Genomic DNA, 67,004 nt, shown 5'->3' with positions numbered 1-67,004 from the left:
CCCACGGGATCCCCACAGCCCCTGCCCCACGGCTCCCCGGATCCCCACGGGGCCCCTGCCCCACGGACCCCGCCCCGCGCCCCACTCACCGCGGCGCCGCTCCCCGTCTGCCCTTTGGCTGCGCAGCCCCATGCCCAGCCCCGCCCTCGCCCCCGCCCCCATTGGCCGCCGCCGGCCCCGCCCCGCTCGCCGCCCATTGGCCGCCCTGCCGCTCGGCGGCTCCCATTGGCCGGCCGGGCCCGGGCATGCAGGCGGCCGCGTGAGGCCGCCCGGCCCCGCCCCCGAGGGGCGTGTCCCGGCCGGGCATGCAGGGCCGCGCGTGACCCGGCCCCGCCCCGCCGCGGCCCATTGGCCCGCGCCCCGCCCGGCCCCGCCCCGCCGGTCGCCGATTGGCCGGCGCCTCACCGCAGCGGCAGCTGGGGGGACACGTGCGGGCTCGGGCGCACGGGGCAAGCGGCGGGGCCAGGGAGGGGGCGGGGCGCCCGGACGCCTGGGTTCCTTCCCGGCCTGTGGAGCGGTGGGGAAACTGAGGCAGGGGGACACCCACAGCTACAGCGTGTAGAGCTCGTGGGCCTTCCTGCTGCCCCTGCTCCAACCACCAGCCCCCACTGCCCCCCAGAGCCGGGGAGAGAACCCAGGAGTCCTGGCTCCCCGCCCCCTGCTCCAACCACCAGCCCCCACTGCCCCCCAGAGCCGGGGAGAGAACCCAGGTGTCCTGGCTCCCAGCCCGCCCTGCTCCAACCACCAGCCCCACTCCCCTCCCAGAGCCGGGGAGAGACCCCGGTGTCCTGGCTCCCAGCCCCCCCTGCTCCAACCACCAGCCCCACTCCCCTCCCAGAGCCGGGGAGAGAACCCAGGTGTCCTGGCTCCCAGCCCCTGTTCTGACCCACCAGCCCCACTCCTCCCAGAGCCGGGAGAGAACCCAGGAGTCCTGGCTCCCAGCCCCCTGCTCCAACCACCAGCCCCCACTGCCCCCAGAGCCGGGAGAGAACCCAGGAGTCCTGGCCCCAGCCCCTGCTCTGACCCACCAGCCCCACTCCTCCCAGAGCCAGGAGAGAACCCAGGAGTCCTGGCTCCCAGACCCCCCTTCTCTAACCACCAGCCCCCACTCCCCTCCCAGAGCCAGGGGGAGAACCCAGGAGTCCTGGCTCCCAGCCCCCCCTGCTCTAACCACCAGCCCCCCCTGCCCGCCAGAGCCGGGGGGCCAACCCAGGAGTCCTGGCCCCCAACCCCCTGCTCTAACCACCAGCCCCACTGCCCCCAGAGCCGGGAGAGAACCCAGGAGTCCTGGCCCCCAGCCCCTGCTCCGACCCACCAGCCCCCACTCCCCGCCCAGCGCCAGGGAGAGAACCCAGGAGTCCTGGCTCCCAGCCCCCCCTGCTCTAACCACCAGCCCCCACTGCCCTCCAGAGCCAGGGAGAACCCAGGAGTCCTGGCCCCAACCCCCTGCTCCAACCACCAGCCCCACTGCCCCCAGAGCCGGGAGAGAACCCAGGAGTCCTGGCCCCAGCCCCTGCTCTGACCCACCAGCCCCCACTCCTCCCAGAGCCAGGAGAGAACCCAGGAGTCCTGGCTCCCAGACCCCCTTCTCTAACCACCAGCCCCTACTCCCCTCCCAGAGCCAGGGAGAGAACCCAGGAGTCCTGGCTCCCAGCCCCCCCTGCTCTAACCACCAGCCCCCACTGCCCTCCAGAGCCGGGGGGAGAACCCAGGAGTCCTGGCCCCCAGCCCCCCTGCTCTAACCACCAGCCCCCACTGCCCCCCCCAGAGCCGGGGGGAGAACCCAGGAGTCCTGGCTCCCAGCCCCCTGCTCTGACCCACCAGCCCCACTCCTCCCAGAGCCGGGGAGAGAACCCAGGAGTCCTGGCCCCCAACCCCCCGGGCTCCAACCACCAGCCCCCACTGCCCCCCCAGAGCCGGGAGAGAACCCAGGAGTCCTGTCCCCAGCCCCTGCTCTGACCCACCAGCCCCACTCCTCCCAGAGCCAGGAGAGAACCCAGGAGTCCTGGCTCCCAGCCCCCCCTGCTCCAACCACCAGCCCCCACTGCCCTCCCAGAGCCGGGGAGAGAACCCAGGAGTCCTGGCTCCCAACCACTAGGCCCCAGTCTCCAATCAGCGCTGCCCAGAAAGGCTCCCGGCAGCCCCACCCCATGGCTCATGGGGCTGTGTGTGGGAATAGCAGGTCTGTGGGTGGTAGGAGCCGGGGCGGGGCCTGGGGAGCTAGGTTAGGAGGCGAGAACACCTTGTTCCCGCTGCTCTGGGACATCTATTAATAGCCGGAGCTTGGAAAGCCCGAGGCTTGGGCTCTGCCGCGTCAACCAGGCAAGCACCAGTCTGACTCTGGCAACTGGATGGGGCCTACCCCAGGGATCTCTCCAACCCCCAGACCCTGTGTCCCTCGTGTAGATTCAACCTAATGTCCAGACTTGGCCCCTCTAACCACTAGACTCCACTTCCCTTCCTCAGCTGGAAATCAGGTGCCCAAAGCTGAGGGACTTGGTGCAGGATCCAGCGTGCGAGATGCAGAAATCGGGAGGATTTGGGGGCAGGATCCACCGTGCGAGACGTAGAACTCGGGAGGGTTTGGGGGCAGGATCCAGCGTGCGAGACGTAGAACTCGGGAGGGTTTGGGGGCAGGATCCAACGTGCGACACGTAGAAATCGGGAGGGTTTGGGTGCAGGATCCAACGTGCGAGACGTAGAAATCGGGAGGGTTTGGGGGCAGGATCCAGCGTGCGAGACGTAGAACTCGGGAGGGTTTGGGGGCAGGATCCAGCGTGCGAGACGTAGACCTCGGGAGGATTTGGGGCAGGATCCAGCGTGCGAGACGTAGAACTCAGGAGGGTTTGGGGCAGGATCCAGCGTGCGAGACGTAGAACTCGGGAGGATTTGGGGGCAGGATCCAGCGTGCGAGACGTAGAACTCGGGAGGGTTTGGGTGCAGGATCCAACGTGCGAGACGTAGAAATCGGGAGGGTTTGGGTGCAGGATCCAACGTGCGAGACGTAGAAATCGGGAGGGTTTGGGGGCAGGATCCAACGTGCGAGACGTAGAACTCGGGAGGGTTTGGGTGCAGGATCCAACGTGCGAGACGTAGAACTCGGGAGGGTTTGGGGGCAGGATCCAGCGTGCGAGACGTAGAACTCGGGAGGGTTTGGGGGCAGGATCCAGCGTGCGAGACGTAGAACTCGGGAGGATTTGGGGCAGGATCCAGCGTGCGAGACGTAGAACTCGGGAGGATTTGGTGCAGGATCCAACGCGTGCGACGTAGAAATCGGGAGGGTTTGGGGCAGGATCCAACGTGCGACGAGAAATCGGGAGGTTTGGGGCAGGATCCAACGTGCGAGACGTAGAACTCGGGAGGATTTGGGGGCAGGATCCAGTGTGCGAGACGTAGAACTCGGGAGGATTTGGGGCAGGATCCAGCGTGCGAGACGTAGAACTCGGGAGGGTTTCGGGCAGGATCCAGCGTGCGAGACGTAGAAATCGGGAGGGTTTGGGGGCAGGATCCAGCGTGCGAGACGTAGAAATCGGGAGGGTTTGGGGGCAGGATCCAGCGTGCGAGACGTAGAAATCGGGAGGGTTTGGGGGCAGGATCCAGCGTGCGAGACGTAGAAATCGGGAGGGTTTGGGTGCAGGATCCAACGTGCGAGACGTAGAAATCGGGAGGGTTTGGGTGCAGGATCCAGCATGCGAGACGTAGAACTCCGGAGGATTTGGGTGCAGGATCCAACGTGCGAGACGTAGAAATTGGCAGGGTTTGGGTGCAGGATCCAGCATGCGAGACGTAGAACTCCGGAGGATTTGGGGCAGGATCCAGCATGCGAGACGTAGCAATCGGGAGGATTTGGGTGCAGGATCCAGCGCGAGACGTAGAAATCGGAGGGTTTGGGGGCAGGATCCAGCGTGCGAGACGTAGAACTCGGGAGGGTTTGGGGGCAGGATCCAGCGTGCGAGACGTAGAACTCGGGAGGGTTTGGGGGCAGGATCCAGCGCGGCAGACGAGAACTCGGGAGGGTTTGGGTGCAGGATCCACCGTGCGAGGCGTAGAAATCGGGAGGGTTTGGGGCAGGATCCACCGCGCAGACGTAGAACTCGGGAGGGTTTGGGGCAGGACCCAACGTGCGAGACGTAGAAATCGGGAGGGTTTGGGGGCAGGATCCAGCGTGCGAGACGTAGAACTCGGGAGGATTTGGGGGCAGGATCCAGCGTGCGAGACGTAGAACTCGGGAGGGTTTGGGGGCAGGATCCAGCGTGCGAGACGTAGAACTCGGGAGGGTTTGGGGGCAGGATCCAGCGTGCGAGACGTAGAACTCGGGAGGGTTTGGGGGAAGGATCCAGCGTGCGAGACGTAGAACTCGGGAGGGTTTGGGTGCAGGATCCAGCGTGCGAGACGTAGAACTCGGGAGGGTTTGGGGGCAGGATCCAGCGTGCGAGACGTAGAACTCGGGAGGGTTTGGGGGCAGGATCCAGCGTGCGAGACGTAGAAATCGGGAGGGTTTGGGTGCAGGATCCAACGTGCGAGACGTAGAACTCGGGAGGGTTTGGGGGCAGGATCCAGCGTGCGAGACGTAGAACTCGGGAGGGTTTGGGTGCAGGATCCAACGTGTGAGACGTAGAAATCGGGAGGCTTTGCGTGCAGGATCCAACGTGCGAGACGTAGAACTCGGGAGGGTTTGGGGGCAGGATCCAGCGTGCGAGACGTAGAACTCCGGAGGATTTGGGGCAGGATCCAGCATGCGAGACGTAGCAATCGGGAGGATTTGGGGCAGGATCCAGCGTGCGAGACGTAGAAATCGGAAGGATTTGGGGGAAGGATCCAGCGTGCGAGACGTAGAACTCGGGAGGATTTGGGGGAAGGATCTGGCAAGCTGGGGGCTCGTCCGCTGGAAGCGACGGAGCAGGAGAGCGCCCTGGGCTGGTCGGTCGAACCTAGGCCAAGGAACCGCCAGTGTGATGGGAGCGAAAAAGGCAAAAGCGACCTAGGATGTATCAGCGGAGAGAGATACAGGCCGTCGCGTCAGACGAGGCACTGGTAAGACCCCATCCGGGACGCTGCCTCCAATTCGGCTCCCCCGTGCTCGGGAAAGATGAATTCACACTGGAACCCGGTGCAGAGAAGAGCTCCTAGAATGATCACGGACATGGAGAGGAGACGGGAAGAGCTGCTTTGTCTCGCCCAGCAAAAAGAGGACTAAGGGGAAGTGACTGATTTCTCTATAAATACATCAGAGGGATTTGGGGCAGGATCCAGCCTGTGTGATGCCAAAATCGGGGAGATTTGGAACAGGATCCAGCGTCTGTGATGCCGAAATCAGGGGGGGAATTTGGTGCAGGATCCAGCGTGTGCGACGCTGAAATTGGGGGAATTTGATGCAGGATCCAGCGTGTGTGACGCTGAAATTGGGGGAATTTGGTGCAGGATCCAGCGTGTGCGACGCTGAAATCGGGGGAATTTGGTGCAGGATCCAGCGTGTGCGACGCTGAAATCGGGGGAATTTGGTGCAGGATCCAGCGTGTGCGACGCTGAAATTGGGGGAATTTGGTGCAGGATCCAGCGTGTGCGACGCTGAAATTGGGGGAATTTGGTGCAGGATCCAGCGTGTGCGATGCTGAAATTGGGGGGATTTGGTGCAGGATCCAGCGTGTGTGACGCTGAAATGGGGGGAATTTGGTGCAGGATCCAGCGTGTGCGACGCTGAAATTGGGGGAATTTGGTGCAGGATCCAGCGTGTGAGAAGCTGAAATCGGGGGAATTTGGTGCAGGCTCCAGCATGTGTGATGCTGAAATCGGGGGAATTTGGTGCAGGATCCAGCGTGTGTGATGCTGAAATCGGGGGAATTTGGTGCAGGATCCAGCGTGTGCGACGCTGAAATGGGGGGAATTTGGTGCAGGATCCAGCGTGTGTGACGCTGAAATCGGGGGAATTTGGTGCAGGATCCAGCGTGTGCGATGCTGAAATCGGGGGAATTTGGTGCAGGATCCAGCGTGTGCGACGCTGAAATCGGGGGAATTTGGTGCAGGATCCAGCGTGTGCGACGCTGAAATCGGGGGAATTTGGTGCAGGATCCAGCGTGTGCGATGCTGAAATCGGGGGAATTTGGTGCAGGATCCAGCGTGTGCGACGCTGAAATCGGGGGAATTTGGTGCAGGATCCAGCGTGTGCGATGCTGAAATCGGGGGAATTTGGTGCAGGATCCAGCGTGTGCGACGCTGAAATCGGGGGAATTTGGTGCAGGATCCAGCGTGTGCGACGCTGAAATCGGGGGAATTTGGTGCAGGATCCAGCGTGTGCGATGCTGAAATCGGGGGGACAACGAGCGACTGAAGCTAAAGGACAACGTTCCCGCAAGAACAAGCGGCTATAAACCGGCCCTGGACAGATTCCGGCTGGACGTTAGAAGGTTTCTCACCAGCCGCAGGATGAGGAGCTGGGACAGTCTCCCACGGGGAATTGCAGGGGAGTCAAACAGCTTAATGACTTGTAAGAAGGAGCTGGGCAAATGGCTGAGGGCCATTGCACGGCGGGGCTGCTTGGGAGGGTGGGGAGTGGGGCTTGGCAGCCCTGGGGCGGACGGAAACCCGTTCCAGTTTCTCTCTTAGGTTCTGAAGCTCTCAGGCTTCAGGGCTCTGTCCGGTCGCCTGCAGGGGTCAGGAAGGAATCCCCTCCCTGCCTGCCCCGGCTAGTCTGTTTGTTTTTCTCTCTTTCTTCTGGCGCATCGGGGGTGGCCAAGCCAGAGACGGGATGCTGGGTGGGTGGCTGGGCCAGGGATCTGAGTTGGCACCGAGGATTCGTTCTCTCCGGTGCTCGGCTGGCTGGGTCTTGCTCATCTGCTTGAGGTCAAATTTATCACCGTATCCAGGATCCCAATTAGATCAGCAGCTGTGTTTATGGGGTTTTTTCACCTTCCCTTGCAGCACGGGGTGCGGGTCATTTGCCAGGGTCATCCATCCTATTCTCTCCCTGTAGCACATAAAAGTTTACGGCCTGTGTGCTGGGATACTTCAGTCTGATTTCAGTTGTAGGGTTTGGTGTGCGGGGCTTGATTGCCTGTGAGGTACAAGAACTCAGAGGAGTCCCTCCCTTCTGGCCTTCGACGCTATGACTTTATATAATCAGGGGGTCTTTGGCGGAGAATTGAGCACGACACACAGAAATCAGGGCGATTTCATGGCAAATTCAGTGTGTGAAACACATCAGGGATTTGGTGCAGATATCAGCATGGGAGATGGGAATCGGGGATTCTGTGCAGAATTCAGTGGGCGAAACAGAAATCGGGGGGAATTGGGTGCAGAATACGGTGTGTGACTTAGAAGTCAGGAGGAATTGGTGCCGAATTCGGTATGTTTGAAAGCAAAATCAGGTGTGTGAGGCAGGATTCAGTGTCGGTGATGGGGAAATCAGGGAATTTGGATGCAGAATTCAGTAAGTGTGAAACGGGAATTTGGGTGCAGAATTCAGTAAGTGTGAAACAGAAATCAGGGGAATTTGAGTGCAGAATTCAGTAAGTGTGAAACAGAAATCAGGGGAATTTGGGTGCAGAATTCAGTAAGTGTGAAACAGAAATCAGGGGAATTTGGGTGCAGAATTCAGTAAGTGTGAAACAGAAATCAGGGGAATTCGGGTGCAGAATTCAGTAAGTGTGAAACAGAAATGGGAATTTGGATGCAGAAGTCAGTGCGCGAGACAGAAGGCAAGGGGAACGGGGGCAGAATCACGCAGGTGACCCAGAAATCAGGGCAGAGCCGACCCAGCCAACCTCTCCGTCCCTTTTCATTGCCTGGAGCAAGCTGGTATTAAGCCCTGCCCGCCTAAGCCAGATGGGCAGGGCCCGTGGGGGGAGTTTGCCTTCTGGTCCAGCCGGGGGCACGTCTCACCTTTGCAGGGACATCAGTCCCGCCCCCCCAGTCTCTCGTGATCTGTGCCAGTTTAGTTAGCCGAGGGGTGAAAGGCTTTGGGTGTGGGGCACGTTGCGGGGGGGGGGGGGGCGAGTGCAATGGATGGTCTGTGCTAGCCAGAGGGACAGGCTGGCTGCTCGAACGGGCCCTTTCGGGTCTTAAATGGGATTCGTTTAAAATTATTCACCCCTGAGGTGTCGGGGTACCGGGGGTTTGGCGGTGCTGGGGAATCTCTCTTGTTCTAACCACCAGACCAAACCTCCCCTCCCAGAGCTGGGGTGAGAACCCAGGAGTCCTGGTTCCCAGCGCCCCCTGCTCTAACCACCAGCCCCCACTCCCCTCCCAGAGCTGGGGTGAGAACCCAGGAGTCCTGGCCACCAGCCCCCTCTTGGCCACGGGGGCTGCCCAGTGCCCCCCTGGTTTCCAGTTCCCAGCTCAGCACTGGAGGAACCAGTCAAGGCTGCAGCCAGACGGGAATGGGGCTGTGTCCCCGCCCCCTTTCTCTAGCAGTGGGGAAGGCTGCCCCCTGCTGGCAGCCCCTGGCACTCACCCAGCTCCACTGAGCGAGTGAGAGTCTTAAATTTTTAACAGGGTCGGTTGTGGGGAAGAGGAACCAGGACTCCTGGATTCTCGCCCCGGCTCTGGGAGGGGAGTGGGGGCTGGTGGTTAGAGCAGGGGGGGCTGGGAGCCAGGACTCCTGGGTTCTCTCCCCGGCTCTGGGAGGGGAGTGGGGGCTGGTGGTTAGAGCGGGGGGGCTGGGAGCCAGGACTCCTGGGTTCTCTCCCTGGCTCTGGGAGGGGAGTGGGGGCTGGTGGTCAGAGCAGGGGGCTGGCAGCCAGGACTCCTGGGTTCTCTCCCGACTCTGGGAGGAGTGGGGCTGGTGGTTAGAGCAGGGGCTGGGAGCCAGGACTCCTGGGTTCTCTCCCGGCTCTGGGAGGAGTGGGGGCTGGTGGTTCCAGAGCAGGGGCGGGGAGCCAGGACTCCTGGGTTCTCTCCCCGGCTCTGGGAGGGGAGTGGGGGCTGGTGGGTTAGAGCAGGGGGGTTGGGAACCAGGACTCCTGGGTTTTGTTATGAACTGGCCAAGGCTTGTTACGGGTTGAGATTGACAGGCACGAGTCCCCCTTTCAATTAACAAAACTGTAACCAGAAATCACCCCCCAAGCCAAACACACTCCCTACAGGGAGCGGGGGGGGGGGTATGGGAAGGGCCCCCCACCTCCCAAGCCGGAGAAGAGGCTTGAGGCTGGCTGCTAAGCCCCAGCTCCTTTCGTTCCTGGTGCTGCCTCTGGGGGGGTGCAGTTGGTTATACAGAGATCCCTCCCCCGGCTCTGAGGTGCATCCACCTCTGGGGTGGGGCGACCGCTTATCTGGGGACCCTCATGCCCAGGGCCGAGATGCGGCCACCTCTGGGGCGGGGCGGCCGGTTACCCAGGGACCCCTCACCCAGCACTGCGGAGATGCGGCCACCTCTGGGGTGGGGCGGCCGGTTACCCAGGGACCCCTCACGCAGCACTGTGGAGATGCAGCCACCTCTGGGGCGGGGTGGCCGGTGACCCAGGGACCCCTCGCCCGGCGCTCAGATGCGCCCACCTCTGGGGCGGGGCAGCTGGTTACCCAGGGACCCCTTGCCCAGCGCTGAGATGCGGCCACCTCTGGGGCGGGGCGGCCGGTGACCCAGGGACCCCTCGCCCGGCGCTGAGATGCAGCCACCTCTGGGGCGGGGCGGCCGGTTACCCAGAGACCCCTCCCCCGGCGCTGAGATGCGGCCACCTCTGGGGCGGGGCGGCCGGTGACCCAGGGACCCCTCGCCCGGCGCTGAGATGCAGCCACCTCTGGGGCGGGGCGGCCGGTTACCCAGGGACCCCTCGCCCGGCGCTGAGATGCAGCCACCTCTGGGGCGGGGCGGCCGGTGACCCGGGGACCCCTCGCCAGGCGCTGAGATGCGGCCACCTCTGGGGCGGGGCCGCCGGTTACCCAGGGACCCCTCGCCCGGCACTGAGATGCGGCCACCTCTGGGGCGGGGCGGCCGGTTACCCAGGGACCCCTCGCCCGGCGCTGAGATGCAGCCACCTCTGGGGCGGGGCGGCCGGTTACCCAGGGACCCCTCGCCTGGCGCTGAGATGCAGCCACCTCTGGGGCGGGGCGGCCCGTTACCCAGGGACCCCTCGCCCGGCGCTGAGATGCGCCCACCTCTGGGGCGGGGCGGCCCGTTACCCAGGGACCCCTCCCCGGCCATATGGCCGCACGGACAGACAGACAGACGGACCGACAGCAGCTTGGGCGTTCTCCACAGGACATTTATTTATTGTACATTTTCACAGCATAAAGTCACTCCCCGGTCCCTCCACACGGTGCCTCGCCCCCCCCGCCTGCCGGGGAGTGTGTGGGGGGGGAGAAGACCCACCCCCTCCTCCCTCCAGCTGGGTCTAGGGGATTCCAGCCCGACCGGCCCCCCCCCCCTCCACCCCCATCCCAGGTGTCTTTAGGATTAGGAGGCGCTGGTCCCACCGTGGGGCATGGTGGACCCTGCGCCCCCAAAGCCGAGGGGCAGCAGTGACACCTGCCCCCCGGCCTGGGGAAAACACAGCCTGGGATCTGCCCCCCCCCCCTTCCCCAGCAGTTCACCACCCACGTGGAAGGGACCCCCGGACGCCCCATAGAGGGCAGAGCCGGCCAGGTCCTTAGCTCCCGCGTTCCCTCCAGATGGGGAGCGGAGGACCCACCAGGCTGCCCCCCCCCCCCAAACAGGCATAGTCAGGGACCCCCCGCCAACATCCCTCCGAGCTGGCAGGGGGCCCCCGATCCCCACGCCAGAGGGACACAGTCACACGTCACGTCTCCTAAGTGGGTGGGGAGATCATGCTATAGGGGCTGGCGGGGAGGAGGGTCGTGCTATGGGGCTGGCGGGGGTCGTGCTATAGGGGCTGACGGGGGGGAGGAGGGGTCGTGCTATGGGGCTGGCTCGGAGCTGGGAGAGGTTTGGCGCTATGGGGCTAGCCGGGAAGGTTTAATGCTACGGATGATTGACTCTGGGGGGCGGGGCAGGGAAAAGTGGGGGGTCGCTCGTCACGCGACACGGGATACAAAGCCGGGCAGGGTCCCGGTGGGGGGGGATCCGGCCGGCCAGCACCCCCCAAGCCGTCCCCTTCCCCCACGTAGCCCGACCCACTGCTTCCTGCATTGCAGACAGCTCAGGGGTCACTACAGGACCCCCCCCATTAGGGGGTGGGGGGCACTCGGGGGCCACCCAGACAGTCAATGGGGAGCCAGCCTGCCCCCCCAGACCCCCAGAGGAGAGAAGCTGGAACTGCTGGGTTGCGGGGGGTGTGTGGATTGGGGGCTCCCCCCTTTCCCCACACAACCCCCCACTCTACGACTCTTAAAGGGCTTGGAGCTGGGGGGGTGACACAGCACTGCCCCCTCACCGACATGCGGTGGGGGGGCAGGAAGATCACCCCCCCCCCCCGCAAGACAGACTGCAGAGTGCAGCTCCAGGAATGTTACTGGGGGGGGGGGAAGGAAATCAGGATGTGGGGGGAGGAAGGTAAAGAAACTTTCCACCCCCCCCCAACCCGTGGTGTGAGACGCAACCGTCTCTGGGGCGGGGCGGCCGGTTACCCAGGGACCCCTCGCCTGGGTGCTGAGATGCGCCCACCTCTGGGGCGGGGCGGCCGGTTACCCAGGGACCCCTCGCCCGGGTGCTGAGATGCAGCCACCTCTGGGGCGGGGCGGCCGGTTACCCAGGGACCCCTCGCCCGGCGCTGAGATGCGGCCACCTCTGGGGCGGGGCGGCTGGTTACCCAGGGACCCCTCGCCCGGCGCTGAGATGCGACCACCTCTGGGGTGGGGTGGCTGGTTACCCAGGGACCCCTCGCCCGGCGCTGAGATGCGACCACCTCTGGGGCGGGGCGGTTGGTTATCCAGGGATCCCTTGCCTGGGTGCTGAGATGCAGCCACCTCTGGGGCGGGGCGGCTGGTTACCCAGGGACCCCTCGCCCGGCGCTGAGATGCACCCACCTCTGGGGCGGAGCGGCTGATTATACAGGCGCTGAGACATGGCCAAACTGGGGCCCCCGGCGCTCGCGCTGCCTGGCCTCGCTCTGAAAGGGCAGGGGGTGGGTGCTTGAGTTTCTCAGGCTTCTGGGGTTCCCCCTATTTTATTTTTGGGGAAGGGGGATTGGTCCTTAAAGTATTTAAATTAAAACACTAGACACTGAAAACACCGGGGGGGCGGGGGGGGGATCCAAGACAGCTGGAAATCTAGTAATAAATCTACAAACAGACAAAATATAGAATATATATATATGTATAAATAAGTCAGCCTATATACAGGACGGCCACACGCACCGCAAGACACGCACACACGCCACGGGGGGGCCCGGGGAGAAAGGGGACCGGGGCTGGAAGATATGGCTGAGATCATGGGAGGGGAGGGTCGCAGCCCCTCGCGCCTCTCCCGGCTGCAGCTCCTTTGGGGGGAGGGAGGGGGGCTTTGGCTTCCGAATGTCCATTAAGTGCTGAAGTAAACTGGAAAGGAAAGAGAGACGGGAGCAGAGAGGAATTAGTTCAAGATGCGGCCACCTCTGGGGCGGGGGCGGCCGGTTACCCAGGGACCCCCTCGCCCGGCGCTGAAATGCAGCCACCTCTGGGGAGCACCACAGTTGAGGACAGGAAGTGGGACTTTCTTCGCAGAGAAGAGGACGTCTCCCTGTTTAGCCCAACTGGGCGTTAACCCTGGAACCTAATGACGACGGCTGATGTTTACAGGCGGACCGGATGGGAGGCGGACTTTATGGGAAGGCTACTTGCCACCATGTGGGCGGGGCCACAGAAAAGCCACACCCCTTCCCCAGAACCTTTGTTTCACCCCACAGGGGCCAGTGCAGTTGTGGGCGGGGCCACAGAAAGCCACACCCCCTTCCCAAGAACCCTTCGCCTGTTTCCCTGCAGCGCTAGGGGCGGCTTGTGGGCAGGGCCGAGGAAAGCCCCACCCCCCTCGACTACCTTGTTTCTGCCCTATTGGCCGGACGGTGTAGGTGCCGGGGTGGGCGGGGCCTGTGGGGTGGGAAAAAGCTCCACCCCCTTTATTTCTGCACGGAGGGCAGAGTGGTGGGTGGAGCTAAGGGAAGCCACGCCCCTTCCCAGCATCCAGCAGCTGTTTCATCTCAGTATTGAGGGTGAGACAGTGGGCGGGTCCAACAAAAGCCACGCCCCCTTCCAATAACCCTTCGCTGCCCTCTGTAGAGGCAGCTGTGGGTCCGTCTGTGGGCGGGGCCAAGGATAGCCCCACCCCCTCCCGGCCACACCCCCATGACAGGTGCCTGGCTGCCTTTTTCGCATCCCAAGAGCTGGTGGGAGCGTCCCTAGGGAAGGGGGTGGGGGGGTCACATGCTGCCCCCCTCCCCTGCCAGCCCCCCGACCCCCAAGCCCCCACTCACCAATGATAATGATCAGGATGATGGCGCATATCACCCCCAGGATAATCATCATCTGTGGGGAGAGAGACCATGAGCGCCAGGGCAGGGCAGCGGGCGGGAGGTGGGGGCAGCGGGCGGGAGGTGGGGGCAGGGGCTCGGGCGGGAGCCCTGGCAGAGGGGGGTCACAGGAAGGGCCGCTCCGGAGCAGAGCGTGGCAGGGATGAGGAAGATGGTATAGGGGTGGGAGTTGGGGTCACAGGGGAGTCAGTGGATTGCAGGGGACCGTGGGAGATGGGGAAGGCGGAGGGCTGCAGGGGGGGTCAGGGGACTGCAGGAGGCCATGGGGAAGTCAGGTGGCCGCAGGGGAGACACGGGAGAAATGAGGGGCCCACAGGGGGCTATGGAGAGATGGGGGTCTCAGGAGGCCATGGGGTAGATGGGGCGAGGAGGAGTCCGTGGGTTGCACAGGGCTGTGGGGAAACAGGGGCCGTGGGGAGATGAGGGGCACAGGGGACCGTAGGGAGATGAGGGGGCACAGGGGCTGTGGGGAGATGTCAGTGGGCACCAGGGGTTGTGGGGACGGGGGCACAGGGGCTGCAGGGAGTCCGTGGGGCACAGGGGCCGTGGGGAGATGTCAGTGGGCACCAGGGGTTGTGGGGGGACAGGGGCTGCAGGGGAGTCCGTGGGGCGCAGGGCCGTGGGGAGATGTCAGTGGCACCAGGGGTTGTGGGGACCGGGGGCACGGGAGTCCATGGGCGCAGGGGCCGTGGGAGATGTCAGTGGGCACCGGGGTTGTGGGGATGGGGCACAGGGGAGTCCGTGGGCGCAGGGGCCGTGGGGAGATGTCAGTGGGCTCCAGGGGTTGTGGGGGACGGGGGCACAGGGGAGTCCGTGGGGAGATGTCAGTGGGCACCGGGGTTGTGGGGACGGGGGCACAGGGGAGTCCATGGGGGCAGGGGCCGTGGGGAGATGTCAGTGGGCACCAGGGGTTGTGGGGGACGGGGGCACAGGGAGTCCGTGGGGCGCGGGGCCGTGGGGAGATGTCAGTGGGCACCGGGGTTGTGGGGGACGGGGACACAGGGAGTCCGGGGCGCAGGGGCCGTGGGGAGATGTCAGTGGGCACCAGGGGTTCTGGGGCACAGGGGCTGCAGGGGAGTCCGTGGGGCGCAGGGGGCCGTGGGGAGATGTCAGTGGGCACTGGGGTTGTGGGGGGACGGGGGCACAGGGGAGTCCGGGGCGCAGGGGCAGTGGGGAGATGTCAGTGGGCACCGGGGTTGTGGAGGCATGGGGGCACAGGGAGTCCGTGGGGCGCAGGCGGCCGTGGGGAGATGTCAGTGGCTACAGGGGGTTGTAGGGGGACGGGGGGGGCACAGGGGAGTCCGGGGGGCGCAGGGGGCCGGGGGGAGATGTCAGTGGGCACCGGGGGTTGTAGGGGGACGGGGCACAGGGAGTCCGGGGCGCAGGGGCAGTGGGGAGATGTCAGTGGGCACCGGGGTTGTGGGGGCATGGGGGGCACAGGGAGTCCGTGGGGCGCAGGGGCCGTGGGGAGATGTCAGTGGGCACCGGGGTTGTGGGGGCCGGGGGCACAGGGGAGTCCGTGGGGGCAGGGGCCGTGGGGAGATGTCAGTGGGCACCGGGGTTGTGGGGGCCGGGGGCACAGGGGAGTCCGGGGGGCGCTGGGGGCTGTGGGGAGATGTCAGTGGGCACCGGGGTTGTGGGGGCCGGGGGCACAGGGAGTCCGGGGCGCAGGGGCCGGGGAGATGTCAGTGGGCACCGGGGTTGTAGGGGACGGGGGCACAGGGAGTCCGGGGTCGCAGGGGCCGTGGGGAGATGTCAGTGGGCACCGGCGGGTTGTGGGGGCCGGGGGCACAGGGGAGTCCGGGGGGCGCAGGGGGCCGTGGGGAGATGTCAGTGGGCTCCAGGCGGTGTTGGGGGGCCGGGGGGGCCCAGGGGAGTCCGTGGGGCGCAGGGGGCCGTGGGGCGATGTCAGTGGCTCCAGGGGTTGTGGGGCGAGGGGGCATAGGGGAGTCCGGGGGGCGCAGGGGGCCGTGGGGAGATGTCAGTGGGCACCGGGGGGCCGTGGGGGGCACGGGGGGGGGCCCCACCTTGAGGTTCTTCCACCAGTACTTGCGCTTCAGCTTGGCGGCGCTGGTCTCGAACTGGGAGGCGCCGGCCTGCAGGGCGTCGGCTCGGTCGTCCAGCTCCGACAGCTTCTGGTCCCGCTCCAGCACCTTGTCCACGTTCACCCGCATGATGTCAACCACCTGGGGGGCAGCGGGGGGGAGCGTCAGACCTGGGGTGGGGGAACCCGGCCGGAGACGGGACCCAGGCGTCCGGCAGCCGCGCGCCACCCGGCCGGAGACGGGACCCAGGCGTCCGGCAGCCGCGCGCCACCCCCCCGACTCACCTCGTCCACCTGGGCCTGGGTCTGCTGCAGCCTCCGGTTGCTGGTGAGGTTGGGGGGCGGTGGGGGGGGGCCGCCCCCTTCTCCTCCGGCGGCGGGGGGCGCGGCGGCGGCGGGGGCCGACCTGGGGGGCAGAGGGCAAAGGTCACGGCGACCCCCCAAAGGAGAAGCAGCCCCAACCCTGAACACGGCCAGGCGCGGCGGGGGCTGCCCCTCGGTTTTGCCCCATAGCCCCTCACTCCCGCCCCATAGCCCCTCACTGCCACCCCAGACGCCTCCAGCAATGCCAGTGCCCCCCCAGTGCCACCCCATAGCCTCTCACTCCCGCCCCATAGCGCCCTGGTGCCTTCAATCCCGCCCCATAGATGCCCCCAGCAATGCCACTGCCCCCCAATGCCAACCCATAGCACCCAGGTGCCTTCAATCCCGCCCCATAGATGCCCCCAGCAATGCCAGTGCCCCCCAATGCCACCCCATAGCCCCTCACTCCCACCCCATAGCACCCTGGTGCCTTCAATCCCGCCCCATAGACGCTCCCAGCAATGCCAGTGCCCCCCAATGCCACCCCATAGCGCCCTGGTGCCTTCAATCCCGCCCCATAGATGCCCCCAGCAATGCCAGTGCCCCCTAATGCCACCCCATAGCCCCTCACTCCCACCCCATAGCGCCCTGGTGCCTTCAATCCCGCCCCATAGATGCCCCCAGCAATGCCAGTGCCCCCCAGTGCCAACCCATAGCACCCTGGTGCCTTCAATCCCGCCCGATAGATGCCCACAGCAATGCCAGTGCCCTTCAATCCTCCCCACAGACGCCCTCCACCCCTGGACTGCCAGTACTGCATAAACCTGCCCCATAGCCAGCCTCTCCCCGCAGTCCCCCCAGCGCCATGCGTGCCCCTCTATCCTGGTTCTTTGGGTGCAGGGAGGCTGTGGGGCACTGGGGGGCAGCACCGGGGAATGAACCCCTAGAATTAATCCCCGCCGGGCAGACATAGGCTGCGATCAGCTGGGTAACGACCCAAACCCAGTGCCAGGGAGAGATGCAAACGGGGGCTGCAGTAGGGAGGGATCTCGGAGGAGAGTGGGGTCCAGTGGTTAGAGCAGGGGGGGCTGGGAGCCCGGACTCCTGGGTTCTCTCCGCTCTGGGAGGGGAGTGAGGGTTGATGGGTTAGAGCAGGGGGGTTGGGAGCCAGGACTCCTGGGTTCTCTCCCTGGCTCTGGGAGGGGAGTGGGGGCTGGTGGTTAGAGCAGGGGGGGCTGGGAGCCAGGACTCCTGGGTTCTCTCCCGGCTCTGGGAGGAGGGGGCTGGTGGGTTAGAGCAGGGGCGGGGAGCCAGGACTCGTGGTTTCTCGCCCTGGCTCTGGGAGGGGAGGGGGGGCTGGTGGGTTAGAGCAGGGGCTGGGAGCCCGGACTCCTGGGTTCTCTCCCGGCTCTGGGAGGAGTGGGGCTGGTGGGTTAGAGCGGGGCTGGGCGCCCGGACGCCTGGGGGCTCTCCCCGGGGCGGGGCGGGGCGTCGGGGGGGGTGGGTTAGAGCAGGGGGGGCTGGGAGCCAGGACTCCTGGGTTCTCTCCCGGCGCTGGGAGGGGAGTGGGGGCTGGTGGGTTAGAGCAGGTGGGCTGGGAGCCAGGACTCCTGGGTTCTCTCCCCGGCTCTGGGAGGGGAGTGGGGGCTGGTGGGTTAGAGCAGGGGGGGCTGGGAGCCAGGACTCCTGGGTTCTCTCCCCGGCGCTGGGAGGGGAGTGGGGGCTGGTGGGTTAGAGCAGGGGGGGCTGGGAGCCAGGACTCCTGGGTTCTCTCCTGGCTCTGGGAGGGGAGTGGGGCCTGCTGGTTAGAGCAGGGGGGCTGGGAGCCAGGACTCCTGGGTTCTCTCCCCGGCTCTGGGAGGGAAGTGGCGGTGAATGGTCAGAGCAGGCGGGGTGGGGGGAATGGGATCCAGGATCCAACTTTCAGGCGGGAAGGGCCCATCAGACCATCCGAGACCCCCCCCCCCGTGTTTCTGGGGAGCCGGGAGGGGATCTGCCCCGGCTGCGGCGGGGGTGAGCCCGCGACCGGCCCCTGCTTCCAACGGGGGCAGCTTTTCCGAAGGACGCCGGAGAGCGGGGCAGAGAGGAGTCCCAGAACCGAGCCAAAGGCTGGAGCAATCGGGGCTGCGGCAGCGTCTGGGGAGTGTCTCTGGGGGGACTGGCCCGGGGCGGAAATCCTGGGGGCGCTGGACACGACCGGGCCCCGGTGTGTCACCGGGAAGGGGGGGGGCCCTTTGGAACAGGCTGCCCGGGGCAGGTCCAGCGTTCGGAGCCAGCTGGGAGGCGCGGTAGCCAAACCCCAGTTACCGGCCTCCAGCCGGGGGAGATTCTCTCGCCTGGGTGAGCCAGGAGGTCGGCTCCCAGCCCCCCTGCTCTAACCCACCAGCCCCCACTCCCCTCCCAGCACTGGGGAGAGAACCCAGGAGTCCTGGCTCCCAGCCCCCCTGCTCTAACCCACCAGCCCCCACTCCCCTCCCAGCACTGGGGAGAGAACCCAGGAGTCCTGGCTCCCAGCCCCCCTGCTCTAACCCACCAGCCCCCACTCCCCTCCCAGAGCCGGGGAGAGAACCCAGGAGTCCTGGCTCCCAGCCCCCCTGCTCTAACCACCAGCCCCACTCCTCCCAGAGCCGGGAGAGAACCCAGGAGTCCTGGCTCCCAGCCCCTGCTATGACCCACCAGCCCCACTCCTCCCAGAGCCGGGGAGAACCCAGGAGTCCTGGCTCCCAGCCCCTGCTCTAACCACCAGCCCCACTCCTCCCAGAGCCAGGAGAGAACCCAGGAGTCCTGGCTCCCAGCCCCACCTGCTCTAACCCACCAGCCCCACTCCTCCCAGCGCCGGGAGAGAACCCAGGAGTCCTGGCTCCCAGCCCCCTGCTCTAACCCACCAGCCCCACTCCTCCCAGAGCCGGGAGAGAACCCAGGAGTCCTGGCTCCCAGCCCCACCTGCTCTAACCCACCAGCCCCACTCCTCCCAGCGCCGGGGAGAGAACCCAGGAGTCCTGGCTCCCAGCCCCCCCTGCTCTAACCCACCAGCCCCACTCCTCCCAGCGCCGGGAGAGAACCCAGGAGTCCTGGCTCCCAGCCCCCTGCTGTAACCACCAGCCCCCACTCCTCCCAGAGCCAGGAGAGAACCAGGAGTCCTGGCTCCCAGCCCCTGCTCTAACCCACCAGCCCCCTCCTCCCAAAGCCGGGAGAGAACCCAGGAGTCCTGGCTCCCAGCCCCTGCTCTAACCACCAGCCCCACTCCTCCCAGAGCTGGGAGAGAACCCAGGAGTCCTGGCTCCCAAACCCCTCTGCTCTAACCCACCGGCCCCTGCTCCCCTCCCAGAGCCAGGAGAGAACCCAGGAGTCCTGGCTCCCAGCCTCCCCTGCTCTAACCCACCGGCCCCCGCTCCCCTCCCAGAGCCGGGGAGAGAACCCAGGAGTCCTGGCTCCCAGCCCCACCTGCTCTAACCCACCAGCCCCCGCTCCCCTCCCAGAGCCAGGGAGAGAACCCAGGAGTCCTGGCTCCCAGCAGTAGGGAAGGGAAATTCGCTCTGGTTTATACTGTATTTTTGCGACGCCCAGCTCAGAAACACCCTCCTCCAGCGCCCGTGGGGTGTGCACAGACCCCCCCCCCCCCGGCCCTAGAGCGTCTCTGGGCAGTGAATCCCCGGCTGCAGGGGGCTGGGGTCATCGGGAGAGGGGTAGGCAGCCGCCCCGTTAGAGAAGGGGGTTGGGGGGGCAGTGAGATCGGCCAGCCCCCCCCAACACGCACACAGTTCCTGGGGGTCCCCAAAACAGGCACAGCCCCCCCCCCAATCACATGGCCAAAGACCCACAGCAGCCCTGCAGCTCATCCACTGCAGGCCAGGGAAGGACCCCGGAGCCAGGACTCCTGGGTTCTCTCCCCGTCTCCGGGAGGGGGTCTGAGGTGGGGAGGGGTGGGACCACAGGCTTGCCCTACTCCAATGCCCTATGCCCCACATCCCAACCCCCACGCCCCACTGCTGCCCCTTCCTCCATCCATCCCCCCCTTAATCCTCCAGGCCCCTGCCAGCCCCACATCCTACACACCCCACTGCTGCCCTGTCCTCCATCCATGCCCCCAGCCCCACATCCTACTCCCCCACTGCTGCCTGGTCCTCCATCCATCCCCCACCCTGCCCCCCAGCCCCACATCCTACCCCCACCCCACTGCTGCCCCCGTCTCCCAACCCCACATCCTACCCCACTGCTGCCTTGTCCTCCATCCATCCCCAACCTGCCTCCCAGCCCCACATCCTACCCCCACCCCACTGCTGCCCCGTCCTCCATCCATCTCCCAGCCCCACATCCTACCCCACTGCTGCCTTGTCCTCCATCCATCCCCAACCTGCCCCCAGCCCCACATCCTACCCCACCCCACTGCTGCCCCGTCCACCATCCGTCTCCCAGCCCCACATCCTACCCCCACCCCACTGCTGCCCTGTCCTCCATCCATCTCCCAGCCCCACCTCCTACCCCCCAAACCCGGCCCACTCCATCCCCCGTCTGTTTCTCTGTGACCTTCCCGTCTCCTCTAAAAATAAAAAACAACACCCCCCCACCTCCCCGAAAATCCCAGCTGGTGGGGGGCTGGGCTACAACTGGCTACGTGGCCTCCACATCGGAGGCTGGGGGGCTCTGCAGAACTGGGGGGGGGCTGCCCCCCCTTCCTGGGAAAACAAAACATGTGTGGGGGGGGGGAAAGCCGGGCTGCCAATGAGCCGCCATGTTCAGTGTCATCCTGCTGCCGGAGCTAAAAATACCTGGCAGGAGAAATGTGGGATGCAGCCCCCCCCCCCGATCCCCGTACTGGGGGGGCCTCGGATGCCCCCTGTCTACCGGGGGGGGGCATTGGGGACCCACCCAGAAATTCAGCTGTGCTGAGGCTCTTTTTAAACCCAGCGATCCCGGATGGGTGCCCCCCCCCCCCGAATGACATGAGTGTGTGTGTGTGTGGGGGGGGGGGATTTCAGCTGCCTGGGTCTGCTTGGGGCGGGGGGAAGATGGGGTGATGCTAGTTTTAAACCCACTTCCCCATGGCTGGTTCCTGCCCTCTCCCGCTGACCCCCTCCCCAAGACTCCTGCCCCCCATCCCAGGCTCCCGCCCCCTCATCCCCTTCTGCTCCCCGTCCCAGGCTTCCCCTCATTCCAGGCTCCCACCCATCCCCTCTGCCCCCAATCCAGGCTCCCACCCCCTCCTCTATCCCCCCAAGACTCCTGCCCTATCCAACAAGCCCCTGCCCCCATCACAGGCTCCCACCCCCTCCATCCCCCCAAGACTCCCGCCCCAACCGACAAGCCCCTGCCCCCATCCCCTCTGCCCCAAATCTCCCTCTCCCCATAGCCCTGGGCCCCTACCCCCCCCCCACTCTTCTCTCCAGCCCTCCCAATGCCCCTTTGCAGGGGTCCCCCAACCCAGCCCCCTCTCCTTGGTGCATGGCAGCGAACGCAGCCAGGGGCACCCCCAGGTCCTTTGCTGGGGCGGGTGCCACAGGGTGTGATGGGACCCCCCCACCCCACCCCCCGCGGGTGGGGCAGGAAGAATGCGGCTAGCTGATGCATGGGGGGCGGGGGGGTAATGCAAGCGGAGGTGCATTGCAAGCGATCGATCTCCTTGCGATCGATCCCCTAGTCCCGTCCCTGCCCTCGCCCAGCCCCAGGGGCCCTGGCTTTTGGGAATAAGCCCCCCCCCCCAAATGCGGGAACGGGCAAGGAAATCACCCGCGCACCCGGGGCGATGCATCATCCCACGCCTCGCCCTGAGGATGCCCCTACCCCTGCTTTGCAGAGGCCGGCCACGGGGGGGGGGGGGAGCCATCTTCCCAGCGGGGGAGCCCGGATCTGGGGTGCATAAGCGCCCTTCCCCTGTGGGGTGGACCCCGAATCTGGCGTGCACCCCGCTTTATGCAGCCTGGGGAGCATTGCACGCTGTTTATCTCCTTGCATTGAGCAGACCCCAGCCTTGGCTTTACCAAGCCCATCCACTGGGAGGGTGGATGAACCCCCTGCCCTGGACGGGGGACCCCAAATCTGGCGTGCACCCCGCTTTCTGCAGCCTGGGGAGCATTGCACGCTGTTTATCTCCTTGCATTGAGCAGACCCCAGATTGGCTTTACCGAGCCCATCCATTGAGAGGGTGGGTGAGCCTCCTGCCCTGGACAAGGGGACCCCGAATCTGGCGTGCACCCCGCTTTCTGCAGCCTGGGGAGCATTGCACGCTGTTTATCTCCTTGCATTGAGCAGACCCCAGATTGGCTTTACCGAGCCCATCCATTGAGAGGGTGGGTGAGCCTCCTGGCCTGGATAGGGGGACCCCGGATCTGGCGTGCACCCCGCTTTCTGCAGCCTGGGGAGCATTGCACGCTGTTTATCTCCTTGCACCCATCATGCCCCTGCCTTACTGAACCCATCCATTGGGAGGGCGGATGCGCCCCCTTTCCCTGCGGGGGCGAGGGAGAAGGGCCCGGATCTCGCATGCCCCCGGGTTTATGCAGCCCGCGGAGCATTGCGCGCGCTTTACCGCCTTGCATTGAGCAGCCCCCTGCCCCCCGGGGGCGGCGGAGCCCCCAGCCCCTGCGGGGGCGGGCGAAGGGGGGGGGGAGCCCGGCTCTGGCATGCACCCGAAGCGATGCAGCCGGGGGACCATTGCACGCTGCTCCCCTTCTTGCATCGGGGGCTACTCACATGTCGGGGGCGGCGGCGGCGCGGGCCGGGGTCTGCGGCGGGGCGGGCGCTCGGCGAGTGGCGCGGGTCCCTGAGCCGAGCGGGGAAGATGGCGGCCGGGCTGGCGCATCCGGGCACCTGGGCGGGGAAGCTGCAGGGCCCGAGCCCTCCGCAATCAGCGCGGGGCGGGCGGCCACACGGGGCAGGGGAGGGGCCACAGGGGGCAAATAATGGGGCAGATGAAGGGGCAACAAGGCGGAGGATAGAAGAGGGGGCGGATGAAGGGGAGGGGCAGCGAGGGGGCGGATGAAGGGGGAGGGGCAGCGAGGGGGCAGATGGACGAGGGGGCAGATGAAGGGGGGGCAGCGAGGGGCAGATAGAAGAGGGGCAGATGAAGGGGAGGGGCAGCACGGCAGGGGATAGAAGGAGGAGGGCAGATGAAGGGGAGGGGCAAGGCAGGGGATAGAAGAGGGGCAGATGAAGGGGAGGGCAGCGAGGGGTGGATGAAGGGAGGGGCAGCGAGGGGCAGATGATGGGGAGGGGGCAGATGAAGGGAGGGGCAGCAAGACGGGATGAAGGGGGCAGATGAAGGGGAGGGGCAGACAAGGGGGCAGATGAAGGGGAGGGGCGAGGGGCAGATGGAAGGGGTGGATGAAGGGGAGGGGGCAGTGAGGGGCGGATGAAGGGAGGGGACAGATGAAGGGGAGGGGCAGCGAGGGGACAGATGAAGGGGAGGGGCAGATGAAGGGGAGGGGCAGACAAGGGATGCAGGGGCAGATACAGATTGGATGGGGTCATGGGGCAACAAGGGGCGGGAAGACCAGGGAGTTGGGGGGGCAAACAAGGGGGGAGGGGGGCCACTAGAGGGCAGATAAAAAAGGGAGGGGGCCAATGAGGGGCCCTGTCAGTCCCAGGCTGCCCCCCTTCCCCCCAGGCGTGATGCCCGGATGTGGGGCAGGAGGGGCCCAGCCCCCTGTGGCCATGGGGCAGGGTCAGTCCCCTGCACACAGACCAGGCCCGAGGGATTCCCCCCACTCCGAGCTGAGGCTGATGTGGGGGGGGTTGGGGCGATGTGGGTGGGAGAAGAGGCTCCGCCCCCAGGCCTGCCCCCCAAGCCAGCAGACAGCGGCACCGCCCGGGGGGGAGCCCCCGCTAGGGCTGGGGGCTGCGTTGGACTCGGGGGGGAGGCAGCCGAGGGGACCGGGGAGAGCTCCCAGCTGAGACCCCCGCCCCACAGCGCCGCCCTGGGGCCAGCCCTGCCTGCGAGGGGAGAGCACCCCCTGCTGAGCCCCCGTCCGGCTCCCTGCCCCACGGCGCCCCCTAGTGCCAGCCCCGCCTGCCTGGGGAGAGCGCCCCCTGCTGAGCCCCCGCCCGGCTCCCTGCCCCACGGCGCCCCCTAGTGCCAGCCCCGCCTGCAAGGGGAGAGCACCCCCTGCTGAGCCCCTGCCCAGCTCCCTGCCCCACAGCGCCCCCTACTGCTGCCCTTGCACATTGGGGCCCCCACCCCACTCCCGGAAGCGGTGCCCCCTCTGAACCAGGCTGGGTCACGGCCGGCAGGAGCTGGGTTGGGGGGTGGGGACATCGGGCCAGGTCATATTGGGAAATCCAGGGGCAGCGGAGGGCAGCTGGGGCATGGGCGGGGGGGGTTAAAGGCTAGTGACAGGCTGCGGAGCCTCTCCCTGCCCCATATGCCCACCCCACAGCGGGGATCCCAGCTCTGCGGGCCCCAAGCTGCCCCCCCCTTTTCTCCGCCCTCCCCCCCACACAGACGCAAGAGGACCCCACGGCAAAGTAACTCCAACATTTTATTAAAAGGAGGGCGGGGGGCAGGCAGCCCCCCGCGGGGACGTTTAAAACAAGCCCCCGCCCCGTGGCACACGGGCAGGAAAGTGGGGGGGGGGGCAGGGACCCGCTGCCCCTCTGGGTACGGGGGCGGCCTAGCCCCACGGCCGGGAAGGTGGCCAGCAGGCAGCCAGGCCGGAGCGGGTGTCGGCCGCGGGGGAGGCCGGGCGGGAGCCGGGGATTGTCCTCACGTGTGTCCGTCCCCGTCCCCCCCGGGCGGGGGGAGGAAAGAGCCGGGGGGGCGCGGCTAGTTGGCGGGGTTGAAGACGGGCGGCAGCACCCGGCGCGAGTGGGCCTGCACCCAGGGGTGCTCCAGCACGGCCCGCAGCGGCAGCCGCTCGGCGGGGTTATGGCGCAGCAGCTTCGCGATCAGGTCCCGGGCCCCTTCCGACACGAACGGCGGGAACTGCAGATCCACCTGCCGGGGGGGGGGGAGCACGCAGCGTCAGGGCGGGCCCGGACGCCTGGGTTCTATCCAGGGAGGGGGGCTGGAAGGCAGGACTCCTGGGTTCTCTGCTCTGCTGTGGGGCCCAGGGGAGGGCACCCCTCGGCGCCCACCTTCCCCACTTGGAGCTGGGGTAACGCCCTCAGCCCGGACTGAGGGGCGAGAGCACAGAAGATCCCAGACTGGAGGGACCCCTCGGAGGGACGCCAAAGGGCCGAAACCCACAGAGCAGCCCTAGAGCGATAGGGGATTGGCTGTGCGGCCCCCCACAACGTGCCCGGAGTTATTCTGCCACATCTCTCTGGGGCGGGGCGGCTGGTAACGCGGGGACCCCTTGCCCGGCGCTGAGATGCAGCCACCTCTGAGGCGGGGCGGCCGGTTACCCAGGGACCCCTCACCCGGCGCTGAGATGCGGCCACCTCTGGGGCGGGGCGGCCGGTTACCCAGGGACCCCTCACCCGGCGCCGAGATGCGGCCACCTCTGGGGCGGGGCAGCTGGTTACCCAAGGACCCCTCGCCTGGAGCCGAGATGCGGCCACCTCTGGGGCGGGGCGGCCGGTTACCCAGGGACCCCTCGCCCGGCGCTGAGATGCGGCCACCTCTGGGGCGGGGCGGCCGGTTACCCAGGGACCCCTCGCCCGGCGCCGAGATGCGGCCACCTCTGGGGCGGGGCGGCTGGTAACGCGGGGACCCCTCGCCCGGCACCGAGATGTGCCCAACTCTGGGGCGGGGCGGCCGGTTACCCAGGGACCCCTCGCCCGGCACCGAGATGCAGCCACCTCTGGGGAAGGGCGGCCGGTTACCCAGAGACCCCTCACCCGGTGCTGAGATGCAGCCACCTCTGGGGCAGGGCGGCCGGTTACCCAGAGACCCCTCGCCCGGTGCTGAGATGCAGCCACCTCTGGGGCAGGGCGGCCGGTTACCCAGGGACCCCTCGCCCGGTGCTGAGATGCAGCCACCTCTGGGGCCGGGCGGCCAGTTACCCAGGGACCCCTCGCCCGGCACCGAGATGCGCCCACCTCTGGGGCGGGGCGGCCGGTTACCCAGGGACCCCTCGCCCAGCGCCGAGATGCAGCCACCTCTGGGGCGGGGCGGCCGGTTACCCAGGGACCCCTCGCCCGGTGCTGAGATGCGCCCACCTCTGGGGCGGGGCGGTTGGTTACCCAGGGACCCCTCGCCCGGCGCTGAGATGCGCCCACCTCTGGGGCGGGGCGGTTGGTTACCCAGGGACCCCTCGCCCGGCGCTGAGATGCAGCCACCTCTGGGGCGGGGCGCCTCACCTTGGTGATGCGGCGATACGTCTCCGTGTGGGTGGAGCTCTCGAAGGGCGGCTGCCCCACCAGCAGCTCGTAGCACAGGACCCCGATGCACCACAGATCCACCTTCTCGTCGTGCGTCTTGCCCTCGATCATCTCGGGGGGCAGGTAATCCAGGGTGCCGCACATGGTCCTCCGCCTGCGGGGGCAGCGGCGCGGGGTGAGTGCCGCGCTGAGGCCGGCGCAGGGACCCCCCCCCGCCCCGCCCCGGCCCGGCTCTCACCTGAGCGAGGGCGCGTGCACGGACCAGCCGAAGTCGGCGATCTTCAGCTCGCCCTTCAGACCCATGAGGAGGTTTTCCGGCTTGATGTCGCGGTGAATCACCTTCTTGGCGTGGCAGTAGAGGAGCGCGTCGGCGAGCTCCTCCATGAACTGCGGGGCAGAGCGCGGGCGGTCAGGGAGTCCCCCATTTCCCCCCTACCATCCCAGCTTTTCAAAAACACTTCAGGGGGGGGGAGGCCTTTGATTTCCACCTGCCCCCTGCGCCCCCTTCTGACTGTCCCTAAAAAACGGGGGCACCCGGGTTAAAAATAAATGTTCGGGGGAAAAAAAAAGTTCCTTCGCCTGCAGTGCAAAATGTTAAATGATATTCTGCTCCCCACAGCACAGCGCCCCCTAGCGCCCCCCTGGGGCCAGCCCTGCCTGCTGAGCCTCCGTGCAGCTCTCCCTGCCCCACAGCACCCCCTAGTGCCGCCCTGGGGCCAGCCCAGCCTGCCAGGGGAGAGCGCACCCTGCTGATTGGGAAACTGAGGCAACAGAGAGCGGAAGTGACTTACGGAAGGGCACCCAGTAGGCCAGGAGCAGAGCCGCAACCAGTAGCCCCCACTCCCCTCCAGAGCCGGGGAGAGAACCCAGGAGTCCTGGCTCCTAGCCCCCCCTGCTCTAACCCATCAGCCCCCACTCCCCTCCCAGAGCCGGGGAGAGAACCCAGGAGTCCTGGCTCCCAGCCCCCCCTGCTCTGACCCACCAGCCCCTGCTCCCCTCCCAGAGCCAGGGAGAGAACCCAGGCGTCCTGGCTCCCAGCCCCGCTTGCTCTAACCCACCAGCCCCCACTCCCCTCTCAGAGCTGGGGAGAGAACCCAGGCGTCCTGGCTCCCAGCCCCCCCTGCTCTAACCCACCACCCGCCGCTCCCCTCCCAGAGCCGGGGAGAGAACCCAGGAGTCCTGGCACCCAGCCCCCGCTGCTCTAACCCACCAGCCCCCACTCCCCTCCCAGAGCCGGGGAGAGAACCCAGGAGTCCTGGCTCCCAGCCCCCCCTGCTCTGACCCACCAGCCCCCACTCCCCTCCCAGAGCCGGGGAGAGCACCCAGGAGTCCTGGCTCCCAGCCCCCCCTGCTCTGACCCACCAGCCCCCGCTCCCCTCCCAGAGCCGGGGAGTGAAGCAGAGACGGGCTCCACCTCCCGCAGAGAGGGAAGAGCATCTTCGGGAGCAGGCTGGCCGGCCTAGTGAGGAGAGCTTTGAACTAGGTTCACCGGGGCAAGGAGACCAAAGCCCCCCTGGCTTTGGTACGTGGGACACCGGGAGGACGCACGAGCCGGAGAGCGCAAGAGGGGAGGACTCCCGTCTCAGACGGAGAAAGCGGGACAATCAGCGAGTTCTCTTCAGTGCCTGGACACGAACGCAAGAAACCTGGGAAACTGGACGTCCCGGCACGGTCAAGGAACTGTGATGTGCTTGGAATAACAGAGACGCGGTGGGGTAACTCGCGTGACCGGCGCACGGTCATGGATGGATATAAACTGTCAGGAAGGACAGGCAGGGCAGGAAAGGCGGGGGAGCTGCGTTGTATGTAAGAGCGGTACGACCGCTCAGAGCTCCGGTATGAAACTGCCGAAAAACCGGAGCGTCTCTGGATGAAGTTTAGAAGGGGGAGCGACCAGGGGGGGATGTCGTGGCGGGCGTCTGCTATAGACACCAGACCAGGGGGATGAGGCTTTCTTCCGGCAACTAGCAGAAGTTACTAGATCGCAGGCCCTGGTTCTCACGGGTGACTTTAATCACTTTAATATCTGCTGGGAGAGCAATACGGCGGCGCACAGACAATCCAGGTTTTTGGAAAGCGTAGGGGACAATTTCCTGGTGCAAGTGCTGGAGGAACCAGCTAGGGGCAGAGCTCTTCTCGACCTGCTGCTCACAAAACAGAGAAGAGTTAGTAGGGGAAGCGAAAGTGGATGGGAACCTGGGAGGCCGTGACCGCGAGATGGTCGAGTTCAGGATCCTGACGCAAGGAAGAAAGGAGAGCAGCAGAATCCGGACTCTGGACTTCAGAAAAGCAGATTTTGACTCCCTCGGGGAACGGATGGGCAGGATCCCCTGGGAGAATAACATGACGGGGAAAGGAATCCAGGAGAGCTGGGGTTATTTTAAAGAATCCTTATTGATGTTGCAGGAACAAACCATCCCGATGGGTAGAAAGAATAGCAAATATGGCAGGCGACCAGCTTGGCTTAATAGTGAAATCTTTGCTGATCTTAAACACAAAAAAGCAGCTTTACAAGAAGGGGAAGCTTGGACAAATGACCAGGGAGGAGTCTAAAAGTATTGCTCAGGCATGCGGGTGTGAAATCAGGCAGGCCAAATCACGCTTGGAGTTGCAGCTAGCCGGAGATGTTAGGAGTAACAAGAAGGGTTTCTTCAGGTATGTTAGCAACAAGGAGAAAGTCAAGGGAAGTGTGGGCCCCTTGCTGAATGAGGGAGGCGACCTAGTGACAGAGGATGTGGAAAAAGCTAACGTACTCAATGATTTTTTGGCCTCTGTCTTCGCGAACAAGGTCAGCTCCCAGGCAGCTGCACTCTGCAGCACGGTATGGGGAGGAGGTGACCAGCTCTCTGTGGGGAAAGAAGTAGTTCGGGGCTATTTAGGAAAGCTGGACGAGCACAAGTCCATGGGGCCGGATGCGCTGCATCCGAGGGTGCTGAAGGAGTTGGCGGATGTGATTGCAGAGCCATTGGCCGTTATCTTTGAAAAATCATGGCGAACGAGGGAGGTCCCGGATGACTGGGAAAAGGCTAATGTGGTGCCCATGTTTAAAAAAGGGAAGGAGGAAGATCCGGGGAACTATAGACCAGTCAGTCTCACCTCAGTCCCTGGAAAAATCATGGAGCAGGTCCTCAAGGAATCAATTCTGAAGCACTTAGAGGAGAGGAAACTGATCAGGAACAGTCAGCATGGATTCACCCAGGGCAAGTCATGCCTGACTAACCTAATTGCCTTCTATGAGGAGATAACCGGCTCTGTGGATGAGGGGAAAGCAGTGGATGTGCTATTTCTGGATTTTAGCAAAGCTTTTGATACAGTCTCCCACAGTATTCTTGCCAGCAACTTAAAGAAGTCTGGGCTGGATGAATGGACGGTAAGGCGGATAGAAAACTGGCTAGATGGTCGGGCTCAACGGGTAGTGATCAATGGTTCCATGTCTAGTTGGCAGCCGGTATCAAGTGGGGTGCCCCAAGGGTCGGTGCTGGGGCCGGTTTTGTTCAATATCTTCATTAACGATCTGGAGGATGGTGTGGACTGCACCCTTAGCAAGTCTGCAGATGACACTAAACTGGGAGGAGTGGTAGATACGCTGGAGGGTAGGGACAGGATACAGAGGGACCTAGACAAATTAGAGGATTGGGCCAAAAGAAATACGATGAGGTTCAACAAGGACAAGTGCAGAGTCCTGCACTTAGGACGGGAGAATCCCATTCACTGCTACAGACTAGGGACTGAATGGCTGGGCAGCAGTTCTGCAGAAAAGGACCTAGGGGTTACAGTGGCCGAGAAGCTGGATAGGAGTCAGCAGGGCGCCCTTGTTGCCAAGAAGGCTAACGGCATTTTGGGCTGTATAAATAGGGGCATTGCCGGCAGATCGAGGGACGTGATCGTTCCCCTTGATTCGACATTGGTGAGGCCTCATCTGGAGCACTGTGTCCAGTTTTGGGCCCCACACTACAAGAAGGATGTGGAAAAATTGGAAAGAGTCCAGCAGAGGCAACAAAAATGATTAGGAGGCTGGAGCACATGACTTATGAGGAGAGGCTGAGGGAACTGGGATTGTTTAGTCTGCAGAAGAGAAGAGTGAGGGGGGATTTGATAGCTGCTTTCAACTACCTGAAGGGGGGATCCAAAGAGGATGGAGCTCGGCTGTTCTCAGCGGTGGCAGATGACAGAACAAGGAGCAATGGTCTCAAGTTGCAGTGGGGCAGGTCTAGGGTGGATATTAGGAAACACTATTTCCCTAGGAGGGGGGTGAAGCCCTGGAATGGGTTCCCTAGGGAGATGGTGGAATCTCCTTCCTTAGAGGTTTTTAAGGTCAGGCTTGACAAAGCCCTGGCTGGGATGATTTAGTTGGGGTAGGTCCTGCTTTGAGCAGGGGGTTGGACTAGATCCCTCCTGAGGTCCCTTCCGACCCTGAGATTCTATGATTCTATGACTCCCAGCCCCCCCTGCTCTAACCATTAGACCGCACGCCCCACTCAAACCAGCAGAGAACCCAGGCATCCTGACTCCCGGCCAGTGCTCTCCCCCTAGACCCTGCCACCCTCACAGCCAAGGTGGAGCTGGCACGTGCCAGGCCTGTATCTAAGAGGGGCCTGCAGCCCCCCCATCTGCCCTTGCCCCCCGGCCAGCCCCCCGCCCACTCACCGTGGCGGTCTTCTGCTCGTCGAACTGCCGGCACTTCTGCAGCTCCTTGTAGAGCTCGCCGCGGGGCGCGTACTCCAGGATCAGGTAGACCCGCTTCTTGTCGTGGAAATAGTTGTAGAGGCGCAGGATGTTGGGGTGTCTGCGGGCCAAAGGCGGGGGGGGCAGTGAGAGCTGGGGCTGAGCACGGAGTGGCCCCCTGCCCACTAGGGAGCCCCCCGCCCCACTCCCTACGAGGCTGCTCAGGGAGGGCCGGAGTCAGAGTCAGATCACCAAGGGGGTGTCTCCCGTCTCCACTCTTCCCTGCCCCAGATCCCCCTGCCAGAGACGCCCCCACATGCACGGCCTGGGACATTGGTTACTGAGGGGGTGTCATGGGCCCCTCCCAGGGGAGGGCAGCCCCCCAAGACTGGTCCAATCCACGGCTTCAGGGCTGTGTCCGGGACACCCCCACTCCAAGGGGCTTCCACCTTCTCGCTGCTTCCCGGACTCCCGGGTCCCTTATCTGCGGGCCAGGCTTCGGGGGGCCCCCCCGCCAATCCCTTCCCGGGGTGGACCCCCCCGCGCCCCCCCAGCCAGGACCCTGCCCCGCCCGCGCCCGGCCCCACCCACTGGAGATGGGACTGGATCTCGATCTCCCGCCGCAGCTGGTGCTCCACGCCCTCCTTCTCCATCTGCGACTTGAAAAGCACCTTGAGCGCCACGATGAAGCGGGACGCCCGCTCCCGGGCCAGGTACACGTTCCCGAACTTGCCCTTGCCCAGCGGGCGCCCGATCTCGAAGTCGCTGATGGTGAACCCTCGCCTGGGGGGGGGCAGAACGGGATGCCGAGGGGGGCAGGGGATTTGCACTGCCCCGGATCCCCCCTCGCCCCCAGGGGCCCTGCTCCCACACAGTCCTCCCCCTGGGACCCGGCTGCCCCAAATCCCCACCCCCAGGCAGCCCTCCCCCTGGGATCCGGCTGCCCCACATCCCCCCCTCCTACCCCCAGGCAGCCCTCCCCCTGGGACCCGGCTGCCCCAAATCCCCACCCCCAGGCAGCCCTCCCCCTGGGATCCGGCTGCCCCACATCCCCCTCCACCCCAGGCAGCCCTCCCCTGGGACCCGGCTGCCCCACATCCCCTCCCACCCCAGGCAGCCCTCCCCTGGGACCCGGCTGCCCCACATTCCCACCCCACGCCCAGGCAGCCCTCCCCTGGGACCCGGCTGCCCCACATCCCCCGCCAGGCAGCCCTCCCCTGGGACCCGGCTGCCCCACATCCCCTCCCACCCCAGGCAGCCCTCCCCTGGGACCCGGCTGCCCCACATCCCCTCCCACCCCCAGGCAGCCCTCCCCCTGGGACCCGGCTGCCCCACATCCCCTCCCACCCCCAGGCAGCCCTCCCCTGGGACCCGGCTGCCCCACATCCCCTCCCACCCCAGGCAGCCCTCCCCTGGGACCCGGCTGCCCCACATCCCCTCCCACCCCAGGCAGCCCTCCCCTGGGACCCGGCCACCCCAGATCCCCTCCCGGGCCCGGCCACCAGAGCCCCCTCAGGCAGCCCTTCCCCGGGACCCGACCGCCCCAGAACCCCGCCCAGGATCCCCTCCCCCACAGGGTCCAGCTGCCCCAGATCCCTCCCGGAGCCCAGTCACACCAGATCCCCTCAGGCAGCCCTTCCCCAGCCCCGGGACCCGACCGCCCCAGAACCCACCCCCAGGCAGCCCTCCTCCCGGGATCCCCTCCCCCACAGGGCCCAGCTGCCCCAGATCCCCTTCCTCCCGGGCAGCCTCCCCAAATTGCCCAGCCGCCCCAGAACCCATCCCCGGCATCCTTCTCCCGGGATCCGACCGTCCCAGATCCCCCCACCCACCAGCAGCCCTTCCCCACGGCCCAGCTCTCCTAGATCTCCCCTCCCTCTGGTAGCTCCCCACAGGGCCCGGCTGCCCCAAATCCCCTCCCCTGCCCCAGATCGCCAGGGAACCACCCGGATCAGGGTGAGGGCGACGTCAGCCAGGACGCGCAGCCCCCAAAGTGAGCGCTCTCCCTCCCCCTTCCCGGAGCCGGATCTCAGTGCCCCCTAAGGGAAAGTGCCCCCCCGGCCCCCCCTTCCCTGCAGAGACACTCACGGGGGGGTGGGTTGAGCCGCGGGGGCACCGGAGCTGGGTTCGGCGGGCACCCTGCCCGCGACGGCTGCGGAGAGGGAGCGAGAGTCACGTCCCGGCCTACCCCGGTGCGCCAGGCCCACCCTCCCCGACGACGATGGCTGATCGAAATCCCTGTGTTTCTCCCCCATTCTTAGCCCCTAGACCCATAGATTCCAAGGAGGTCGGGCTGGCTGATCACCCCCATACTTAGCCCCTAGACCCATAGATTCCAAGGAGGTCGGGCCGGCTGATCACCCCCATACTTAGCCCCTAGACCCATAGATTCCAAGGAGGTCGGGCTGGCTGATCGCCCCCATTCTTAGCCCCTAGACCCATAGATTCCAAGGAGGTCGGGCTGGCTGATCACCCCCATACTTAGCCCCTAGACCCATAGATTCCAAGGAGGTCGGGCCGGCTGATCTCCCCCCATTCTTAGCCCCTAGACCCATAGATTCCAAGGAGGTCGGGCCGGCTGATCTCCCCCCATTCTTAGCCCCTAGACCCATAGATTCCAAGGAGGTCGGGCCGGCTGATCTCCCCCCATTCTTAGCCCCTAGACCCATAGATTCCAAGGAGGTCGGGCCGGCTGATCTCCCCCCATTCTTAGCCCCTAGACCCATAGATTCCAAGGCCAGATGGGACCCCAAGATCACCCACCCTGCCTTCCTGTCTAACACAGGCCTCAAAACGGCCCTGAATTAACGCCCGGCCGAGCTGGGGGGGGGGCCCAGATCCTCCCCCCCGCCCGTACCCCCCAATCTGCCCCTCCCTACCTGGCTTGTGGATGCTGGAGGACTTCAGGATAATCTTATTGGTGCTGGCCATGGCCCTCTGGGCCAGCAGCGACTCGGAGGGGGTGCCGCTGGGCACGTAGGGATCCTTCCGGGGGACTCGCTGGGGGCCCGGCCCGCTCAGCACCCCATACTGCGGGGGAGAGAGAGAGCAGCCGAGGGTTACAGGCAGGCGCCGGAGGCCGGACGGGGTCTCTCCGGGACCCAGCCTCGAAAGAAACCCTAGAACGGATCCCTCTCGAGTGGGAAACGATCAGCGCCGGCGAATCCCCATCGGCAAAGACTGGTTCCCCGGGCAGATATTTAGAGACTTCACCCCTTCACCTTGGGAAGCGAAACAGACCAAGCCGCCGGGGTGTCTCCCCCCAAGGCCGGTTTACGACGGCGCTCGGAATCGGTGCCCCGGCCGCGGCCGTATGTATCGCTCGTGCCACCGTGGCCAGGCACTGAGCAGGGGCTTTCACGCTGCCTCAGCATCTGGCATGGGGGCAGGGGAGTCCGTGTGGCGCCCTGAGCTCGGGGGGGGCAGCGAGGGCCCCATGCGGCACCCGGGTGACGGGAGAGGGTTTTGTGCAGCGCCTGGGCGGGGGGAAGAGGGTTTTGTGCAGCAGCCGGGTGGGGGGCTCTGATCTTGGGCGGGGAGGGTTTTGTGCAGTGCCTGGGTGGGGGCTCTGATCTCGGCGGGGAGAGGGTTTGTGCAGCGCCTGGGTGGGGGCTCCGATCTGAGGTGGCGGGGAGGGGAGAGGGTTTGTGCAGCACCTGGGTTGGGGCTCTGATCTCGGCGGGGGAGAGGGTTTTGTGCAGCGCCTGGGTGGGGGCTCTGATCTGAGGTGGGGAGACGGAGAGGGTTTTGTGCAGCACCTGGGTTGGGGCTCCGATCTTGGGGGAGAAAGAGGGTTTTGTGCAGCACCCGGGTGGGGGGCTCCGATCTCAGGCGGGGGGGGGGGAGGGTTTTGTGCAGTGTCTGGGTGAGGGGCTCCGATCTCGGGAGGGAGGGGGAGAGGGTTTTGGGCAGCGCCTGGGTGGGGGGCTCCGATTTCCGGTGGGGGGGGGGGGAGAAGGTTTTGTGCAGCGCCTGGGTGGGGGGCTCCGATTTCCGGTGGGGGGGGAAAGAAGGTTTTGTGCAGCGCCCGGGTGGGGGGCTCCGATTTCCGGTGGGTTTTGTGCAGCGCTTGGCACAACAGAATCCCTCCCACCACCGGCCCGCGAGCTCGGCTCACCTTGGCCAGGCCGGGGCCGGCACCGGGGGTCACGTTCTCCTTGTAGGCCATTCTGTGGGGAGAAGCGGACACGGCATCAGCACCCGCCCGCGCTCCCCCTGAGTCCCTGCTCGCCCAAGGGCCCTGGATCGGGGGGATCCCCTCGGGGCACAAGGACCCCCCCCTTTACAGAAGAGATCAGAGCAGTTCAGGGTCACCCGGGGGAGTCGGGGCCAGCCCACTACCCCAGCCGTCCCCCGCTAACCAGATCGAACGCCCGGCGTCTCTCCCTCCCAGGCCGGATTATTAATCCTTGAACCGTTCTCATGGCTCTGCTCTGAATTAACTCAGCTCCCAGCCCCGATCCCCGCGGGAGCCCGCTGGAAACAGCCCGGCTGTTTGAATCGGCCACGTCCCAGGGGACCTGACGTGCACAGACATGGCTCCCGGGGGACCGATTTGGGGTTATGACAAAGGCCGGAAAGTCGATTTCCTCCCCCCAAAATAAGCTTATTCAGCGTCCCCTGTCCCCACCCCACAGGCCTGGCTTTTGCCGGAGGTCTCCGTGGAGGACCAGAGACGCGGATTGGTGATCACCAATTTTAACGCAGAGGTCTTTTCTCCCAGCTGTTTGGCAGGCATTGGAGTGACAGAGCTCTTCGGCCCCGGAGAACCGGCTCCGAGAGGGTCTGGATTTAAAGCCCCCGCCCAGCCCATCTGCCCCACCCCAGGCCGGCTTTACACACAGAGAGCAGGCGACGCTCTGTCAGCGGTTCAGGCCGCAGCCGTATCACGGATTCAGAGCCTCCCAGCCACGCCTGGGAAACGCAGCTCCGACCGCCCCTTCCCACCGGCGCAGGTCACGGCTATAACCACGCGATCGCACGCGACGGTTTCCACAGGAGCCCGGCCTCAATCCGTGGACACCCGCCTCCCCACCCCGGCTTGTTTCCTGCCGCCGCTTCTAACCCGGCGCTTGCCATGCTCCATCTCCCCCAGCGCTCGGCCCTCCGGGAGCACTTCCCAGGCCTTGATTTCTCATACCGGCCCTGCCAGCTGAGGGCTTGTTCTCCCACTTACAGGAGACCGGAGGCGCCGAGGCAGCGGCACGTTGTGCCACCCAGCGCCTGGCGCGTTCCCAGCCCAGCTCCCGGCGACTCCAGCGGCAAGCGCGCGGCCGGCTGCAAATCAGACCCATTTTGGGCACCCAGAAAGGGAGGAAGTGGCCATCTGGAAAGCACGCGGTGGAAGCGACTTGGCCAACGTCTCCTGGGACCTCCGTGACAGAGACGAGGGCAGAATCCAGCCCCCAGGAACAACAAAAGCCGCGTCCCTGACACCAGGGCCGTGACCCCTGCCTGATTGCAAGTCCCTGCTCCAGAGCTGGGGGGCGATGGAGGGTCTCAAATAAAATCCTAAGAATTTAACACGGGGAAAGCGCCATATTTTTTCCCCCGTCTTCATTCTCAGAAACGGCCGAGCCGTTTTGGTTGAAATTTTCTCCCAAAAGTCAACCCGAGGCAAAGACCCGGACTGGACCATTTCAGGGCAAACAGAATTTGCCCAAGTTATAAGTAGGCCTGGCAGCGGCTGATTTTTTTTTTCTTTTATAATTTCGATGGATAATATCCATATTTATTTTGAAGCCCCCCCCCGCCCTCCACCCGTGTTTGCATATTTAAATCCCAGCTGTGCAAAACGATGGTTTTAAGCATCTTCCGCACTCCCATTGTTTTCATTTTAAAATTTTCCACAGTCCCGGGAGATTGGCAAACAATTATTGAAGGACTAGACAGCTTGGAAAAGTGAAAGCTTTGCAGTTACGTAGCGAAGCCCCTGAAGGCAAACTCATGAGTTCTCAGCCAGCCTTTTTCCTCACTTTGCCTGTTCGTTTGGATTATTACGCACGGGCGTCTCTCTCCTCGCTTTGCGGCGCAATCGATTTTTACAGGGTGGGGATAACAGAATTCAGCCCAGGTCAAGCAGAGCCGGGGGCGGGAATAGAGAGGGTTTGTTTTTTTTAAAAAACCCTTCAGATCAGGGGTCGGCCCCCTATGGCACGTGTGCCAAGCTGATTTTCAGTGGCACTCACTGCCCGGGTCCTGGCCACCGGTCCGGGGGGGCTCTGCGTTTTAATTTCATTTTAAATGAAGCGTCTTAAACATTTTTAAAAACCTTATTTACGTCACAGGCAATAGTTTAGTTCTCTATTATGGACTTATAGAAAGAGACCTTCTAAAAACGTTAAAAGATACGACCGGCCCGCGAAACCTTCAAGCAGGGTAAATGAATGACGCCGCCGCACACGAAATGCTGCCGGCTGCGGCTTCAGATTTTCCAAAAAATTTGCATCGACGACTCGACCGGAAAGGTTAAGATCCCTCTGGGTTATTAAAAGCATCGAAATGGGTTGATGAAGCAGCTGGAAACGCACAGGAATGAACGGACCAAGGGCAGGAGAGGAAACTGAGGCACGGGAGCGGGGCGGGGGGGGGGAAGAGTTGGCAAAAATCACCCGGGAATAGCTCCCCAGCAGCCTGACCCACCTCCTGCATATTCTCCTAGCCACTAGCCCGGCCCCAGAGCGCTGCCCCACAGGGAGCAAAGTAGGGCTGGAAACCCGCCTGTCCAGCCCCCTAACTCCTGGCCCCCCGCAGAGCTCCCTGCCCGTCACAATCAGGGTCCAGACCCCACGGAGGAAACAACTGAGCCCCCTGGTACGTCAAGGAACATCCTAGCAAAAGCCGGGCGTGGCCGGGGGTCGGGGCGGATGTATTTGGGTCACTAGAGAGCGGAGTTCAATTTGTGCAGCCCATCCCCCAGCGGGGCCGAGGGGCTGCCCCCCAGCCAGACGAGGGGCACCCCAACCACCCCAGGAAAAGCCAAGCGACGGCCCCACGCCTGGGGGTCCTGTCCAGTTGTCTCAGGGTTTCCCCATTAACAGCCCTGTGACTAGTTAGTTCACTTGCTTATTCTGTGGGGTTCCCCAGGGCTCAACTGTCACCCCCCAAGTCCCAGAGCACCCCCAACCCCCCTCACTCAGCCCACCTGCACCCCACACATCCCACCCGAGCCAATAGCCCCCATGCCAGGCCCCCCAACCCCACACTAACCCAACCCTGAGCCCAGCGCCGCGACCTAATACCCCAGCCCCCTCCCCGGGTCCCCCACTGCCCCCCAACCCTAGCACCAGAGCCCCCTGCTCCCGAACCCCCCCCACGATCTGCTCCCTAGAACTCAGCCCAGCCCCCCACCCCCCAAATCCCCAGCACCAACTCACCCATCCCAGACCCCAGCCCTCCACATGCCACTTAACCCAGAGCCGCCCGTCCTACCCACGCTCCAGCTGGCTCAAAGACCCCCTCCTGTGCCAAAGGGCCCCCCCCAACTCACATCCCAGCTCCTCCAGCCCCCCACATCCCTATAACCCCCCACTCACACCCATAACCCCAGCCCACATCCCCATAACCCCAACTCCCACTCACCCCAACCCCACATCCCCATAACTCCCCACCCCCACAACCCCCAGCCCCCATAACTCCCACATCCCCATAACCCCAGCCCAGCACATCCCCATAACCCCCAGTCCCCATAACCCCACCACTCTCACAGCCCCATAACCCCAACCATAACTCCCCAGCCCCATAATCCCCACCTCCAGCCCCCATAACCCCTACATCCCCATAACCCCCAGTTCCTCCAGCCCCCACATCCCCATAACTCCCCAGCCCCTAACCATAACCCCAGCACATCCCCATAATCCCCCAGCCCCCATAACTCCCCACCCCACAACCCACACTCTCACACCCATAACCCCAGCCCTCACATCCCCATAACCCCCAACCCCATAACTCCCCACCCCTACATCCCCATAACCCCCAGCCCCACCATAACCCCATAACTCCCCACCCCTACATCCCCATAACCCCAGCCCCATAACCCCACATCCCCATACCTCCCCAGCCCAGCACATCCCCATAACTCCCCACCTCACAACCCACACTCTCACACCCCCATAACCCCAGCCCACTACATCCCCATAACCCCCAGTCCCCATAACCCCACCACTCTGACAGCCCCATAACCCCAGCCCCTCACCATAACTCCCCACCTCCAGCCCCCATAACCTCCACATCCGCATAACCCCCACTCACACCCATAACCCCAGCCCACATCCTCATAACCCCAGCCCCATAACTTCCCCACCCCAAAACCCCCAGCCCAGCACATCCCCATAATCCCTCCGCCCCATAACCCCACCCCCAGCTCCTCCACCCCACATCCCCATAACTCCCCACTCACCCCACATCCCCATAACCCTCCAGCCCCCATAACTCCCCACCCCACAACCCCAGCCCAGCACATCCCCATAATCCTCCGCCCCATAACTCCCACCCCACAACCCACTCTCACACACCCATAACCCCACCCCAGCTCCTCCACCCCCACATCCCCATAACTCCCCACCCCCACAACCCCAGCCCACCACATCCCCATAACCCCCAGCCCCATAACTCCCACAACCCACGCTCTCACACACCCATAACCCCCAACCCCCACATCCCCATAACTCCCCAGCTCCTCCACCCCACATCGCCATAACCCCACAACCCCAGCCCCCATAACTCCCCACCTCACAACCCACACTCTCACACCCCCATAACCCCAGCCCACCACATCCCCATAACCCCCAGTCCCCATAACCCCACCACTCTCACAGCCCCATAACCCCCAGCCCTCACCGTAACTCCCCACCTCCAGCCCCCATAACCCCACATCCGCATAACCCCACTCACACCCATAACCCCAGCCCACCACATCCTCATAACCCCCAGCCCCATAACTCCCCACCCCCACAACCCCAGCCCAGCACATCCCCATAATCCCTCCGCCCCATAACCCCCACCCCCAGCTCCTCCACCCCCACATCCCCATAACTCCCCACTCACCCCACATCCCCATAACCCCAGCCCACCACATCCCCATAACTCCCCCCCACAACCCCAGCCCAGCACATCCCCATAATCCCTCCGCCCCATAACTCCCACCCCACAACCCACACACCCATAACCCCCACCCCCAGCTCCTCCACCCCCACATCGCCATAACCCCACAACCCCAGCCCCATAACTCCCCACCTCACAACCCACACTCTCACACCCCATAACCCCAGCCCACCACATCCCCATAACCCCCAGTCCCCATAACCCCACCACTCTCACAGCCCCATAACCCCAGCCCTCACCATAACTCCCCACCTCCAGCCCCCATAACCCCCACATCCGCATAACCCCACTCACACCCATAACCCCAGCCCACCACATCCTCATAACCCCAGCCCCCATAACTCCCCACCCCCACAACCCCAGCCCAGCACATCCCCATAATCCCTCCGCCCCATAACTCCCCACCCCACAACCCACTCTCACACACCCATAACCCCCACCCCAGCTCCTCCACCCCCACATCCCCATAACCCCCACCCCACCCCACAACCCACCCCCATAACTCCCACAACCCACGCTCACACACCCATAACCCCCAACCCCACATCCCCATAACCCCAGCTCCTCCACCCCACATCCCTATAACCCCACTCACCCCAACCCCACATCCCCATAACTCCCCAGCTCCTCCACCCCCACAACCCCATAACTCCCCACTCACACCCATAACCCCAGCCCTCACATCCCGATAACGCCCCAGCTCCTCCAGCCCCCACATCCCCACAACCCCATAACTCCCACCCCACTCTCACACACCCATAACCCCCAACCCCACATCCCCATAACCCCCAGCTCCTCCACCCCACATCCCTATAACCCCACTCACCCCCAACCCCACATCCCCATAACTCCCCAGCTCCTCCACCCCCACATCGCCATAACTCCCCACTCACACCCATAACCCCCCAGCCCCTCACATCCCGATAACCCCAGCTCCTCCAGCCCCCACATCCCCACAACCCCATAACTCCCACCCCACTCTCACACACCCATAACCCCAGCCCAGCACATCCCCATAACTCCCCACTCACCCCCACAACCCCCACATCCCCATAACCTCCCTAGCCCCTAAAACTCCCACCCCACAACCCCAGCCCAGCACATCCCCATAATCCTCCGCCCCATAACTCCCACCCCACAACCCACTCTCACACACCCATAACCCCACCCCCAGCTCCTCCACCCCACATCCCCATAACCCCCACCCCACATCCCCATAACCCCAGCCCCCATAACTCCCCACCCCACAACCCACCCCATAACTCCCACAACCCACGCCTCACACACCCATAACCCCAACCCCACATCCCCATAACCCCAGCTCCTCCACCCCACATCCCTATAACCCCACTCACCCCAACCCCACATCCCCATAACTCCCAGCTCCTCCACCCCCACATCGCCATAACTCCCACTCACACCCATAACCCCCCAGCCCCTCACATCCCGATAACCCCCCAGCTCCTCCAGCCCCCACATCCCCATAACCCCACAACCCCAGCCCCCATAACTCCCCCACCCCACTCACACACCCATAACCCCAGCCCAGCACATCCCCATAACCCCCACTCACCCCACAACCCCACATCCCCATAACCTCCCACTCACCCCACAACCCCCACATCCCCATAACCTCCCACTCACCCCAACCCCACATCCCCATAACTCCCCAGCTCCTCCACCCCACATCGCCATAACTCCCCACTCACACCCATAACCCCCCAGCCCCTCACATCCCGATAACCCCCAGCTCCTCCAGCCCCCACATCCCCACAACCCCATAACTCCCCACTCACAGACCCATAACCCCAGCCCAGCACATCCCCATAACCCCAGTCCCCATAACCCCACCACTCTCACAGCCCCATAACCCCCAGCCCTCACCATAACTCCCCACCTCCAGCCCCCATAACCCCACATCCGCATAACCCCACTCACACCCATAACCCCAGCCCACATCCTCATAACCCCAGCCCCATAACTCCCACCCCCACAACCCCAGCCCAGCACATCCCCATAATCCTCCGCCCCATAACTCCCCACCCCACAACCCACTCTCACACACCCATAACCCCACCCCAGCTCCTCCACCCCACATCCCCATAACTCCCCACTCACCCCACATCCCCATAACTCCCCACCCCACAACCCCAGCCCACCACATCCCCATAACCCCAGCCCCCATAACTCCCACAACCCACGCTCTCACACACCCATAACCCCAACCCCACATCCCCATAACTCCCCAGCTCCTCCACCCCACATCGCCATAACCCCACAACCCCAGCCCCCATAACTCCCCACCTCACAACCCACACTCTCACACCCCCATAACCCCAGCCCACCACATCCCCATAACCCCAGTCCCCATAACCCCACCACTCTCACAGCCCCATAACCCCAGCCCCCTCACCAATCTCCCACCTCCAGCCCCCATAACCCCACATCCGCATAACCCCACTCACACCCATAACCCCAGCCCACCACATCCTCATAACCCCCAGCCCCATAACTCCCCACCCCACAACCCCAGCCCAGCACATCCCCATAATCCTCCGCCCCTTAACCCCCACCCCAGCTCCTCCACCCCACATCCCCATAACTCCCAGCTCCTCCCACATCCCCATAACCCCACTCACCCCAACCCCACATCCCCATAACTCCCAGCTCCTCCACCCCACATCCCCATAACCCCACTCACCCCCAACCCCACATCCCCATAACCCCAGCTCCTCCACCCCACATCCCTATAACCCCACTCACCCCCAACCCCACATCCCCATAACTCCCAGCTCCTCCACCCCCACATCCCCATAACCCCCACTCACACCCATAACCCCAGCCCACCACATCCCCATAACCTCCCTAGCCCCTAAAACTCCCACCCCACAACCCCAGCCCAGCACATCCCCATAATCCCTCCGCCCCATAACTCCCCACCCCACAACCCACTCTCACACACCCATAACCCCACCCCTGCTCCTCCACCCCACATCCCCATAACCCCACCCCACAACCCCAGCCCCATAACTCCCACCCCACAACCCACCCCCATAACTCCCCACAACCCACGCTCACACACCCATAACCCCCAACCCCACATCCCCATAACCCCAGCTCCTCCACCCCACATCCCTATAACCCCACTCACCCCCAACCCCACATCCCCATAACTCCCCAGCTCCTCCACCCCCACATCGCCATAACTCCCACTCACACCCATAACCCCAGCCCCTCACATCCCGATAACCCCCAGCTCCTCCAGCCCCACATCCCCACAACCCCATAACTCCCCACCCCACTCTCACACACCCATAACCCCCAACCCCACATCCCCATAACCCCAGCTCCTCCACCCCACATCCCTATAACCCCACTCACCCCCAACCCCACATCCCCATAACTCCCAGCTCCTCCACCCCACATCGCCATAACCCCACTCACACCATAACCCCAGCCCACCACATCCCCATAACCTCCTAGCCCCTAAAACTCCCCACCCCCACAACCCCAGCCCAGCACATCCCCATAATCCTCCGCCCCATAACTCCCCACCCCACAACCCACTCTCACACACCCATAACCCCACCCCCAGCTCCTCCACCCCCCACATCCCCATAACCCCCCCACCCCCACCCCACAACCCACCCCCATAACTCCCCCACAACCCACGCTCTCACACACCCATAACCCCCCAACCCCCCACATCCCCATAACCCCAGCTCCTCCACCCCACATCCCTATAACCCCCACTCACCCCCAACCCCACATCCCCATAACTCCCAGCTCCTCCACCCCCACATCGCCATAACTCCCCACTCACACCCATAACCCCAGCCCCTCACATCCCGATAACTCCCCAGCTCCTCCAGCCCCACATCCCCACAACCCCATAACTCCCACCCCACTCTCACACACCCATACCCCCCCAACCCCCCACATCCCCATAACCCCCAGCTCCTCCACCCCCCCCACATCCCTATAACCCCCCACTCACCCCCAACCCCCCACATCCCCATAACTCCCCAGCTCCTCCACCCCACATCCCTATAACCACTCAACCCCACATCCCCATAACTCCCCAGCTCCTCCACCCCCACATCGCCATAACTCCCCACTCACATCCAGCTCCTCCAGCCCCCACATCCCCACAACCCCATAACTCCCCACCCCACTCTCACACCCATAACCCCAACCCCACATCCCCATAACCCCAGCTCCTCCACCCCACATCCAGCTCCTCCACCCCACATCGCCATAACCCCACTCACACCCATAACCCCAGCCCACCACATCCCCATAACCTCCCTAGCCCCTAAAACTCCCCACCCCACAACCCCAGCCCAGCACATCCCCATAATCCTCCGCCCCATAACTCCCACCCCACAACCCACTCACACACCCATAACCCCACCCCCAGCTCCTCCACCCCCACATCCCCATAACCCCACCCCACCCCACAACCCACCCCATAACTCCCACAACCCACGCTCTCACACACCCATAACCCCAACCCCACATCCCCATAACCCCAGCTCCTCCACCCCACATCCCTATAACCCCACTCACCCCCAACCATCCCCATAACTCCCCAGCTCCTCCACCCCCACATCGCCATAACTCCCCACTCACACCCATAACCCCCAGCCCTCACATCCCGATAACCCCCAGCTCCTCCAGCCCCCACATCCCCACAACCCCCATAACTCCCCACCCCACTCTCACACACCCATAACCCCAACCCCACATCCCCATAACCCCAGCTCCTCCACCCCACATCCCTATAACCCCCAACCCCACATCCCCATAACTCCCCAGCTCCTCCACCCCCATCGCCATAACTCCCACTCACACCCATAACCCCTCACATCCCCAGCTCCTCCAGCCCCACATCCCCACAACCCCCATAACTCCCCACCCCACTCTCACACCCATAACCCCAGCCCACCACATCCCCATAACCTCCTAGCCTAAAACTCCCCACCCCCACAACCCCCAGCCCAGCACATCCCCATAATCCCTCCGCCCATAACTCCCACCCCACAACCCACTCTCACACACCCATAACCCCCACCCCCAGCTCCTCCACCCCACATCCCCATAACCCCCACCCCACCCCACAACCCACCCCCATAACTCCCACAACCCACGCTCTCACACACCCATAACCCCAACCCCACATCCCCATAACCCCAGCTCCTCCACCCCACATCCCCATAACCCCACTCACCCCAACCCCACATCCCCATAACTCCCAGCTCCTCCACCCCCACATCGCCATAACTCCCCACTCACCATAACCCCAGCCCTCACATCCCGATAACCCCCAGCTCCTCCAGCCCCACATCCCCACAACCCCATAACTCCCCACCCCACTCTCACACACCCATAACCCCAACCCCACATCCCCATAACCCCAGCTCCTCCACCCCCACATCCCTATAACCCCAACATCCCCATAACTCCCCAGCTCCTCCACCCCACATCCCTATAACCCCACTCACCCCAACCCCCACATCCCCATAACTCCCAGCTCCTCCACCCCACATCGCCATAACTCCCCACTCACATCCCGATAACCCCAGCCCTCACATCCCGATAACCCCCCAGCTCCTCCAGCCCCCACATCCCCACAACCCCCCATAACTCCCCACCCCCCACTCTCACACACCCATAACCCCAACCCCCACATCCCCATAACCCCAGCTCCTCCACCCCACATCCCTATAACCCCCACTCACCCCAACCCCACATCCCCATAACTCCCAGCTCCTCCACCCCACATCGCCATAACCCCACTCACACCCATAACCCCAGCCCACCACATCCCCATAACCTCCTAGCCCCTAAAACTCCCCACCCCCACAACCCCAGCCCAGCACATCCCCATAATCCCTCCGCCCCATAACTCCCACCCCACAACCCACTCTCACACCCATAACCCCACCCCTGCTCCTCCACCCCACATCCCCATAACCCCACCCCACCCCACAACCCACCCCATAACTCCCACAACCCACGCTCACACACCCATAACCCCAACCCCACATCCCCATAACCCCCAGCTCCTCCACCCCACATCCCTATAACCCCACTCACCCCCAACCCCACATCCCCATAACTCCCCAGCTCCTCCACCCCCATCGCCATAACTCCCCACTCACACCCATAACCCCCAGCCTCACATCCCGATAACCCCAGCTCCTCCAGCCCCACATCCCCACAACCCCATAACTCCCCACCCCCACTCTCACACACCCATAACCCCCAACCCCACATCCCCATAACCCCAGCTCCTCCACCCCACATCCCTATAACCCCCACTCACCCCCAACCCCACATCCCCATAACTCCCAGCTCCTCCACCCCCACATCGCCATAACTCCCACTCACACCCATAACCCCCAGCCCTCACATCCCGATAACTCCCCAGCTCCTCCAGCCCCCATCCCCACAACCCCCATAACTCCCACCCCACTCTCACACACCCATAACCCCCAACCCCACATCCCCATAACCCCAGCTCCTCCACCCCACATCCCTATAACCCCACCACCCCCAACCCCACATCCCCATAACTCCCCAGCTCCTCCACCCCACATCGCCATAACCCCACTCACACCCATAACCCCAGCCCACCACATCCCCATAACCTCCTAGCCCCTAAAACTCCCCACCCCACAACCCCCAGCCCAGCACATCCCCATAATCCCCTCCGCCCCATAACTCCCACCCCACAACCCACTCTCACACACCCATAACCCCACCCCAGCTCCTCCACCCCCACATCCCCATAACCCCCACCCCACCCCACAACCCACCCCATAACTCCCCACAACCCACGCTCTCACACACCCATAACCCCCAACCCCCATCCCCATAACCCCAGCTCCTCCACCCCACATCCCTATAACCCCACTCACCCCCAACCCCACATCCCCATAACTCCCAGCTCCTCCACCCCACATCGCCATAACTCCCACTCACACCCATAACCCCAGCCCCTCACATCCCGATAACCCCAGCTCCTCCAGCCCCATCCCCACAACCCCATAACTCCCCACCCCACTCTCACACACCCATAACCCCCAACCCCACATCCCCATAACCCCAGCTCCTCCACCCCACATCCCTATAACCCCCACTCACCCCCAACCCCACATCCCCATAACTCCCCAGCTCCTCCACCCCCACATCCCTATAACTCCCACTCACCCCCACATCCCCATAACTCCCCACCCCACATCGCCATAACTCCCCCCCAGCCCTCACATCCCGATAACCCCCAGCTCCTCCAGCCCCACATCCCCACAACCCCATAACTCCCCACCCCACTCTCACACCCATAACCACATCCCCATAACCCCAGCTCCTCCACCCCACATCCCTATAACCCCACTCACCCCCAACCCCACATCCCCATAACTCCCAGCTCCTCCACCCCACATCGCCATAACCCCACTCACACCCATAACCCCAGCCCACCACATCCCCATAACCTCCCTAGCCCCTAAAACTCCCCACCCCCACAACCCCAGCCCAGCACATCCCCATAACCCCACCCCCCAGCTCCTCCACCCCACATCCCCATAACCCCAGCTCCTCCACCCCACATCCCATAACCCCCAACCCCACATCCCCATAACTCCCCAGCCCCATAACCCCCAGCCCCTCACCCCAGCTCCTCCAGCCCCTCACCCCCATAACCCCCAGCCCCGCCCCCATAACCCCCAGCCCCACATCCCCATAACCCCTGCCGGCACCTACCGGGGCTCGCGCGCTCCGTTCGCTCTGCCCGGCCGGCCTCCCGCCGGCGCTGACAGGCCGCGCGCTCTCAGGGCACCGGCCAATGGCGGCGCCCAGCCGGGGGCGGTTCGGCCAATCGGGGGCCTCGCCTTGCGGTTCAAAAACGCTCCCGGCCGTTCATTGGGCGGTCGGGCGAAGGGAGGGCGGGGCTAGAGTCAGCCGGTCCCGCCCCTCCCGCCTCGCCATTCAGCGCCGCATTCGGAAGACTCCGCCCCCGCCCTGCTATTGGTCACCGGTCCCGACAGACCCCGCCCCCAACCCCTCCTCTCTGTCCCCGCCCTCCGCCCTGCCATTGGATACCGACCCTGCCCCATCAGACTTCCCATTGGCCGCCGCGCCAGTCTCCTCCCCTCTCATTGGTTGGCACAGCACGCCCGTCTCCTCCCGCTAGTTCGCTATTGGCTGCCCGGGCCTGGCCGTCCTCTCATTGGCTCTGCTAGGCCCCGTTGTCCCCTCCCCGGCGAACACCGCGCCGGGGCAGGCTCGCGCGACGGTGGGGGCGGGGTTGTGAGGCGGGGAGCCGCGCGCCGCTGCTGCCCTCGCGTCTGTTGCCACGTCACTGGGGAGCGGGCGGGGCTCGTGCCGGCGCCGTTAAGATTAACACAAGGAGGTTCCTGTCAATCACTCCAGCCTGCGGCCAATCAGAGAAGGGAGGCGTGGCGCCCCTGCCATTTTGTGAGGGGTCCCGGCTTCTGCCCGGGAACGGAGGGCGGTGCCCAGCCAATCACGAGCGAAGAGGCAGAGCCCAGCCAATCACGGAAGAGGGGGAGGGCAGCCAGCTCGTGGAGGGAGGCGCCCAGCCAATCGGGGATGATGAGAGGCACCTCCCTCAGCCAATGAGAGGGAAGAGATGGGGAGCAAGAAAAAAAAGGAAGGAGCCGGCCAATCAGAGGGAAGAGGCGGAGAGTGGGGGCAAGGCCCAGCCAATCACAAGCAAGACAGTGGGCTGGCTCCAGCCAATCCCAGGGAAGAGCCGCTGCAAACTCCCAGCCAATCAGAGCAGCGAGGGTGGAGCTGGTCCCGCCCCCCTGGAGCCCCTCACCCTGGCACCAGGGCCTTGGGGGGCTGGGCTCGGAGCCAGGGGGCCCAGGGGCAGCCGGAGCCTGGGGCTGCGTCCCCGGCCGGCTTGGCTCATAGCCACCTGCTGGCCCTGTGGCTCCCAGCTTTCGCCCACATCCAGTGGCAAGGAGTTCCGCAGGTTAACACCGTGCTTGGCTGTCAACCGCTGCCGGCCGGGTCAGCGGGTGACCCCTGGCTGGTCGGGGGTTGTGCGAAGGGGGTGACGAACGCTTGTCGATCTCCTACCCGCTCCGGCCGTCGTCTCTTTTCCAGGCCCAACAGTCCCCCCCACCCCTTCCTTTTATCCCGCTCGCCTCCCCGGTGTGGGCTGACCCACACGGCGACACCAACGCTGCAAACACGCCCGTCATGTTATTCACCTCTCCGGTGGCTTACGCTGCCGCTGCAAATGTGCTTCTAATGTCATTCGCCTCTATTGCGAGTGACTGTAACGTGGTCCCCCACTAGGGCAGGGGGCTCGATCGTGACTGTAACGTTATAACGTTTGCACGGGGACAGACTGTGATTGTAACGTCATTGCAACAGGCTAATTACAGCGTTGTCCCCCGCTATTGCAAGCAGGTAGGTTGCGACTGTAACTTTACAACGTTGTCCCCCGCTATTGCAAGCAGGTAGGTTGCAACTGTAACTTCATTGTCCCCCGCTATTGCAAGTAGGTAGGTTGCAACTGTAACTTCATTGTCCCCCGCTATTGCAAGCAGGTAGGTTGCAACTGTAACTTTACAATGTCCCCCGCTATTGCAAGCAGGTAGGTTGTGTCGGTAACTTTACAATGTTGTCCCCCGCTATTGCAAACAGGTAGATTGTGACTGTAACTTTACAATGTTGTCCCCCGCTATTGCAAACAGGTAGATTGTGACTGTAACTTTACAATGTTGTCCCCCGCTATTGCAAACAGGTAGATTGCGACTGTAACATTACAGCATTGTCCCCCGCTATTACAAGCAGGTAGGTTGTGACTGTAACTTTACAATGTTGTCCCCCGCTATTGCAAACAGGTAGATTGCGACTGTAACATTACAGCATTGTCCCCCGCTATTACAAGCAGGTAGGTTGTGACTGTAACTTTACAATGTTGTCCCCCGCTATTGCAAGCAGGTAGATTGTGACTGTAACATTACAGCATTGTCCCCCGCTATTGCAAGCAAGTAGGTTGTGACTGTAACTTTACAATGTTGTCCCCCGCTATTGCAAACAGGTAGGTTGTGTCGGTAACTTTACAATGTTGTCCCCCGCTATTGCAAGCAGGTAGATTGTGACTGTAACATTACAGCATTGTCCCCCGCTATTGCAAGCAGGTAGGTTGCGACTGTAACTTTACAATGTTGTCCCCCGCTATTGCAAGCAGGTAGGTTGCGACTGTAACTTTACAACGTTGTCCCCCGCTATTGCAAGCAGGTAGGTTGCGACTGTAACTTCATTGTTCCCCGCTATTGCAAGCAGGTAGGTTGCGACTGTAACTTTACAATGTTGTCCCCCGCTATTGCAAGCAGGTAGGTTGCGACTGTAACTTTACAATGTCCCCCGCTATTGCAAACAGGTAGGTTGCGACTGTAACTTTACAATGTTGTCCCCCGCTATTGCAAGCAGGTAGATTGTGACTGTAACATTACAGCATTGTCCCCCGCTATTGCAAGCAAGTAGGTTGTGACTGTAACTTTACAATGTCCCCCGCTATTGCAAGCAGGTAGGTTGCGACTGTAACTTTACAATGTTGTCCCCCGCTATTGCAAACAGGTCGATTGTGACTGTAACATTACAACGTTGTCCCCCCACTGGTGCAAAGGAACAGATTCTGACTGTAACTATGCCCCCCGCCGTTGCAAAGGAGTCAATGGCGACTGTAACATTATAACGGTAGCCTGCAACACTGCAAAAGAACAGACTTGCCTGTACAACAGCACGTAAACAAGCTGAACGCACAACTTGTCAGCACTACAGTAGCTTTAATCACAACTTAACCCCTTTTAACAACACAATAAACCTACCCCGAGCCGCTCGGAGGACCCCGGCGGGTCCTCGTCCCAGCGGCGCCCCCCAACCCCGCCCCACAGAGCGGGGCCGCCAGTGAGGTTCAGACAGGAGCGAGCCGCGGTGTTGCGGACCGCGGCCGCGGAGACTCTAATCACGTCTCATGCGCTCTCCGATCATCATGTGCTGCCCCCCGGCGGGGGAACAGGTAAGGATGTACCTCACTGACGATACAGGCCGCCTCCCGCCGCCGGGACCCAGCGCCCGCCCACGGCTGCTACGCTCAGGGTGAGCGCCGCAATCCCACCCGGGGGGCACCCCCCCGTCTCATCGCTGGTCCTGCCCCCCACTTCCACCGCCCCGAGGGGCTCCGGTGGGGCCCCGGATGGCAAAAGGCGGCGCATGACCGGCCCCGTGCTTTCCTCCCACAATGCCCCACGGCGCATATTTGCATCCGCCGCAAGCCGGTAGCGACCGTATGTCTCAGGAAAGAGGGGCGTGCGGCTTTTTGTAGCCGCGGCGTCAGGGCTATGACCGTAGCTACCCAAAAAGACAGGCAAGCAGATTTGCAGTTAATTGTGTGTGTGTGAACTGAGCCCCCCCCCCTCTGCTCGTTCTGCACGGCCGGGTTTGCAGCCCCCCCCCAATCTCCCATGGGGCTCTGGGGCAGTCTCGGGCCTCCTTGCTGGTGGGGGGCAGGCCTGAGCCCCTTCCCCAATCAGCCCACTCCCAGCTCCTGACCCCCCACCCCAGGGAGACCCCCGCTCTGCTCCCCCGGGATCTCACCACTATGCCCAGGTGGGGCGGGGGGGGGGGGGCGGACCGACCCAACCGTGCCTGGGCGGGGGGGGGGAATGGCTGATCCATTCAACACGGTATTTCAGTCCCTGTTCACAGCCCCATATGTTGAGTCAGCCCCCCAGCTCTGCCGGTGCCCCTCACTCCCAACCCGCAGCCCCTGCCAGCCCAGCCCTGCCCCCCCCCCAGCTCTGCCGGTGCCCCTCACTCCCGACCCGCAGCCCCTGCCAGCCCAGCCCTGCCCCCCCCAGCTCTGCCGGTGCCCCTCACTCCCGACCCGCAGCCCCTGCCAGCCCAGCCCTGCCGGTGCCCCTCACTCCCGACCTGCAGCCCCGGCCAGCCTGGCCCTGCCCCCAGCTCTGCCAGTGCCCCTCACTCCCGACCCGCAGCCCCTGCCAGCCCAGCCCTTCCCCAGCTCTGCCGGTGCCCCTCACTCCCGACCCGCCGCCCCTGCCAGCCTGGCCCTGCCCCCCCAGCCCTGCCGGTGCCCCTCACTCCCGACCCGCAGCCCCTGCCAGCCTGGCCCTGCCCCCCCAGCTCTGCCGGTGCCCCTCACTCCTGACCCGCAGCCCCCCAGCTCTGCCAATGCCCGCACTGCGTTTGCCCCTCAAGCCGGACGCCCAGCCCCCCGGGGCCAGCAGTGACTGTGAGGGGAGAGCGCCCCCTGCCGAATCAGCCCCCTTCTCATGGGATCACCCCCAAAGCCCCTCACCGTGTGCGTTCTGCCCCCCAGCCCATGGGGAGGGGGGAGCAGACTGGGACAGACCCCAGCTCGTTAGAAACGCCAGCTTTATTCACGGGGTGGGGGACGCAGCCAGAGGGGGAGCCGCTGGTAGAAACAGAGGAATAATTCTTCTCCCTCGCCGCGTCAGCTGCTCCTTAGGGGCTGTGCCCCACTGATCCTCTCACCGCTGTGCAGTGGGGCTGTGCCAAGTGCAGTCCTGCCTGCTGCCACTGGAGGGTGCTGCAAGGGCCCATGGGAATGATGCAGGGTGCAGTGTCTCCTGCTGCCACTGGGGTGTCCTGGGGGGGCACTGCAGGTTGCTATGGGACTGACACAGGGTGCAGTGCCGCCTGTTGCCCCAGAGAATCTCCTGCGGGGGCGCTGCAGGTTACTATGGGACTGACACAGGGTGCAGTGCCGCCTGTTGCCCCTGGGAGTCTCCTGGGGGGCGCTGCAGGTTGCTAAGGGGCTGACACAGGGTGCAGTGCCGCCTGTTGCCCCTGGGAGTCTCCTGCGGGGGCACTGCAGGTTGCTATGGGACTGACACAGGGTGCAGTGCCGCCTGTTGCCCCTGGGAGTCTCCTGCGGGGGCACTGCAGGTTGCTATGGGACTGACACAGGGTGCAGTGCCGCCTGTTGCCCCTGGGGGTCTTCTGGGGGGCACTGCAGGTTGCTATGGGACTGACGCAGGGTGCACTACTGCCTGTTGCACCTGGGGGTCTCCTGGGGGGCGCTGCAGGTTGCTATGGGACTAACACAGGGTGCAGTGCCGCCTGTTGCCCCTGGGGGGACACTGCAGGTTGCTATGGGACTGACGCAGAGTGCAGTGCCGCCTGTTGCCCCTGGGGGGACACTGCAGGTTACTATGGGACTGACACAGGGTGCAGTGCCGCCTGTTGCCCCGGGGGGTCTCCTGGGGGGCGCTGCAGGTTGCTATGGGACTGACGCAGAGTGCAGTGCCGCCTGTTGCCCCTGGGGTCTCCTGGGGGGGGCGCTGCAGGTTGCTATGGGACTGACGCAGGGTGCAGTGCCGTCTGCTGCCACTGGGGTGTCCTGGTGAAGGCCACTGCAGGCTCCTATGGGGCTAACTCAGCCCTGCCCCCTAGCGGCAGAGCCCCAGGGCCTGACTGCCCCATGCAGCCACCCCATCACCAGCTGCCCCCGTCCAGCGCCGGGTCCGTAGGGCTGAGGCGCAGCGGCAGGCAGTGGTGAGCTCGCTGTCCGGCGTAGCCACCCCCCGGCTCGGAGCCCGTGGGGCCAGCGGTACAGACCTCCCGGGGGGCCCGGCTCCGGCTCACAGGGGCTTCCTCTTGAACCCGAAGACGGAGACGAAGAGCAGGATCTCGAAGGCAGCGGGCAGGGCGCTGGGGGCACAAGGGCAGGCGGGGTCAGTGCCAGGGGCAGGACGTTCCCGAGGGGCCCACCCCGCCCCTCCCCCTCGGGCGCAGCTACCTGCAGAAGGCCAGAATGTACCAGTAGGTGGCGCTCTCCCAGCGCTCCACGACAAAGAAGGAGAGACAGATGGAGGCGCTGCAGTGAGCGGCCAACGCTGGGGAGGAGCCGTCAGGAAAATAACCCGTCGTGGAGAGAACAGGCATCGGGAGACAGGCCCTGTCCCCTCTAGGGGGCGCCAGGTTCCCTTCCGGCCCCAGGGCGGGGGCTGGCTGGCTCAGGGGGTGGGGAATGGGGCAGGGGCCTGTCCTCTCTAGGGGGCGCCGGCTCCCACCCGGCCCCAGGGCAGGGACTGGCTGGCTCTGGGGGGCGGGGAGTGGGGCAGGGGCCGGGCCTCTCTTGGGGGGGCCGGCTCCCACCCGGCCCCAGGGCAGTGACTGGCTGGCTCAGGGGGGCGGGGAATGGGGCAGGGGCCTGTCCCCGCTAGGGGGCGCCAGCTCCCACCCGGCCCCAGGGCAGGGACTGGCTGGCTCAGGGGGGCGGGGAATGGGGCAGGGGCCTGTCCCCTCTAGGGGGCGCCAGCTCCCACCCGGCCCCAGGGCAGGGCCTGGCTGGCTCAGGGGGGCGGGGAATGGGGCAGGGGCCTGTCCCCGCTAGGGGGCGCTGAGTAGCGTGACCAGATGTCCCGATTTTATAGGGCCAGTCCTGATTTTTGGGTCTTTTTCTTATCTAGGCTCCTATGACCCCCCCACCCCGTGTCCCGATGTCTCACCCTTGCTGCCCGCTCACCCTAGTGCAGAGGGGAGGGGGTGCGGCTCCTGCAGGGGGCGCCACTGACCTGCAGAAGGCAAAGATCCACCAGTAGAGGCTGCTGTCCCACTGGTCGAAGAGGAAGAAGAGCAGGGCCACGGCGGCGGCACTGTGGGCCCCGATGGCTGGGGTGGGAGCGGAGTCAGGGACCAACAACGGGGACCAATGTGGGGGGGCAGATGCAGCTGGGGGGGGGGGGAAGGGGGCTGCCCCAGTCCCCTCTCTCCCAGACCCATCCAGGCCCTGGAGTCTCCACCGTGGATGCCAGCAGTGCTAACCAGGGGGCTCTTTTGGGGTTCGCTGAGTGAAACCCCCTCCTCCCCATTCCCCGCCCCCCTGAGCCAGCCAGTCCCTGCCCTGGGGCCGGGTGGGAGCCGGCGCCCCCTAGAGGGGACAGGCCCCTGCCCCATTCCCCGCCCCCCTGAGCCAGCCAGTCCCCGCCCTGGGGCCGGGTGGGAGCCGGCGCCCCCTAGAGGGGACAGGCCCCTGCCCCATTCCCTGCCCCCCCTGAGCCAGCCAGTCCCCGCCCTGGGGCCGGGGGGGAGCCGGCGCCCCCTAGAGGGGACAGGCCCCTGCCCCATTCCCTGCCCCCCTGAGCCAGCCAGGCCCTGCCCTGGGGCCGGGTGGGAGCTGGCGCCCCCTAGAGGGGACAGGCCCCTGCCCCATTCCCCGCCCCCCTGAGCCAGCCAGTCCCCGCCCTGGGGCCGGGTGGGAGCTGGCGCCCCCTAGAGGGGACAGGCCCCTGCCCCATTCCCCGCTCCCCTGAGCCAGCCAGTCCCCGCCCTGGGGCCGGGTGGGAGCTGGTGCCCCCCAGAGGGGACAGGCCCCTGCCTCATTCCCCCCGCCCGAACCCAGACAGCAAGTGCAGCCCAGAGGTGGCGCCCCCTGGGGACGACAGTCGTGCTGGGGGGGGATGCTGACACCCCCGTCGGGGGGTGCAGGGCAGAAGGATACAGAGCAGACTCTGCGTCTTGTTGAACATGGACACCCCGGCCAGGAAGCCGGCCAGCTCCACGGCGAACAGGCCCAACGTCACCGCCAGGGCCACCACCAGCCTGGGCTCGGCGCCGACGCCCGGACGGGAGACGCGGGGTTACACGGGCCCAGGCCGGGGGCGGGCGCAACCCCGCCAGGCCCGTCCGCCACCCCTCACTGCCAGGCCACTTCTCCCCACGGGCCCAGACCCCGGCAATGTCACGCCTCCCCCCTCTCAGAGCCCACTTCTGCCCCCTCTGCAGTCCCGGCATCCCCCCCCCACGCCCTGCTGGGCCCATCCTCCTCCCAGGTGCCCCCCCGGCCTCCCCCCAGGCGCTGGCTGACTCACTCCACGTCCTGGCGCTGGTACTGCTGCTGGCTGTACTGCAGGGGCAGGGAGGCGAGGACATTGTTGTCCTGGAAGACAGGGGGGCAGCGAGATCAGCCCTGCAGGCGGCAGCGCCCTGGGCGCGCCACTCAGGGGAGGGTGGGCTGGGGCAGAGTCGGGGGCAGAGCAGAGGCAGGGGAAAGGATGCTGTTCTGGCTCCCAGCCCCCCTGCTCTCACCACCAGCCCTCACTCCCCTCCCAGAGCCAGGGAGAGAACCCAGGAGTCCTGGCTCCCAGCCCCCCCTGCTCTAACCACCAGCCCCCACTCCCCTCCCAGAGCCCGGGAGAGAACCCAGGAGTCCTGGCTCCCAGCCCCCCCTGCTCTAACCCACCAGCCCCCACTCCCCTTCCAGAGCCGCAGGGAGAACCCAGGAGTCCTGGCTCCCAACCCCCCTGCTCTAACCTACCAGCCCCCACTCCCCTCCCAGAGCCGGGGGGAGAACCCAGGAGTCCTGGCTCCCAGCCCCGCTGCTCTCACCGCCAACCCCCACTCCCCTCCCAGAGATGGGATAGAACCCAGGAGTCCTGGTGCACATTGTTGCTACCTACCTCCCTGCAGCCATAACCCCTCCCGGATTCCTGCAGCCAGTGCTCCCCACACCCCTCCTCTCACCTCTGGAAAGTGACTGGTGTGTGTGTTGAATGTGCGGTGGGTGCACATGCTGGGGGATGGGAGGGGCACAATGTGTGGGTGAGATGAAAGCCCTGCTGCTGTTTTGGGGGTGGTGCTGGATGATTGTGTACACCGTGTTAGGTGGTGAGTGTGTTGGGAGATCTGTATGTGTGTCGCAGGGCTGTGCATGGGGTAGTGGCAGGCGGGTGTGGCCGGGGCAGCTGTGCACGTTGTATGGGTGGTGTGTCATATGGATGGATGTTGTACGGGTGTGTGTCGTGGGGGGCAGGTGGCCATCGTCGGGATGGGCATATGGTCTGGGGATGTATTGTAGGCATGGGTGTGTTATGGTGGTGTGTGTTGTAGGCCTGGTCGTCATATGAGCGTGCGTTGTCGGGGTGGGTGTGCGTCACAGGCATCAACGGGGTCGGCATGTTGTATGGGTGTACATCACAGGTGCGGGTATCATAAAGGTATGAGTTGTCGGGGCAGACATGTTGGACAGGTGTACGTCATATGGGTGTACATCCTTGGGGTGGGCGGGCAGACATGCTGTATGGGTGTACCTCACAAGCATCATACGGGTGTAGTGTTGTCAGGGTGGGCAGGCGGGAGGGCTGTATGGGTAGGCATCGTCAGGGTGTGCGGGCAGGTGTGCTGTACGGGCGTACCTTGTGGGTGCCATACAGTTGTGCATCATTGTGGTGATTGGATGGAAATGCTGCACGGGTGAGCAGGTGTGCTGTATGGGTATACGTTGTGGGCGTCACACGGGTGTGCGTTGTTGGGGTGGATGGGCGGGCATGCTGTCTGGGTGTAAGATCGTGGGTGTCACACAGGGTGGGTGTCGTCGGGGTGGATGGGCGGCCATGCTGTCTGGGTGTAAGATCGTGGGTGTCACACAGGGTGGGTGTTGTCGGGGTGGATGGGCGGCCATGCTGTCTGGGTGTAAGATCGTGGGTGTCACACAGTGTGGGTGTTGTCGGGGTGGATGGGCGGCCATGCTGTCTGGGTGTAAGATTGTGGGTGTCATACAGCGTGGGTGTCGTCGGGGTGGATGGGCGGCCATGCTGTCTGGGTGTAAGATCGTGGGTGTCACACAGGGTGGGTGTCGTCAGGGTGGATGGGAGGGCATGCTGTCTGGGTGTAAGATTGTGGGTGTCATACAGTGTGGGTGTCGTCGGGGTGGATGGGAGGGCATGCTGTCTGGGTGTAAGATCGTGGGTGTCATACAGGGTGGGTGTCGTCGGGGTGGATGGGCAGCCATGCTGTCTGGGTGTAAGATCGTGGGTGTCACACAGGGTGAGTGTTGCCGGGGTGGATGGGCGGCCATGCTGTCTGGGTGTAAGATCGTGGGTGTCACACAGGGTGAGTGTTGCCGGGGTGGATGGGCGGCCATGCTGTCTGGGTGTAAGATCGTGGGTGTCACACAGGGTGCGTGTTGCCGGGGTGGATGGGCGGCCATGCTGTCTGGGTGTAAGATCGTGGGTGTCACACAGGGTGAGTGTTGCCGGGGTGGATGGGCGGCCATGCTGTCTGGGTGTAAGATCGTGGGTGTCACACAGCGTGGGTGTCGTCGGGGTGGATGGGTGGCCATGCTGTCTGGGTGTAAGATCGTGGGTGTCACACAGCGTGGGTGTTGTCAGGGTGGATGGGCGGGCATGCTGTCTGGGTGTAAGATCGTGGGTGTCACACAGCGTGGGTGTCGTCGGGGTGGATGGGCGGCCATGCTGTCTGGGTGTAAGATCGTGGGTGTCACACAGGGTGGGTGTCGTCGGGGTGGATGGGCGGCCATGCTGTCTGGGTGTAAGATCGTGGGTGTCACACAGCGTGGGTGTCGTCGGGGTGGATGGGTGGCCATGCTGTCTGGGTGTAAGATCGTGGGTGTCACACAGGGTGAGTGTTGCCGGGGTGGATGGGCGGCCATGCTGTCTGGGTGTAAGATCGTGGGTGTCACACAGGGTGAGTGTTGCCGGGGTGGATGGGCGGCCATGCTGTCTGGGTGTAAGATCGTGGGTGTCACACAGGGTGAGTGTTGCCGGGGTGGATGGCGGCCATGCTGTCTGGGTGTAAGATCGTGGGTGTCACACAGGGTGAGTGTTGCCGGGTGGATGGGCGGCCATGCTGTCTGGGTGTAAGATCGTGGGTGTCACACAGGGTGAGTGTTGCCGGGGTGGATGGGCGGCCATGCTGTCTGGGTGTAAGATCGTGGGTGTCACACAGGGTGGGTGTCGTCGGGGTGGATGGGCGGCCATGCTGTCTGGGTGTAGGATCGTGGGTGTCATACAGGGTGGGTGTCGTCGGGGTGGATGGGCGGGCATGCTGTCTGGGTGTAAGATCGTGGGTGTCACACAGCGTGGGTGTCGTCGGGGTGGATGGGCGGCCATGCTGTCTGGGTGTAAGATCGTGGGTGTCACACAGCGTGGGTGTCGTCAGGGTGGATGGGTGGCCATGCTGTCTGGGTGTAAGATCGTGGGTGTCACACAGCGTGGGTGTCGTCAGGGTGGATGGGTGGCCATGCTGTCTGGGTGTAAGATCGTGGGTGTCACACAGTGTGGGTGTCGTCAGGGTGGATGGGTGGCCATGCTGTCTGGGTGTAGGATCGTGGGTGTCATACAGGGTGGGCATCGTCGGGGTCTCTTACCCGGGACCAGAAGATGGTGATGATGATGACGAGATGGGCCGTGAGGGTCAGGAAGCGGGCGGGCACCAGGCCGCTGACCAGCACCATCGCCAGGCGCCCCCCACTGGCAGGGTCCTCTGGGCAGGGCCTGGCCGGGGGAGAGCAAAGGCGTCAGGCTGGGGTGACCAAAGGCAGCACCAGGCCCCACCGCAGCCCCCCATGGAACCCCCCAATTCCCATTCTCCCCCCTCCCCGCATCGCCGCCAACCCTGTGGAGACCCCCTCCCCCATCCCCGCACCCCCCTCATGGAACCCTCCCATCCCCGCCCCAGACTCCCCCCCCCCCCCTCGTGGAACCCCCCCCCCCCCCCACCCCAGAGAGACTTCCCTCCCACCAGCACCCCCCTCGTGGAACCTCCCCATCCCGCCCCACATAGAGATTCCCCTCTCCCAGCCTCACCCCCTCGTGGAACCTCCCATCCCCGCCCCCACAGAGACTCCCATCCCCATGCCCCCTCATGGAACCCCCATCCCGAGTCCCCTGACAGCAACTCCTCCTCCCCATGCCCCCTCATGGAACCCCTCCATCCCCAAGTCCCCATGAGACTTCTCCTCCCCATCTCCCCCTCATGGAACCCCTCCCCGCCTCCCCACAGAGACTCCCCATGCCCCCCCCATGAAACCCCCATCCCCACCCCACTAGAGACTCCATCTCCCCATCCCCCCTCATGGAACCCCCCATTCCCACCCACCATAGAGACTTCTCCTCCCCAGCCTCGCACACCCCTCGTGGAACCCCCATCCCGCCCCTCAGAGATTCCCCTCCCCAAGCCTCACCCCCCATGGATCCTCCCGTCCCGCCCCCATAGACTCCTCCTCCCCATCCTCATTGTGGAACCCCCCATCCCGCTCCCCACAGACACTCCCCTCCCCACCCCCTTGTGGAACCCTCCCATCCCGCCCCCACAGAGACTCCCCTCCCCATGCCCCTCATGGAACCCCCCATCCCGCCCCCAGACACTCCCCTCCCCATCCCGCCCCCTCTTGGAACCCCCATCCCCGCCCCCTGATAGCAACTCCTCCTCCCCATGCCCCCTCGTGGAACCCCCATCGCCCCAGAGACTCCCCTCCCCACGCCCCCTCATGGAACCCCCAGCCCCGCCCCATAGAGACTCCCCTCCCCACGCCCCCTCATGGAACCCCCAGCCCCACCCCATGAGACTCCTCCCCACGCCCCCATAGAGACTCCTCCCCATGCCCCCTCATTGAACCCCCCATCCCGCCCCCAGACACTCCCCTCCCCACGCCCCCTCATTGAACCCCCATCCCGCCCCAGACACTCCCCTCCTCCACGCCCCCTCATTGAACCCCCATCCCGCCCCCAGACACTCCTCCCCACGCCCCCTTGTGGAACCCTCCCATCCCGCCCCCACAGAGACTCCCCTCCCCACCCCCTCATGGAACCCCCCCATCCCCGCCCCCACAGAGACTCCCCTCCCCACGCCCCTCACTGAACCCCCATCCCGCCCCCAGACACTCCCCTCCCCACGCCCCCTCATGGAACCCCCAGCCCCGCCCCAATAGAGACTCCCCCCGTGGAACCCCCTCTCTCCCCCCTCCTGGAACCCCCGCCCCGCGCGCCCACCCCCGAACGGGCTCGCGCTCCGCCTCTGTCTCTCTCGCGCTCAGGCCCGAGGCTCCGTTGTTGCCCCTGGCAACCGACCAACGGCCCAGCAGCTCCCGGCCCCGCCCTTCGCCGCACCCCGCGCGCGGGCGAGCGAGAGAGAGCGCGTCCGAGCGCTCGGAGGAGATCTCGCGAGATCGGCGGCGCCGAGCCCTACGCCGCCATCTTGGCTGAGGGCAGAGAGAAGGGCAGCGGCCCCTTCCCCCTGCGCTGAGCCCTCCCCCAGGGCCATATGGGACAAATAGGGACCCCACCTCTCCAGGGCAATAAGGGACCCCCTCCCCAAGGGATATATAGGGACTCCCCTCCCCAGGGCAATAGGGGATCATCTCCCCCAGGGCCATATGGGACAAATAGGGACCCCCAGCTCTCCAGTGCAATAAGGGACCCTCTCCCCCAGGGATATATAGGGACTCCCCTCCCCAGGGCAATAGGGGATCATCTCCCCCAGGGCCATATGGGACAAATAGGGACCCCACCTCTCCAGGGCAATAAGGGACCCCCTCCCCAAGGGATATATAGGGACTCCCCTCCCCAGGGCAATAGGGGATCATCTCCCCCAGGGCCATATGGGACAAATAGGGACCCCCAGCTCTCCAGTGCAATAAGGGACCCTCTCCCCCAGGGATATATAGGGACTCCCCTCCCCAGGGCAATAGGGGATCATCTCCCCCAGGGCCATATGGGATAAATAGGGACCCCACCTCTCCAGTGCAATAAGGGACCCCCTCCCCCAGGGATATATAGGGACTCCCCTCCCCAGGGCAATAGGGGATCATCTCCCCCAGGGCCATATGGGACATATAGGGACGCCCAGCTCTCCAGTGCAATAAGGGACCCCTCCCCAGGGCTATATAGGGACTCCCCTCCCCAGGGCAATAGGGGATCATCTCCCCCAGGGCCATATGGGATAAATAGGGACCCCACCTCTCCAGTGCAATAAGGGACCCTCTCCCCCAGGGATATATAGGGACTCCCCTCCCCAGGGCAATAGGGGATCATCTCCCCCAGGGCCATATGGGACAAATAGGGACCCCCAGCTCTCCAGAGCAATAAGGGACCCCCCTCCCCCAGGACCATATAAGACAGAAAGGGACCCCCTCCCCCAGGGCCATATGGAACAAATAGGGACCCCCAGCTCTCCAGAGCAATACGGGACCCCCTCCCCCAGGACCATATAAGACAGAAAGGGACCCCCTCCCCCAGGGCCATATAAGACAGAAAGGGACCCCCTCCCCCAGGGCCATATGGGACATATAGGGACTCCCCCTCCCCAGGGCAATACAGGGACACCCTCCCCTAAGCCCATATAGGTCCCAGCTCCTCCTAGGGCCATATGGTATCCATGAGGCTTAAAGGCTTCCAGTCTGATGAGGGCAAATCCCACCCGCATGGCATCAAGGAACCTCCCCTCCCCACCCCTCATCTGTCCCCTCTCCAAAGTTATGTCCAGCCCCTCTTAACTCCAGGCCCGTGTCCAGTCCTGACCTCACCCTTAGGCCAAACGCCCCAGATGGATGGGGTGGGGGGAATAGATTTGGGGAGCTGGGCTGAGACCCAGGCATAGAGAGGAGTTCTCATAGGGGTAGGACATAGTTGGGGGTGGGGGTAGCTCAGTGGTAGAGGGTATGTATGAGGCCTCAGGTTTGATCCCTGGCATCTCTGAGGGTTTTGTTATTGCATCTGGAGCTGGAGCTGTTTCCCTCTGAGGCTCTAGATCCAGGCAGCTCACCAGGGACTGAAAAAAATGATTTCTACACGGGTATCAGCCAATCAGCAACCAGTAAAGTGATTTATACCCAGGTATCTGCCAATCAGCAATGAACACATTTATTTATATCCGTGTATCCTCCAGTCAGCAAGAGGCGAAATGATTTAGACCCAGGTATCCACCAATCAGCAAGGAGCAAAATAATTGATACGCAGGTATCCTTCCATCATCACTGGACAAAACGATTTACACCTGGCTACGCTCCAATCAACATAAGAAGCATCATGATTAGCAAGTCCTTCTTGCTGTCGGCGTTTGAAGAATGGTTGAGTCTTAAAACTACGGGCAGAGGGGGGAAATCTGGAAAAAATGTATTTCTCATCTCGTGTTGCTTTTGTAAAGTAAAAGTTAAGGAACAGAATCTTTCTACCCTCACCCTAGCTGTCTATGCACCTCTCTGCTCACACACCCCTCTATTTACCTACCTGCTTACCCCATCCTGAAATGTATCTGCTTAGAAAGTCAGAGCTCTGAGCCATAACATGCTCATTGCACCCACAAAGAAAAGACACTCTGCAGCAGGGAGGAGAGGAACTGGCATCACCCAGCTGCGATGGCCGAGTGGTTAAGGCGTTGGACTTGAAATCCAATGGGGTTTCCCCGCGCAGGTTCAAATCCTGCTCGCAGCGGTTAGCTACTTTTGCTCAGAGAGGCGACGCCCAGAGATCTCGCTGGCTCGGGGCATTTTAGGGCGTGAAATGCCCGGCAGGGGCCTGTGGGTTGGCCAGGTGGGTGGCACTGCTGGGTCCTGTGGCCAAGGGGAATGATCTCCAAATTTCTCAGCGGGGCTGGCTAGGGGATCCCTGAACGCTCAGAGACAGGCCCTGGGTGGTCAGCATTCAGGACTCGCGCTCTGACTCAGGGCTCCTTCCACCCAACAAACCCGTCATCGACTCTCCAGCCAAAAACCCGCCCCGGCTCAGGTGGGATCCTACCCCCAGGGCCAATCTGTGGACATGAGCCCGGTGCCAGAGCCCTGATCCCCGCAGAGTGGCCTCCCCAGCCGGACACCGGCAGGGACGTGTCCGCCGACAGGCCAGGGCAGAGATACTGCGGAGATGCCAGGCTGGGTCTGCAGCTGCGGGCTGGAACTGGCCTCTGACCCAGCCACTGATGTCCAACCCGGAGTGAGACCCCCTTCGCCCCACGGCACAGAGAGCCAGAGGGGTTCTGATCCCCGCGACGCCTGCCCTCTGCCAGGGCCTGGGAGGCTGGCAGTGGTTGATAATCACTCCAAGTCCCCCTCATGGGGAAGAACAGAATTGCCTGCATTGCCCTCGGTATGATCGCCATGTTTGCGACGTGGCGTTCAGCCCTCGACTCCAATCCACTCTCATGCTTCAGGGCTGCAGCCAGTCGCCTGCAGGGGGTCAGGAAGGATGGGCCCTCCCCATCCGTCTGTCTCAGCCCCTCCTGTTCTCTGCCAGTTTCGTCTCCTGAGAGATAAGATGCTTTGGTCTAACTAATGTCAATCTAGGGGTAGCTGGGTGAAGTGGACCGGCCTGGAGGACAGAGTAAATGCTGCAATGGGCTCTTAAAACATGATTGAACAATACTAACGAATCTTAATAAGATGCGGCTTTTCGGTGACACCTCAAGGTGTCGCCCTTTCCCTTCCATGGCACCGTTTGTCCTACTGATACAACCCACCGTTGCTAGTTAATATTAGACTGCCGGCCTTATGAGATTTGCCTTTAGTTATTTCAGGGACATTGCACCCTGCAGGGACCTGCAGGTGCGTTTGCAATCAGAGTGGGTTTGCTAGCAGCTGGGAATGGGCGATGGGATGGATCACTCTGTAATTGCCCTGTTCTGTTCATTCCCGCGGAAGCACCTGGCATTGGCCACTGTCGGAAGACAGGACAAGACATGGACCTTTGGTCTGACCCAGTCTGGCCGTTCTTATATTCTTACATCCTGCATTGGTTTTACCTCTGGCAAGATCTTTTTTTTCCAGGGAGCAGCATTGAGCATAGGTAGCCGGCTTCCAGCTCCCCACCCACCCTCCAGGTCCTGGGTTGTCTTTCTCCAGCCACCTTCCCTCTGAAGTCACAGGCACATGCATAGTTTCGGCCCTGCAAACAAGCTAAGGGTGGCTGTCCCCAAGCATTCACGCATCCCATTTCATATGGGGGTGCGTAGGCCAGGGTGGTATTTTCCTGGAAAGTTTGGGGAGGAAACAGGGCCGGATTGAGACCTTAAGCACTGAAAAGATTATGGTGCCCCCTATATGTAATTCAAAATAAAAACAATACTATACCGTAAAATAACGTTTTATTTTTCGAAATGACACAAAACTTTACATGTATGTTGACATTAAAGTAGCTTCTTTCTAGATCTTCTGATTGCAAAATTCTGAATAAGTTCATCGAAGCTGACTCGACGAAGCATGTCCGCTTCCATACACAACAGGGAAAGTGAATCATGTCTGTCCTGGCGCACTGTTGTTCTCTGAGGGTTTCTTAGCCCTTTCAGCTGAGAAAAAGAGCGTTCTGCGGAGCAGTTAGTATCATCAATGTTAGAAAAATACATAGTGTGATCTCTACATGTTAAGGTTTCTCCCCCACTCTGAACTTTAGGGTACAGATGTGGGGACCTGCATGGACACTTCTAAGCCTAATTAGTAGCTTAGATCTGTTAACGCTGCCACCAGCCAGAAATTTCAGTGTCTGGATCACTTTCTGTCCCCCCAAAACCTTCCCCTGCCAGGGCAGCCTTGAGAGGCTTTTTCACCAAGTTCCTGGTGAACACCGATCCAACCCCTTGGATCTTAACACAAGGAGAATTTAATCATCCCCCCACCAATTCCTGGTGAGTCCAGATCCAATCCCCTTGGATCTTAACACAAGGAAAAAATTAATCAGGTTCTTAAAAAGAAAGCTTTTAATTAAAGAAAGAAAGGTAAAAATCATCTCTGTAAAATCAGGATGGAAAATAGCTTTACAGGGTAATCAGATTCATAGAGCCCAGAGGAAACCCCCTCTAGCCTTAGGTTCAAAGTTACAGCAAACAGAGGCAAAATCCTCTTAGCAAAAAGGAACATTTACAAGTTGAGAAAACAAAAATAAGACTAACACACCTGGCCTGGCTATTACTTACAAGTTTGAAACATGAGAGACTGATGCAGAAAGATTTGGAGAGCCTGGATGGATGTCTGGTCCCTCTTAGTCCCAAGAGCGAACAACCCCCAAACAACGAGCACAAACAAAAGACTTCCCTCCACCAAGATTTGAAAGTATCATCATCATCATTCATCATTCATGCCCGTCACCCCAACCGGGGTATGGGCCGCCAACCACAGATCTCCATAGTCTTCTATCCTGGGCCATTCGCTCTAGCTGGTTCCAGGTATAGCCCATTTTTTTGCTATCAACCTGAAGGTCGCGTCGCCAGGTATTTCTTGGGCGGCCTCTTTTCCGCTTGCCTTGGGGGTTCCACTGCAGTGCCTGTCTGGTGATGTTGGTTGGCTGCTTGCGTAGTGTATGTCCTATCCAGCCCCACCTTCTCCTTCTAATTTCTTCCTCTGCTGGGAGTTGATGGGTCCTCTCCAAGAGGTGGATGTTACTGATGGTGTCTGGCCAGCGGATCTGGAGAATCCTTCTGAGGCAGCTATTAATGAAGGTCTGGATCTTCCTGGTGGTTGTTTTGGTTGTCCTCCAGGTTTCAGCTCCATACAGTAAGACTGATTTCACGTTGGAGTTGAACAGTCGAATCTTTATTGCCAAAGACAGCTCTCTGGAGCTCCAGATGTTCTTGAGCTGTAAGAAGGCTGCTCTTGCCTTACCAATCCTTATCTTATCCCCTTATTGGTCCTCTGGTCAGGTGTCAGCCAGATTTACTGAGCTTCTTAACCCTTTACAGGTAAAAGAGACATTAACCCGTAACTATCGGTTTATGACCCTACATTTGGAAAGACACCGTGTATTCTGTCTTTCAGTATTGTGTCATGAAGATCAGTGTGACTGAATTCCATGTTTCCTGTTTCATTAAACTTGGCGCGCATATAACAGCGGACCTGCCGTCCTTCTCCACAGAGATTCACGCTCTAGTCAACAGGGTATGAGGCAACTAGCCTTTGGGAACCTTGTGAATAGTGTTTGTCAGATAAGTCCACATCGTTTAGAAAAGCAAATCTACTTGATACTTCTTTAAAAAACAGGAGTACTTGTGGCACCTTAAAGACTAACAAATTTATTTAAGCATGAGCTTTCGTGAAGTGAGCAGTAGCTCACGAAAGCTCATGCTTAAATAAATTTGTTAGTCTTTAAGGTGCCACAAGTACTCCTGTTTTTTTTGCGGATACAGACTAACACGGCTGCTACTCTGAAACTTGATACTTCTTTGTATCCTTCACCTCGCCTCTTCATATGAGCTTCAAGTGTATCAGTTATAGCGTAGTAAGTAGATACGTGAAATTTGTCTCTAAGCCCTGGTCTACACTAAGGTCGGGGGTCGAACTAGGGTACGCGAATTCAGCTACGTGAATAACGTAGCTGAATTCGAACTACCCTAGTTCGACTCACTACCGATCAGACGCCGCGAGCGAACTCCGCGGCACCAAGGTCGACTCCGGCAACTCCTCCTGCCGCGGTGGAGTACCGGAG

The 67,004-nt window shown here is 63.4% G+C and overlaps 2 protein-coding genes and 2 non-coding genes across 12 annotated transcripts; 1 reads left to right on the top strand and 3 right to left on the bottom strand.

Moving 5' to 3' along the window:
- Positions 1–12,286: 12,286 nt before the first annotated feature.
- On the bottom strand, positions 12,287–22,543 carry VAMP2 (vesicle associated membrane protein 2). Of its 2 annotated transcripts, none has more exons than XM_039499780.1 (5): positions 22,432–22,543; positions 15,724–15,844; positions 15,422–15,580; positions 13,338–13,389; positions 12,287–12,426 (listed from the first exon to the last, which is right to left on the bottom strand). In XM_039499780.1, coding segments are annotated over exons 1-5 (351 nt in total). In that variant the 5' UTR covers positions 22,434–22,543; the 3' UTR covers positions 12,287–12,409. The 2 variants fall into 2 exon arrangements, with proteins under 2 accessions (XP_039355714.1, XP_039355713.1); XM_039499779.1 differs by lacking the exon at positions 22,432–22,543 and adding an exon at positions 21,864–22,084.
- A 1,653-nt stretch (positions 22,544–24,196) lies between these two features.
- LOC120381926 (transmembrane protein 107-like) lies at positions 24,197–60,713 on the bottom strand. Of its 8 annotated transcripts, XM_039500088.1 has the most exons (11): positions 60,591–60,713; positions 58,967–59,093; positions 55,671–55,738; positions 34,781–34,832; positions 33,543–33,693; positions 32,752–32,815; positions 31,255–31,446; positions 30,646–30,784; positions 26,237–26,385; positions 25,978–26,152; positions 24,197–24,670 (listed from the first exon to the last, which is right to left on the bottom strand). In XM_039500088.1, exons 2-11 carry the CDS (start codon positions 59,051–59,053, stop codon positions 24,500–24,502), a joined length of 1,248 nt encoding a protein of 415 aa, XP_039356022.1. In that variant the 5' UTR covers positions 59,054–59,093; positions 60,591–60,713; the 3' UTR covers positions 24,197–24,499. The 8 variants fall into 8 exon arrangements, with proteins under 8 accessions (XP_039356022.1, XP_039356024.1, XP_039356025.1 ...); XM_039500090.1 differs by lacking the exons at positions 55,671–55,738; positions 58,967–59,093; positions 60,591–60,713 and adding exons at positions 37,018–37,142; positions 37,306–37,344; XM_039500091.1 differs by lacking the exons at positions 55,671–55,738; positions 58,967–59,093; positions 60,591–60,713 and adding an exon at positions 47,533–47,680 and having other exon boundaries at positions 34,781–34,833.
- On the bottom strand, positions 50,725–50,853 carry LOC120381997. Its single transcript, XR_005588214.1, has one exon. It is a non-coding gene; the product is annotated as a U8 small nucleolar RNA (small nucleolar RNA).
- Positions 60,714–62,947: 2,234 nt separating the features above from the next.
- On the top strand, positions 62,948–63,029 carry TRNAS-UGA. The gene has a single exon. It is a non-coding gene; the product is annotated as a tRNA-Ser (tRNA).
- The last annotated feature ends 3,975 nt before the right edge of the window (positions 63,030–67,004 follow it).

The sequence above is a fragment of the Mauremys reevesii genome, linkage group 14 (assembly GCF_016161935.1).
Source record: "Mauremys reevesii isolate NIE-2019 linkage group 14, ASM1616193v1, whole genome shotgun sequence".
NCBI classification, from domain to species: Eukaryota; Metazoa; Chordata; order Testudines; family Geoemydidae; genus Mauremys; species Mauremys reevesii.
This window is presented reverse-complemented; position numbering and strand designations above follow the sequence as displayed.

Excerpts from the sequence above, each read along its gene's own strand:
- VAMP2 (XM_039499779.1), bottom strand. The coding sequence starts at position 22,021 with ATGGATGGGCTCGGTAAAGCCAATCTGGGGTCTGCTCAATGCAAGGAG. Across the intron at positions 15,845-21,863 it reads CCTCTCAATGGATGGGCTCG|GTCGGCCCCCGCCGCCGCCG; the intron begins GTAAAGCCAATC and ends TCTGCCCCCCAG. Across the intron at positions 15,581-15,723 it reads CCCAGGCCCAGGTGGACGAG|GTGGTTGACATCATGCGGGT; the intron begins GTGAGTCGGGGG and ends GCTGCCCCCCAG.
- LOC120381926 (XM_039500088.1), bottom strand. The coding sequence starts at position 59,053 with ATGGTGCTGGTCAGCGGCCTGGTGCCCGCCCGCTTCCTGACCCTCACG. Across the intron at positions 26,153-26,236 it reads GTGCACGCGCCCTCGCTCAG|GCGGAGGACCATGTGCGGCA; the intron begins GTGAGAGCCGGG and ends CTGCCCCCGCAG. Across the intron at positions 24,671-25,977 it reads CGTATCGCCGCATCACCAAG|GTGGATCTGCAGTTCCCGCC; the intron begins GTGAGGCGCCCC and ends CCCCCCCGGCAG.